The 72,089-nt window shown below is 37.0% G+C and overlaps 3 long non-coding RNA genes across 3 annotated transcripts; 2 read left to right on the forward strand and 1 right to left on the reverse strand.

Annotated features, from left to right (window-relative positions):
* Positions 1 to 14,720: 14,720 nt before the first annotated feature.
* Positions 14,721 to 16,566, reverse strand: LOC139127497 (uncharacterized). The gene is made up of 3 exons (XR_011551025.1): positions 16,255 to 16,566; positions 15,541 to 15,828; positions 14,721 to 15,108 (listed from the first exon to the last, which is right to left on the reverse strand). It is a non-coding gene; the product is annotated as an uncharacterized lncRNA (long non-coding RNA).
* Positions 16,567 to 32,595: 16,029 nt separating this feature from the next.
* LOC139127506 (uncharacterized) lies at positions 32,596 to 33,921 on the forward strand. The gene is made up of 3 exons (XR_011551032.1): positions 32,596 to 32,654; positions 33,258 to 33,466; positions 33,840 to 33,921. It is a non-coding gene; the product is annotated as an uncharacterized lncRNA (long non-coding RNA).
* Positions 33,922 to 50,937: 17,016 nt separating this feature from the next.
* Positions 50,938 to 69,609, forward strand: LOC139127439 (uncharacterized). Its single transcript, XR_011551006.1, has 5 exons — positions 50,938 to 51,042; positions 60,571 to 60,671; positions 60,957 to 61,041; positions 66,078 to 66,348; positions 67,141 to 69,609. It is a non-coding gene; the product is annotated as an uncharacterized lncRNA (long non-coding RNA).
* Positions 69,610 to 72,089: the final 2,480 nt, after the last annotated feature.

Consider the following 72,089-nt stretch of genomic DNA (forward strand, 5'->3'; position numbering starts at 1 on the left):
GTTCATTAAGGGTTCATTTGCATATTTAATGAACTTTGTAATTAGTGATATTACTCCATATTACAGCTTTACATTTGATGAAACTTGCTACATATGTTGTATAGTTTATTATTTGAATGTGTGTGCCATGGTGACGAGGCCCAGCAGTCTCAAAGCGTTGCTAAACAGAGCGCTGAAGGGGAAATTCTCAATGAAGACAGTGGTATAACATTAGGGCAGATATTGGCTGCCGTTTGCAGAAGTATTGGCCAGTATGTTGATGAGAGCAGATTGTATAGAAACTCTGAGGGGGAGGGGTCACTCGGGCGTATGATGTTGTGGAGCACAGATCAATTTGACGGGAATGTTGACTCGGACCGCTCCCTTTTACAGTTTTAGTAGTGGTTTGGCAAGCAGTACCGAGTTGCGGGGACGCGTACGTAGATAGTGTATGGGGTGTCTCTGCTAACGGATGACAAGGGGATACTATTAAGGTAAAGGGCGACGAATTCGGACGCGCACACGCTTTAGAACGTTTCTGCGCAGTTTTAACTCCAGCCTGCCGCAAATGGGTTATTTTGTAGCGCATGTATTTAACATCACCTGTCATTGTTGAAATTGCGCTTTTACCTAATTTTTTGACCCAATGTCTTAGAAATACATGTGACCTGTAACCTTGTCATATTTTGACCCCCTAGGAAGCTGGTTTTTATTCAATATGAGCGAAAAATTAACATTTCTCTCCCATTTATATGGCGCAAATTACCCATTCACCTGGAGATATTGTAAAAAGTAGCGTGGTGACACCCTTTTATTAAAAGCGTAAACTAAATGGTATTATGTCAGGAGTTTATTCGCCAAGTTTGGTCAAAATGACACCATTCAAAGCGAAAGGAAGAAAGTTGGAAAATTATGTAGTGATATAATTTCGATATCGTCATTTTGTAATCGATACTTATGTTAAAATTTCTTTACAAACATCATGAAAACTATACATTCGATAGATATGGATCTTAAATCTTTGTATTTATCAAAATTAACTCATTTGCTAAGCGTTTTATAATTGCTTTCTTTAGTTTAAGTGAATTATATCATTTTTATTTATTTCTAACGACGCCATTTTAACGTCCGTTTCCATGGAAACGAGCGTGGTGACTCCCATTTTTTATTTCATTTTTGAACTTGCACAACTTCCAAGAATATTTGTGTAAAGTTTCAAGAAAATGACACCACAACCTAATTTTGACGTAATTCGTAGTACTTCACCTTAAAAGTGGTCGTTCAGTTGCCTTTGGTGCAATTTGCCCGGATGATGTTGATAGCTTCCTTCATTGTGGAACAATAAATAACAAGAATGATCGTTGAAATTGCAAGTGGTGCTTGCTAGATTAAAGGGGGTTGCACTGAAAGTAGCATTTTCTAGCTTTGCCCCACATAGTGAGTTGACCTTTGATGAACCGTGTTTGGTCATTGTATGAACAGTTTGGTCATATGGACAGAAGGACGCATATCATCTTTCTGTTTGAAATTTCATAGGCAACCAGGTCAGTCACTACAGGATGTAGCACTGCACTGATTGTTAGGGAAACTGTGAGTATGAAAGCCAACCTAGAAGCAAGGGGTGAAATGCGAGAACAGTTATGTATTAAGGCATGCTTTGATGTTGTAGGGGACGAGAACATTAAGAAAAAATCAATGAAACTGGGAGATCCCTGAAGGCCAATATGAAAGATTGTGTTAAAGCAGCCACAGCTGAAGAGAACTACTTGTTGTTGTGTGGGAGAGGTATAATGACAAGTCACCTTTCAGTTGGTGGGAAATAATGCTGAGGCAGATAGTGAGGTCAGTGATCTTCATTCCCTGATTGAACAGTCAGTTGCCGATGTGGCTGACTTGAAAAAGGAGAGAGTGAGAGTTCGTAGTGTGAAAAATAGTTGCTTGCGCTGTGGTCAGAGTTTAATAGCACATTAATAAGAATTGTCCAAATAAAAGAAAGAGAGTTGCTTGCTTCAGAGAAAAAAAAGCAGAGTTTGAACACCACTGTGGGCTGGACGGAAAGGTTGTCGTTCAGGCTTGAAGGAGTCTGTATATAGGTGAGCCTGTTGGGGAGACCTGCAATAGTACTTAACACAAAAATAAATGAAACCAGGGAATGGAGATGACTTGGGAAAGGGGGTCAGCCAAGAAAGTACAGTTTACAGTGGATGCATTTGTGACACTCAGGTCAGAGGTTAATACTTCCCATTTGAGTGCTTAACCCAGGTTCAGATTTTTGTGGACAGTTTGATTTCAAAGTAGGGCATAGAGATGATGAACGATACCAGGATGCTGATGACCTTAGCTTTAATATACTTTTGCGAATATGTAAATACTTAGTGCACACGACAACCAGGCTTTAGGAGGTCTGCCGGCACCAGTGATTGATTGTGTATTGTACGTGGGGTGATTGGCATATACGACATAGTGTCAGAAACCATTTGAGGTCACATTTGGTATATGTATATATGAAAAAGAGAGCTTATATGGTAGGTCAGCGGCATATGTATGTATCCCGGTGGTGTCACTATCAGAGGAAATGGGTATCCCAATATTTTCCTGAAATCACGGGGAAGGGAATGCTTTTTATTTCCCATCACTGGTCTGTGAAATCGAGATAAAGGGGTACTTTTCTGGAAGCCTGGCCTGAGAAAGGTTTGAAATATTCCAGGAAATACATACCCTATCAGACACTCAAACGTCACGAAAGTTCAATTGTGCGTTTCGTATGCTTTGATCTGATTTAAAATTGTGATCCGAAAACTAATGGATTTTATGAGTTTGACACTTCCTTTCCAAAGTTAACAGTTTTCTATTAGACTTATATGTGTTAATATATGAAAAAACAATATCATAATTCAGCATTGACCTGACTCTACTATCACATCTCCCTCCCTGGATTTTGTAAGTAAGGGGGATTTTTTGGTCGTATATTCCCCCATATTTTTTCAAAATAACAGGGTCATCTTTGTTTAAAAATTCCAGATTAAGGGTATTGTGGTTGACGGGACTCCGCTCAGGATCAGATGACTGGTAACCTGGCTACGATCCAACCAAGAGAAATCCCGCTCCCCAACTGTTCTACACACAAGTTGTAAATGTCCTGTTCGGCTACGCCACAGGGTAAAGACCCGGAAAAACGCCCGGGTAGATATAGCCACTACAATCAGCGTCCTAAGCTAAATAACATAAGGATCTGGTGATCGCTGAACTTCGGACTGGCTACCACAGCAAGGAAGGGTTGAAATTAACTAAAACTCGACAGAGCTGAGCAACAACGATGTCGACACGACGCCACGAAAAGCTCTTCTCCCCAAAAGCATGCTAACATTCCACGAATCATGTGACTCCTAATGCACTTGTGATTGGCCACAATCCCCCTGTCAAGCAGGTAAGAAACCCGTCACTCACGGCCGACAAGTGACGAAGTGAAGCCAAAATGAAGCAATATACCGATCACGTATCACATTAGCATTTCCATAACATCTCCCCCGACCTCAGCGTTCGAAGTCCCTTGAGAATAAGGAATAACAAAAATATACCAAAGACTAGAAGAAAAGAGGATAGCCATCCGGAAGTCCTGCAAATCGGGGAAAGACTTGCGATATCTGCAAGGTCCCTATCGTCTGTCAACAACAAAAACCATCGTCGTAGTAACACAACTAAAATCCGCTGTCATGTGCAAAATGGACACTTGTCACCTATCTGCAGTCTGTCCAGGCTTCTAATCAACACTGCTGCCCTGTCATAGGTCCTACACTACCTACAAAAACTTGGAAAACACTGCAACACCAGAAAACAGTCAGCAAAATGACTGTCAAAAAAATCAGTAAATTACATTAAACTTTATCTTAGAGCAACTGTATCAAGTGTAAAAATCTCAGTGAACTATCACACCACAAATGTTTAAACGGTCAGTCAAAATTAGAAAAATTCACAAAATGCTTCTGAAACTCGTCAAGCAGTCGCTAACTACAATGTTTGGTCACACAATCTGTGTCAAAAATCACCAGCAAAACCCTCCCTGAACACGTAATGAAACCTCCCTGATACAAAATCTGTCAAAGCTAAAAACATTAAGACTGGCGTCAAAACTTTAAAAAAATGGGTCCTCATCTTTTTTTTCTTTTTAATTCTAATTCCGTGAATTCACGAATCTTGAAACACAAGGAATTCTTATTAAACTTCTAAATTCTCATCTCAAGACACACGAAACTTTGCACTGTATCCATAGTACTTAGGTGACTTTTTCTGTCGTCTTGGATACCTAGTCTGCTCTGTGGATTTCTTACTCTCAACCACAGGATTAACACGACTATCACGTTCGCTTTCTACTTCAGCTAAATCTGGAGTTTCACTTTCTCCAAACACCTTCACTGACTCTTCTACCACTGGGGCAGGATCAACTATAGGTTTTTACTCAGCTAGATGACCAGTGTCATCTTCAGTTTTGTTCTCACCGTCTCTCTTTACAGTTACAAAACTCTTAGAAATGACTACATCTGATTTACTATCCTAATTTCAACAGTTTGTAATACCCCATTGGATGATTTACCGATCTGCTGTCTTTGATCAACTAGCAACAATTTCACCTGTCTAACCATGAAGTGATATCTTTCCCTTGATAAGCCTTTAATTTCTCATCTGAGGTTTAGCTCGTGGGCTTCTCTGTATGCGGTAAACAACGTCAGTCAATTTACTGATAACCAAGTTTGGACCATCATATGACAACTGAAGCTTTGGTGAATAGCCCTCTCCTCCTTTCATCCTTCAACCACAAAAACTTTCCCACCTCAAACCTGTGCTTTGCAGCAAAACGATCATAATGAATCTTCTGCCTACAAGCTGTATTACTCATGGTACGACTTGTATCACAATGCCCTCCAAATAATGAATCATGGAGAGTCCATAGGACAAGTCCTACAAAAACCCATGGCAACACGCAACACTATGTGTCATCTGACTTTTTTTCCGTCTGGTGATTCCAATAACCTGTATAGGATGCCATCATGTTCCCCTGACCACAGCAGGTCGTGCTTGAACATGGCGTCACTGCACATTTCCTCATCGTCAAGATAATTTAAGTGAGTGGATGACTTGTGCACAAAACCTTTTTGGACGAGGCGTCTCCCGACCTCAAACTCGTCATTAACCTGACTTATCCGAGTTCCCACTCCCTTAGGGACCGGTTCTTTTGCTCTAACAAAAGACCTATAATCACCAGAACATCACCTTCATTACCGGTGACTGACCAATATCCTGGTCCAGCAGTAAGTCAAACTGCTTATTCATAGTAACCTGACCTATGACTTGCATAGAACAATTTCCACAGCGCTTACAGGGACGGAAGAGTACTCCGCTCAACGCATCGGCATTTGCATGCTTAATGACGCTAACAGGTAAAAACCTTTGACTTAGCATCACCAGAGCAGACGCTGTCCCCATTCCTACAAAGAGACTATCGTCTGAGCTCATAGGCTCCACTGTAGCGATTAACTCAAACAAGGGTAGAGTACTTGCTGCAGTTTGCTCACAATAAGATGTTTGTGACTCTTGCCCCTTAAAATTGAACTTCGTGCCTACCTGGGAGTCTATATTTCCAGGCTGACTTACTGGAACTGTAACAGCCCACTTGTGTTTAACTGCTTATTCATAGTCTTTCCTTTTGTTTTAATTAAGGTTGAAAATCTGGACATTCCCTTTTAAAATGATCAGGGCTATTACAAAGCCAGCAGAGCTTTTCTTTTCTGTCAACTTTGCCTCCTTCCTAGATTTACCATTTTCTAACTTGTCTAGTCGTTTCATGACCTTTGAAAACATCTCCTGTACATCATTTTGTTTTTCAGTAGACTGACCTATGTCATCATCAGTTGCCTGTGACACTTTACCCTTTGACCTACTATGCCTCTGTAAAGCCTGAAAATTTTCCTCTAACAAGGCAGCCTTGAGGACACTTTCTAATGTAGCATTGGGCAACCCACCAGCTTCATGAATCTTACTCTGCAAAGACATATCGGGAATTGCTTCGAAAAATGCTTCAATACACAAACTTTCAAAAGATGATTTCACAGACCTATTGTGCCAACTCACGCAAAAGCTGGTTCTTACCACGTACACTGTAACTGAACCAACCTCTGGTTGTTTATTGAGAGCCAACCAACCACTATTCATTTCATCAAGCCCAGCAAGAGGAGGTCCACCGAAATCACTTCCTGTCAGTACTATAGGCGTTGCCCCTGATTGCCGTGTAAGGGCGCTCTCCTCCCGAGCTGGCCTAATAGGTGTACTATGCTGTGACATTGAACCCAACCCAACAAATGTCTGCATCATTTGCTGAAGCTGATCGGCTACCCCTTTGAATTTCTGCACTTCATTTGCAATATCACAAACCGATCTTTCTATGGTATCTAACCGTCAACTCATTTGCGAATCATTCTTACTTTCCCCTACTACTCTTGTCGACACATTCTGACCCGTCCAGTGCCTCGGAAGACACTGTTTCTACACACATACACTGGTGGAGTACTCAAAACCTGATGAGAACTAACAGTAGAATTTATAGCTGTTTGCTTAGACACGTTGTCGATCCACCTGTCGAATTTAGTGTCAAAAACAACCTCCTTATCTCCAGACTGCGATAGCATCTTATCCCTAATAGGTGTAGCCATTGTGTACAAGACTAATGTTTTAATTAAAACACCAACAACGTAAGCTTATGTGTAATTCAATCTATCTTTCGGCGCAAAAAGGTCCAGCCTGACGACCGCACCTTCAAACTATAAAGCGTTCAAACAAACAGAAAATAAAATAAATCAGACAACAAAAGTCAGATGATCGATACTGGTCCGATAAGTCAGACCCGGTGAGGAGTACCGTGCCCAGAGTGTATGATCATCCGACCAACCTGTAAAAATGCGCCCATTCTCGAATGTTCGACGGCAGTTGAAAGTCTCAAGATGTCGTCTCTAGCTGTAGCTGATATAAACGACGACAATCCCACTGCTGCCACCGATGTGGTGGACAGGACTCCGCTCAGGATCAGATGACTGGTAACCTGGCTTCGATCCAACCAAGAGAAATCCCGCTCACCAACTGTTCTACACACACGTTGTAAATGTCCTGTTCGGCTACGCCACCGAGTAAAGACCCGGAAAAATGCCCGGGTAGAAATAGCGACTACAACCAACATCCTAAGCTAAATAACATAAGGATCTTGTGATCGCTGAACTCCGGACTGGCTACCACAGCAAGGAAGGGTTGAAATTAACTAAAACTCGACAGAGCTGAGCGACAACGATGCCAACACAACGCCATGAAAAGCTCTTCTCCCAAAAGCATGCTAACATTCCACGAATCACGTGACTCCTAACGCACTTCTGATTGGCCACAATCCCCCTGTCCAGCAGGTAAGGAAACCCGTCACTCACGGCCGACAAGTGACGAAGTGAAGCCGAAATGAAGCGATATACCGATCACGTTTCACATTAGCATTTCCATAACAGGGGTATCTTGAAATTTTGTGGAACGAGCATGGATGCCCATGCTCTCTGAGAGTTCCACCACTGGGGTATGTATGCATCTATGTATGTATCACGTATGTATGTGCGGATGTTATGTCTGTCCACATTAAAATCTCCCAACCGCAGCACCCTCCATCTTAGTATTTGATGTACACGTGCATCAAGTGATGGAGATGTAATTTTTGCAAATGTGGCAAAAAAGGGAAAATCCTGCAAATTTGTAAACACTGTAACCACTCTAGATTTGATTCAAACTTGGTATGCAGGTTCTTTATGGTGACTTCAGTTAAATTTTTTAGAATTTTGATGGTGGAATTTTTGCGCCAATTTCCCTGTTTTGTGGTCAAAAATCTTCTTCTCTGAAAGTACTTGTCCAAGTGCTTTGAAATTTGGTATGCATGATCCTATAGTTAACCTCTGTTAGATTTGTTCAAATTGTTATGAAATATTCTTATATAGCTCCAATGCAAAGTGTTATGTCAGAAACCGACAGATGTTTGTTCAGCATGACTCTCAAGCATAATTGAGAAATGGAAGTGTAATTCTCCAATAGGAATAGTTCTGTCCATAACATCAGGGAAAGGCTGCATTAACTTGCATGGTACCTAAAATCCGGGTCCTTGCCTGACCAACTCGGGTGACGAACAGAAGACTTTTAATCCCCTAAGGTGTTAATGTTCCATTGATACGTTTATCTTATCCAGCAGGTGCTATGAAGGGAACATCACGTCTGTGAAGACTCACTGAAGATAATATGTTTGCAAATGTTGACAAAGAGATTAATCTTCTGCTAATCAAGTAGGGGAGTGAGGGATTCCTAAGTTAATGGAGCTTTCCTGTAATGGTCACTGTGGGTAGGAAACCAGCCAACTAAACAGTTTTGCAAGATTGTGTATGAAGACATATTTCACGGATATATTCACTATAACCCTATTATCGATTTAAGCGGCATGTCTTGAAACAGAATTAAGAAAAACAGTTAACGCAAAGAATGACACAGAGACAAAGGTTTGGTCAAAATCGAGGAGCGATGGCACAGCCCAGCATCATCACCACCTTATATAGTCACCTGAGGCCACTTGCAGATTTGAATGGCCTTAGGGGAGGGCAGCATGTTACCAAGTGATGCACATACTGCCACAGTGTGGCAAGGGCTCCCTAACATGCATAATCCAACCGAACATCTGACAACATGGTCAGAGCACCTACTTGGGCCAATGACAGTAGGAATTTTATTGAGTTTTTCTAGTTGTCCGAATATGAAAAAAGTTACATTTTTCTTTATTTGTGAGCTGCTACCCTGCAGTAATGTTGCATTTTTGTTTTGTTTTGTTTTTTTGTTTTGTTTTTGTATTTTTAGTCCCCATCTGTGCGTCTGTCCATTCACGCAGATATCTCAGAGATGCCTACAGCGATTTCATTCAAACTTGGTACAGAAATTACTCCTTTTGTCATACATATGTGCGTTGATTTGTTTTATCATCCAATCAAAAATAGCCGCTTGAAGGCCACTTTTATAAAACGCGGGGACTATGTCATTGACAAAGACTGTTTGAAAGAGAGCTCTATTTGTAGAGCAACTGCAATAAATTCCATTCAACTTTGTTAAGATGTTTGTTGCACTGATCTCTGATAGCACACAATGATATATGCCAGTATCGCATCATTTAATTGCTAATTTGCATATTTGATGATTTTTTTTTCTGTAATTAGGCTGACGTGTCCTGGAATACTGCGGCAAGTTTGATGAAACTTGGTACATATCTTTAGCACACTGTTTCATAGTAGTGTACAAAGATAATTAGCAGTGTCATGCAACACAATTGCCAATTTGCATATTTAATGAACTTTCCTACTTAGTGTGCTGTGTCCAGAACCACTCCATCAAATTTGATGAAACATGGTATAAATGTTGATCTCACAGTAGTGTAATACTGTGTGAAGACATTAAGAAGTATCATGTCAATTGATTGCTAATTTGCTTATTTTATGAACTTTAATAATTAGTATGATATGTCTGGAAATACTGTATCAAATTTGATGAAATGTGGCATAGATGTTGATCTTCTGGTGATGTAATAGTGTGTAAAATCATGTAGAAGTATCATGTCAATTAACTACTGATTTACATATTGAATAAATTTCCGTAATTAAGCTGATATGTCAAGAAATGGTTCATCAAATCTCATGAAACTTCGTGCAGATGCTGAGCTCACATTGCTTTTAACATTTGAATGGAGACCTTTATCAGTGTAATTTAAATTAATTGCTAATTTGCATATTTAATAAAATTTCCTAATCAGTTGGCTATGTCCAGACGTACTGCATCAAATTTGGTGAAACTCGGAACAGATTTTGATCTTTCAGTACCGTAATGCTGAGCGAAGACATTAAGCAGTATCGTATAAATTGATTGCTTATTTGTATATTTGATCACCTCTCATAATTATCATGATATGTCTAGAAATGCCGTATCAAAATTGATGAAACTGGTACAGATGTTGATCTCACACTGCTGTAATACATGTCATTGACATTTTGCGGTATTGTGTATGAATTACGGCTAGTTTTCTATTGGGTTCAAACTCACAATATACGGCAACCAGTCGCCTAGCTAAAAGGCAACAGACAGAACTGTTTGGCCAAATCCCAACTTCCAAAAGAGTGGTTCAATAACTGGACTGAGTTGTGTTATTTCTGACTGCGACCGCTCCACGCATTGTAGAGTTCTATAGCACTCACGCTGATACTCTCACTATCACACATTGAACACAAACTTTAATCGAAGCAATGAATTCATCACTTAAATGTAGTGGTACACGTGATTATCTTTCATTGTCATTATAGAATGCAAAAGTGTTTGGCAAAATCCAGTCGATTGATTACAAGTTGACTTATTCAATTTCCTTTTGTAATGAGGGTTGAAGCCCACATTGTTTTAACGTTTTTACAACCATGGAACTCATCATTAATCAAAGACCCAATTAATGAACAGGACTCTATCCTCTCCCTGGAAGGACTTGTAATCAAAGTACCCACTAAACAAGTAGGGACTTTGTCATCAACGATGACTTGTTGATGATTGAGGGTGGGTGGGAGTTGTACGATGTGAACTTGATTGTGGTAGGAGCTAGTATGGCGGAAGCATGGGATTAAGTTGCGGATATATGAATGGATGATGACTAATAAGATTGCAAATTAGATAGCAATGGATGTGGGAGGTAGCGGGCGTGGCGTCTTGGGTAAATATAGAGAGTGATACAGCGAATCAATGAGTTGTTTCCTGCATGGATTTGTTGTCTTGGCTTTGTTTTCCATGCCTCTTTCCTGCATTAACCATGATTATAGCAAAGCTGTATCATCCAATATTATCAAAGCCAGTTTATGTAAAGCTATGAAGAATTCGTAAAAATCGCTAAGCCTGTCAAAAGTAATGCACCCTATTGAGTCTTCACTGGCTTCACATTTTTGCACACAAATGCACTCCCTTCATCATGTTACATTGCAATATGGAATAATGTCAGGGAAATCAAAATATGTCAGTCAGAAATGGGTTTCTTTAGAGTCTGTCATTTAAATACAGACTATCATATGGTTCTGTAATTAGTAGGGATAAAAATGTGACGACTTTCTGTGAATTTTATGTAAATAACTCATCAGTCATGTACTATGAAAAGTAAAATGTTATTTTGCCTCTTTACATAAATTGTTCATTAAGTAAATATCACATCAAAAAGTACAAAAAAAATTAACACGTGGTGTTTAAATTGACAGTTAAGATACAGTCAATTCATTCACATCAATAATGAGATGACAAAAGTCACTGGCAAACGAATATGCTGATCAAATTTTAGCATTTTGAAAATTTAGGGGGAAAAACTACATTTCGTTACAATATCGACCTTTCAGCGAAGCCATAACGAATTCAATTAGTATTGAGTCACTGTGCTGATGTTAAGTTTGAAGGTCAGACATAAAGGCACCTCAACACACATCAATTTAAAACCGCAGAATTTTAGTCACGTAACAACGTCATCGCAACAGTATAATGATTTATTCTACCTAAAGTTTACACTTGATGATTTCATACAGTCGAATAGGAAATAACAGCATAAGTTGCCAAAACTATTGTACAACTATAAATTGAAATCTCCCCAAGAATATATAATCGTGATTGAATTTAGATATTTGAAGTTTTTAGAAGGTCAAACAGGGCTATAAAATCATATAACTCCGATAAAACTGCACCAAATGTCGTGAAATCTGCTGCAGATACTGATCCGACTCATATCTAACTGTGGTGTAAAGTATTTAGTAGTGTGCAGTTAATTAAGTGTTCACTTGCATGTTTAATGAACTTTAAAATTAGGTATATAACTCTGAAATTACGGCACCCAATTCAGTGAAAACTGGTACACATATTGATTCGATAAATAATAATTGCACTGAGAAGCATTTGGCAGTGTCAAGTTAACAAATAGCTCGCTTGCAAATTTTATAAAGCTTTGTAATAGTCATGTAAATCCAAAAAAACTGCACCAAATTTGATGAAATCTGCTGCAGATACTTATCCGACAGATATCTAACTGTGGTGTAAAGCATTTAGTATTGTGAAGTTAATTAAGGGTTCATTTGCATGTTTACTGAACTTTATAATTAGGTATATAACTCTGAAATCACGGCACCCAATTCAGTGAAAACTGGTACAAATTTTGGACTGATAGATATCCTATTGTACTGAGAAGCATTCAGCAATGTCAAGTTAATAACTAGCTCATTTGCATATTTATAAAGTTTTATAATTAGTCATATAATTCCGAAATAACTGCATCAAATGTGATGAAAACTGCTCCATATACTGATCCGAAAGATATCTGATTGTGTTGTAAAGCATTTACTAGTGTGAAGTTAACTAGGGTTCATTTCCATATTTAAAAATCTCTGTAACTAGGTATATAACTCTGAAATTACCTCACCAAATTTGGTGAAACTTGCTTCAGATATTTATCTGATAAATATTTAATTGTGCTATAAAACATTGAACAGTGTCAAGTTAATTAAGGGCTCATTTTGCATAGTTAAGAACCTTTGTTATTATTGATATTACTGCATTAAATTTGATGAAATTTGCTACAGATGTTGATCTGATATCTTATTGTCCCATGAAGCACTGAGCAGTGACACGTTATAAAACAGTTTATTTACATATTAAATATTTTTGTAATACGTGATTGAACTCTAAGAATACCGTGCGAAAGTTGATTAAACCAGCTACATATAGTGATTTAATAGATACCTTATTGTTCTATGAAGCGTACTACTATTAATAAAACTTGTAAAACACGTAAGCAAATTCAGTAAAAAATCTGGTTTGGTAGATTGTCTTTGCGACACTTTGTTATCCAGTTTACATGATACGGTGGTGTCACAGACAAAGGGAAATACAACGTTCTGTTTGTCTGTGGTGGTGTATGGTCCTCCGATCCGTCACCGCATTGTCGAGTCATCATTGCAGTGTGTTGTTCAGTCATTCTTGGCAGAGATTTTAAGTCTTCGAGGCAGTGCGTTGTCTACTCGTCATTGCACGTTGTTGTCTGGCCGTCGAATCAGCAGGTTGTCTTTTCTTTATTGCATTCTGATTTCTATTTTTTAGTGCAGTGTATCGTTTAATCATTGTGGCTGTGCTGTCTTGTCTTCGTGACAGTCTGTTATCGAGTCTTTAATGGATGACGTTTTCCTGGCTTCGTTGCATGTTGTTGTTAAGTCAAGTTATGTAGTTGCATCCTGATTTTGGGTCATGTCAGTGAGTTCGTTGAAATTTTTTTTTGAATACGCTCTAGGTACATATTTCGCTTAACATAACTCTGTAGTCTATTTTTGTCGAACTGAGCTTTTCTTTTCTTCTGATTGCTTTAGGTCCATTAGCTGAAACAGTAATCAAAAACAGTTAATCCAGTGTTATTGCACATAGTTTTTAAAAACAAAATTTCAACCTGAAAAAAATATGATGAAAAATATCTGAAATGTAATGTTTACAGAGCAATCTGTACCTAACCGCACAATCAATTGGTCCTTATTTTTTGGATTTTAAAATTCCACTTTTTCTTTTTCTTTATTAAGGCAGGCACGCCCTGTGCTCGTACATCTCCATTTACACAAAGATATACATAATGAGTGATCTGTAAGAATGCAGAAATTCGCAAAACATTTGCAATATGAGGTATTCATTGTGAAATAGTGCGGACTTCTCGCTATGCAAGCCTTGCCTCGTGGTCAAATAAAGACCTTTTGCAAATGTAAGGTTTTCCAAAGTTTCCCAAAAAGAGCTTGGCACTGTCTTATAAAATGTGTCTTGCAGCAATGCATTGAAGGAGCATTAATGTTTAATTGATGTGTTGATATAGAATGACTACCATACACTATTTTCTATTTCCCGCACAATTAATATATGTGAGAACAAAATCATCGCAGTTGTGAAAGTAGGCTACAAGCCGTACTGGAATCCGATTTTACACAATTTCAGTTGTTTTTGTTTTTGTTTTTGTTGTTTTTGTTGTTGGAGAGTTAGACTCATCGTGCCATGACTGTTCAAATAAACCTTTCAATTTTTATTTAAATTTTTCAACTTCTATAATAATGTAAGGCGTTAAAATGTAGTTATTGTGAGAATACGATATTGCTTCACATGGCAAAAATGGCTTCTATATGTATCGCTGTCACACTGATTTCAAAAAAGTAATATACAAGACGGTACATTCTTACCTCTTTTTCCGGCCGTTGTTTTCCTTTCCCTTTGCGTTTTCGTTTCTTAAAGCGGGTGTACATGCCTGTTTATATGACATAGAAGGTATAGTCGTCAACTTGTGACATATATTGTCAATGCGTACTACCATAGAATTATTTAACAAGTTCAAGGCTAAATATAGGTGCCTGCCCTGTTTTCTATCGCCTTGTGACTTGTGTACAATTCATGTTTAAAACATAACTAATCTAATATGCTCCTTTATTGATCATGTGTTAACGACTCGAAATTTTCATTTATTTTCAAACTTCACAAACTTAATTCACATGTACTTTGAAAAACCACTGTAGCAATTTTGTCGAAAATACACTTCATCGGGGGATAGAAATTACTCTAATTGATGAAACTCTCCTACGAATAAAGCGTGAATGTAAATACTGCATTGTTGTTTTTATGTGCCATTATGAATAGATGTTGCATAAATTATCGTGGAATTTGTAAATTATTTTGATGTCGTCGTTTCATGGCAAAGTCTCAATTTTCAATTCCCTCCGTTGAAATTCGGATTTTTTTTCCGAATCCTCATTTACAAACAACCCAAGTTCTGTAAAACGATTTCAAAACGAGTTCTTATAGAGACTGATCTTACTTAATATAAAAATGTGCTGAGATACATTCAATGATGATGCAAATTATACTTATGGAAAAACTTACCGTTGACCACTGCGCAGACGATGATAGCAATGAAGAAGCCTAAAGCAAAACCACTTCCAAAGCCACAGGAAAACCCGCTAGATTCTGGAATATCGTCGCAATCCTGTGAATGTGAGACTATATTGATCATCTGTTAGGACCGCCTTGAATAATTTGCATCATATTCGATCGACGTGATTATATAATTATTCACTGGCCGCAACAATTATTTCCAGGATTTGAATTATCTTAAGCAAAGATAATATGTTAATTTTTAAGAACTGTTTCATTTTTTGAAGTATAGCCGATTAAAAACGGGCAGTATAACGATATTTTCTTATTGCCTGTTATATAAAAGGAATAAGTTGAATGCAGAGCGCATGTAAGGAGACACATTTTATTATTCTTTGCGATAAGACAGCAGGTAAAACATTGCCCAAGTTCAAGCATTAGGAGATTAAAGCTGGCAGGGTAAGGACTTTTTTGCTGGGTAAGGACTTGTAAAACAGAGGAAAATAAAAAATATATTTTTGGCCAACGCTAATATCTGCGCTTAGAGGGAATACTTACCATTAACATATACCTTTGCGCTGTTCCGGTAAATATCGCCAGGAATTTGAATAGCTTGACAATAAAGAAAAAATGCGTCACCGTGTTCGACCATATTAGTGGAAAATATGCTCAAAATGTCCTTTGTGCTGTCCTCATGGGTAGCAACAATAACTCCCGAGTCGTTGTGTACACGAGTGTCATTTTGAAACCACGTTAACTTTGCAGCCGGTTTTCCTCCCTCTGCTTTACAGATATAGACATTGCTTGCCCCTGTTAATTGCTCTATGGTTACGTTGCTTACCGGCACTGTAAGAGAAAATGGAAATATACGCTTTGTTCGTACTTATCATTTACTGGATTTCTTATCCAAGGTTGTAATGCAACAGCTTCTGAACACAGAGCAAAATGGGCAAGAAACAATCATAGCAAGACCCTTTGTTCTCCTAGTACCACGTCTAATGCTAAACGCCAGAAACGAAGTCTGCATATTGAAATAGGTCAATGCCTTATATGCGTTGAGAGATGTAAAAACAAGCAATATACTCTCAACTTAAGTGAAAAATCGCAAATATTTTGTCAAAAAATGTCAAATATTTTACTGATGAAACAAAATAACTCAGTACTTTCTTTATGACTGTCAACATCAAGATTGCAAGAAGTTTAATGTCCGAATATTATTTTTTTTTTTTGTATTGAGAGAAAAGCTAGGCAGAAATGTATACATGTACTTGCCGATTACGGTGATTGTAGTATTTTGTCTTTGTGGCTCTGCCTCAACGTGTACACACTGCCATTCCCGTTCATGTTCGTGTACAGTCACGTTGTAGATGAGCAGATTATACTCCCCTTCATCAAGATTGCCTTCAATTCTGCAGCAGGGGTCATACACGGTCTTTCCATGTGAAATGTAAAAGGGCTCATGATCATCAGACATTTTTAGCCACGACGGCGATACTGTGCTGCCACGCAAAGACAGTCTGCATTCAAGGAGTACATCGTTTCCCGCGATCACCACCTTGGGAATCGGCCTGACTTCCCAATTTGGTTTCTCTGCAACCAAGTAAATGGACATAACAATTATCGGTTGTATAAAACTAACGAATGTATGAAAGAGAAACAGTTGTACATGATTTTAACTCTTGTCTGTTATATATTTGGTATTATGTAGTGGAATATAATATTAGGTGAATTTACTTTGTTGTCGCTTACTTTACAGAAATGATAAAAAATAAGCATTTCAACAATGTATGTATGTATGTATGTATGTATGTATGTATGTATGTATGTATGTATGTTTTTACTTGTGTATTTATATACTTATTAGTTGATTGACTTGTCCATTTATTTATTTGTCTTGTTTCCATCTCGTCATGTACAAATTTCTGCTCGTGATACTGACTCGTGAAAGCTCTCCTCCAACATAGATCCAGACATGGCTAGATGTGGATGTCAGAGCCGTGATTTGTAACTGGCCACACCTATAAATATTCTCTGTTTTCTTTACCTCTCAGCAGTACGCTGACACTTGTCTGAGCGAATGGTTCAGCACGTTGCTGCCTCAATTGCACTGACAAACATAGCCCAAAACAGGATGCCAGTACATTGTTGTGTAATGTTTGTTAAACTCATGTGTACCTCGTACATCGTAAGCTTTGGTATTGTCCTCGACACTACGCGTCTCGGACAATACCTCTGCTGCACGATGTACTCGGACATAAAATCCCGGTATTATTGTACACCTGCTTCTTTAACCTATAGGGTTTCGTCATACAGAAAGTTTCGGTTTCAGACTACGTGGAGCAATGACTTTGACGAGGAACACAACATTAGGTTGTATTGGACGCTATTTGACCTTCGACCTCATTACACCTTTACGTCAACATAGGTAAACAAAATACGATTTTACAAAAAAAAATATACTTCGAAACGTTAAGTACTTCACGCAGTTAATGATGGCCATTTGAAAACATGTGAATTTCATTCAATTTATGCTGCTGACCTACACATTTTGCCACATGCACCACTGCACTGCTCTCAGCAGGTTATGAGGACCGTGTATGCGCTTTGCCTACGTGCTGAAAGTATCGTGTTGCCCGTCTGCTCGCGTTCGCTTAGTGCAGAGCAGCGCTCAGTGAAATCATATCAAAGGGAATCCATGAACAAATTTGGAAAACTATCGCATAAGTGGTTTCAAATAACATTATCAACTATTGACAAAAATTACCTGCAATTCTTTGAACATCTTTTTCCTAATTTCGATAAATCTTGATGTAAAAAGAGTCATCCTTGATGACACAGTCCTCGCTTGTCCATTTTGTTATAGTCTTTGGTGTCTAGGTAGCTGTGGTCTAGGTAGCTGTGGAATGACATTGATGCAACGGGTGCATCAGGCCTGTGACTTGCATAATAAAGTATGTGGGGAACGTTCAATAAAATTGACCAATGTCTGCCGGTAATGACCATTGAAGGAACTTCTGATTACATCACACATAACGATGCCTCACTGCCTCTAGTGTCATGGTGGCACATAATATACACAAACATGGTTTGGTGGAATTTTAGAAATGGTATGGGATCGGGTATGTTGTTGTAATCAGCCATTTCGGATCATATAGTGAAAAAATTAATATGCACAAGAATGCAGCCATATCACGTTTAAACAAAATCAGTTCATCGAAGGACAGTGACCTATGTTTATCTTTCAAAGAAATAAAAAAGTCACACCAAAATTAAAATCAAATGGCTGTCTATTGACCATATGGATCATAGCACAAAATTAGTAGACATGCATATGTATGCCATTAAGAACTTTATCTTTGTACCAAGTCTCAACAACATTGGATAAGGAATATTTGCATATGATTAAGCCTCAAAGACATGAAGAAATCCAAAAATGACCATCTTGCAGCGATATTGGGGAAAAATGACAATCTGGCAACTATATTGGAACATGTCAGGAAGTACATTGAGAGGTATATGTATGCCATAGTGCACTGTAAAAATAGTGGACGCTAGACGCGTCTTTACGCGTTCAAAATGTACATGTCAGTGTTCAAATTTGAACGCCTAGTGTTCATATTGTTAACACCAGTGTTCATAATATTAACAATGATGTTCTAAACCTGAACACTATCGTTAACAACGATCTTCTTCAAGTGTTCAAAAACTCAGCATCACAGAAATTTTACAATACTGTGAAACAATTAACATTCTTTTGTGTTTTTTACTTTACAATGGCTATATTAAATTCACTATTGCTTCACTGTCAGGTAAACGTACACGGATTTTGGTGTAACGAATTTCACACTAAGTGAAAAATATTTCCGGCATGCAATTGCTGAAAACATGTTTTTTTCTAAAAAAGGAAGTATACAAAATAATTTTACACGTTTATTACGGGTTGAAAGTTTAAAAATTAGAAAAGAAAATCAGAAAACCTCCATATCGTTTTAATTTTAACATCGGCGTGCAAGAGGCGTTCTACTTCTAAACACTCGGTGTTCAAGTTTTGTGTCTTTTCCTATCCCATGATGCATAAAAACGGAAGTTGCGACATTTTTCTTGTAAGCACACCCTGCAGTCGTGATGGTGCAGAAGCAAGACCAGAAAGGGTAAGTTTCCTCTCCAAAATAGTAAAAGGTATTAGATTTTTGAAGCATCTATATTATCGTCCTTTGAGATTAATTGTATTGTACCTTGAAATAGCTTAACTACGTGAAGAAACCTTTTTTTCTTTCGTGGCTGCTATACCAACAACAAGCTGTGACTACGCAGTGGTACTTTTGGCCATAGCCTATCGATCGATCTCACTCGGGTCAAGGGTCATCAAAACACAACTGTAGCGAAACCTTTACCTGAGAGCGATCGATACGCCTTGCATAGTACTGCTGCGTAATAGCAGCTAACACATGTCTTTTAGTAAACACAATCGCATGTAAAACATCGTTAAACATCGTAGAGTATACAATTATTGTTTCAGCATATGAGAGTTTGGCTTTTTTATTTTAATCAGTTGATGACAAGAAGCAGCAAATACTATGTAATAGTATTGAAGAGAGGCACTGTATATGAAAGTCTCCCCTTTTCCTTAACCTAATCAGCCCCTTGTCTTTCATTTAAAGTTTCATCTCGCCATATTACCTATTGTTGCATTTTTTTCAGGATGTAAAAAGTTGGATCAAACTGAAAATCGAAGAATTGTTATAGAAGTGGTGGTACAGATAACGAAGAAGATGAGTGTACAGGTAGCTGTCTGGAAACAAGCTTGAGAACCTCAGTTCATCTCTAATTTAGATTTAAACTTCCAATGGTCAGTAACTGAATTTTGATAAATTTCTGTATTTTTGTTCTGAATTAATCCAAGCTTTGGTAGCATGCTATGATCAACTAAATGTTGTCGGAGAATAAGCTTTCACACACGTGTAGTCTCCCTTATTTAAATTAAAGCTGAAAGCGACAGACCATTCAGAGTAAAAATGTCCACTCTGAATTACTGGTTTTTCTGAAATTTTCACTCTGAATTTTCTGTCACTTTCTGCTTCAATTTTTCATCACGCCCCTCGCATCTGACGAAGGAGACTTCACGTCTCTAAAAGCTTATGCCCTTGTAACTTTTATTTGATCATAGCCTGTTACCAAACAGTAGATTATTTTGTATTGTAGCTCAACACGTCTCTTGTACTTAGCAAGTGGTTTTTAGCTTTGCTGTCAGCTAAATATGTGGATGTGTAGCATTGTCCTCAAATTTGTACATCCAAGGCTTTTCTTTAAACAGCCTGTACGAATCCCTTAATATTTGGATTACAGGTCCTAAGGGATTACCCTTATCAGATATGTTTCAAATTATGATGAAATATGCAAATTTATATTTTTGAGGCTAATTTTGCTATTCTTTGGCAAAAATCTTCTTCTCTTTTACTGCCGTCTTCAATATTCGGTAAACATGTCCCTAAAAATGACCTTAGTCAAATTTGTGCTAGTTGTGATGAAATATTCAAATTAATATATTTCATGGCAATTTTTGTCATTTTTTGGTCAAAAATCTTTAAAAAATATATTTCGGAAAAGCTAATCAAACAGCTTTGATATTTAGGACATAGATCTCTACTGATAATCTTTTTCAGATTGTTCAAATTATGCAGAAATTTGCAACTTTGTATTTTTAGGACATTAAAGACATTTCAGACATTTTTAAGACATTAGGGATTACCAGAATGTGATATATTCAAGTTATGATGAAATGCACATTTTTTTACATTTTAAGAGTGATTGTTACCATTTTTGGTAAAAAAAAAGTATAAAAATTAATAGCGGGGTACACCAGAATTTGAAAGGTCTTTATGAATATGTTTTAAATTTCTGAGAAGTATATTTTTGAAATGTCACCCATTTATTTCAGGGCTTATTTAAAGATATTACAAACAAACAAACCTTTTTGTTTATGAAGGACTTTGTTGGATAAGGAAATAGGTTTTACCCTGCCAAGGACCCACTTTCCCCACTTTCTGCATGTTGTGCCTTACTGTGACACTTTGACAACTTGACATGTTGTGTTTACTTTAGTGTGGACAACTATATACCATGTGCACCAGAGAAGCCTTGACTAACTTTTTTTTTCTTCAAAATTTACAATTGTCTATACAAGAGGAAATGTCTTTAAGAAACCATCTTACAAAAATGGAGTATACATTTCATACATATACGTCTTTTCAACACAATAAGTATGCCAAATTTTGAGCTTTTTCAGATGATTTTTGTACATTTTAAACAAGTATGAACATAAAACGTCATCCACAATATGGTGATTTTTATTGCTTATGTTTTTGATAGGAAGGTGTCAACACTGTTGGTTTTTTCCTGTGACAAACTTTACATACAAAGTTGCAATGTTATTTGCCCATTTTATAGTAAATTATTGTATTTTGCTCTAGAAATTTTTTCGTGTATTTTTAGAATAAAATAATTTTACTGGATATCAATGGTCTGTCATGTTATTTCAAGGCTTGAACACCCCGTGAACGCCCAAAATTAAAGGTGTTCAACAAGCGCGCATCATGTGTTCTAGCCTTTAACACACTTATCGTTGAACGGCGTCCATGCGTTCAAAAAGTGTTACAGCCCTTTGAACGCGTAAAGGCGTTCAATTTTTTGAACACATTTCCTGCAACGTGTGTTCAGATATGGAACACCATGGTGTTCAATATAATGTCTGATGAACACGTAGCGTTCAAAATCTGCACACGTATGTTCAAAAATTGAACGTTGGTTGAACACGTAGTGTTAAATTTCTGAACGTCTGGAGGCGTTCAAAAAGTGTTACAAAAAGGCGTTTAAATCGGTGTTCTATCCTTGAACACTTAACTTTACAGTGTGCATGGTCTTTGTGCCAAGTTTGGACAAAATCGGTGTAATGACCTTTGAATTAAGCTTCAAAGCATGCAAAATTCCAACAAAATGGCAGTTCCGCAGCCATATTGGCTCCTATCGCAAGGTTAATTCATACATGCATATGTATGCCATAGTGCTTTGCCTTTGTGCCATGATTAAACAAAATCGGTTCCAGGATATTTGAGTTATGGTTCAAAGACATGAAAAAATCGCAATAAAATGGCCGCCTCACGTCCATATTGGATCGTATCGCTATATAATACGATAAGCAAATGTAGGCCATAGTGTTATGCCTTTGTGCCAAGTTTGAACATAATCGGTTCAAGGATGTTATAGCTAATGGTTCAAAGACACGAAAATCGCAAACAAAATGGCCGCCTCACGCCCATTTTGAATCGTATCGCAAAATAATTTGACATGCATATGTAGGTCATAGTGCTATGCCTTTGTGTCAAGTTTGAACAGAATCGGTTCAAGGATATTTGAGTTATGGTGCAAAGACATGAAAAATTGCAAAAAAAAATGGCCGCCTCGCGCCCATATTGGATTGTATCACAATATAATTCTACATGCATATTGTAGACCATAGTGTTATGCCTTTGTGCCAAGTTTAAACAGAATCGGTTCAAGGATGTTTGAGTTATGGTTCACAGACATGAAAAATCGCAAAAATATGGCCACCTTGCGGCCATATTGATCGTATCGCAAAATAAATCGATGTTCATATGTATGTCATAGTGCTATGCCTTTGTGCCAAGTTTGAACAAAACTGGTTCAGCAGTGTCTGAGAAACGGCTCCGGACAGACAGACGGACGGGACCCAATCTATATGTCCCCGCGGACGACTGAAAAGAGTCATCTTTGAAATGTTTACTATCAAAAAGAAAGTTTTCGACCAGCAGACTGTGAGCACAAGTATCATAACAAACCATTAACAGATGCCTGCCACACGATGATAGCCAGAATATGATATAAAAGGTTGTGCTTAATTGTCAGTCACCTATCTGGCGGGTATTTGATCTAACATGTTTCAAATGCCTCTCTTTTGTTCATTTTTTTCTCATTGCAGCAGAAGATAAACATAAAGGTCCTCAGCGGCAAATGTAGATTATTTTTCACTAATTTCATTTTTAACCGTAGTTTCTTGTTATATTCCATGGGACCTATTAGGAGACACACTATTCAGCTTGCCAACTAATCCTAAATATGCATTTATAACTGTGCAGGTATGCGTGGAAACTGCATTGTCATCGTTGACGAGTGAATTTTGGTATAGATCGGATTTCAATTAGTAAACCCTAACAGTGCATTGTACATGCTACATGTATAGTTGGTTTAAAATACGTTAGTTCTTTCTGTAGTCGATTATTGTTGCACTGTCTGGGGTAGCACTTCCAAACCAAATATCCAGAAATTGTATAAACTCCAGAAAAGAGCTGGCAGGGTTATTTTAGGTCTCGATACATTTGTTTCCTCTCGATTGTTTTCACTTGTCTCCATTGGTTGCCCATAGACTATCGTATTACTTAGTTTACTGCTGTAATGACCTTTAAAGCTCTACACGATCTCGCACCTTCCTATTTATGTAATTTATTCAATCCTCTCACAGAAATGCACCATTTAAATACGCGCAACACTAGCCATGGTAATTTATACACGCTGTCATTAAGAACTGCTATGGGTCAAAGATCATTCGCTTGTCGAGGAGTTAAAATTTGGAACGCTATTCCTCGTTCGTTCGTAGCTGTGAAACTATGTTATCCTTTAAATCTACATTACATAATCATCTGTATGCTAAGTTCATGCACGAGGGCGATGATTTGGATTTATTGTGTCCTGTGAGACCTTTGATGACATTTTAGTTTCGCATATTTTATAATCTGTATATTAATCCCAATGTTCCAAATTCAATAATTTTTCCATGTATTCTTTCCCTTTGAATGACCATGTACTTATTTTAGAGGGCTGTGATGGAAATTTCAATTCATTTTGTAAATCAGACTACCCTAATTCATAAAGTATAATAACAATAACAATAGCAATAATAATAATAATAATAGTAATAATAATAATTAATATAAGTATTATATAGAAATAATAACGCGAATAATAATAGGTTCAATTTCCCTGCAAATTTCATCATAGGGGTATTTCGGGTCGAAAAGATCCAATATGATATCGATTTCACTGCCCCATGTTTCCATGGTAACCATTTTAGGGGTTGAAAATTTCAGTTTTTCTAATATCTCATGAAAAATTACTTTGATTGATATGAAAATTATTTACTTTGGGAGTTCGGGTAAGACAACACAAAAACCAGACTAATTTTAATGTTTCAAGTTGCCATGGTAACAATTTGGGATTGAAAATGTGACTTTTTTCCCTAATTTCTATTAAAGAACTATTGATTGATGTAAAAAAATTGATCATAAGGGTTTTTCTGATTAGCACACCAAAAAAATAACACGATTAAAAGGTGAGATGTTTCCATGGCAACCATTCAGGATTAAAAATTACAAATTTTTCAAAGATTCCACCTAAAATCCAGTAATCAACAGAAAGTGTTATATTAAAGGGATAATTGGGTTAGAAAGACTAAATATCCAGTGTAAAAATCCAGTAATCAAGAGAAATATTATAACAAACGGTTAGTTTGGGTTAGAAAGATATAATATGATATCCAATTTTACTGCCCTATGTTTCAATAGTAACCTATTTATGTTTTAAAATTTCAATTTTTTTCCAAATTCCATTAAATGTTATCCCAGTTACATGCAAATGCTCTCCTTAGTGTATTTATAAAAGCATGAACTCCATGTTCATTTTGTTTAATGTTGCCATGATAAGATTTTTATTTAAACCATAATTCACTGTTTTTTATTCATTTTCATTGGTTTCTAAGTAACAACTTTTAACACTTGTTTATTTATTTCATTGATTTCTAAGTAACAACTTTTAACGTTTGTTCTATAATAATAATAATAATTATAATTTCTTTGCCTTCAGCTAGGAAGAATAATAAAGATAATGTATACAGGGGCCATTCTGGTCAAAATTATGCTTTTCGTTAATTTTTGTGTGTGAGAATTAATTTTCTATAGACCAGAAATAATTTTTCAAGCATTTTTAATTTTGTTTCACGCAGTAAACCCAAATAAGTGTTATATAGTATAGTACTAACTAATTATGCATTCATTGAATTAAGTTTATGCCTTCAAATTAATTTTACGTGCTAAAATTAATTCTACTAGTATCTCAAATTAATTTTATGAACCCAATTCCCCTTAGCACCCAATGTACCATTATTTATCACAAGCAGTAACAGTAGCGCCCATTTTTTTAAATTTAAAACATGATTCACTGGTACATATTTATTTTATGGATTCATAATTAACGACGTATTAATATTCATTTTAAAATATTTACTATGATTTCTTTGCCTCATTCCAGGAAGAGTAATGAAGACAAATTATTTCTGATTGTCTAACTAAAGTAAAATTATAGGGGCATTATTTTTTGTGTGACCTGGCGTGACCCCATATACTCTATGATTAGCTAGATCTCCCCTTTCCACGGTAGCAACGGCTAAATTTGAACATAGTGCCTGTATACCTTTAAACACTTTTTAAAAACCAAGCAGGCCAAGACAAGGGGGAAATATTACAAGTTAAATGTTTCGTGTTTAATATGCCCTGGTTGTAAAGAAAATTAAACAAACACAAACTCTCAATGAATTTTGCCCTATTTCTCACTTGTGCGAACGTCGTAGGAAACACTTATTGCAACAATTACCTAAGATAAAGAATCGGCTGTTAATTAAACTGCAGTTGCTAACCAACGGAGGTAAACAGTGAGACTAAACGTGCCCAGAAATACTAGCAATAGACTAATCGTTTTGGCTTGTGCCAACACACTTATAGAAAACCGCAAAGACTAGTCGTTTTGGCGTGTGCCGGCTAATCGGCTAACAAAAAACAGGAAACTGCAAAACCGCAAAGAGCGATAAAGAAATAGCTATTGAATAGTTTCTATAAAAATCTCTACACATGTGTGTGAACCATTTCATTGTGCTATAGGCCCCAGGTTACCTGGGGCCTATATCACAATGGAATAGCCAGTATTATTGTAAAAGGCGATAGTCATATCAAACTATTGACATGCGGCAAAAATAATTAATCTTTCCACCTTTCAGCTTGGTGAAAAACGCATTTATTGATTCGCCAAAGGCCTGTGGATTCGCTTATTTTTGCACAACTGCTACATGGACATAGGAAAAAGTTCGACTCACCCTAGCCACTCGATTGATGAATATAACCACGGTCCATGATGAGAGTTCTCGAATCAAAAACTGTAGCCGTGCTCGAATACAAATGTCTACTCATTAAATTACGTCATTGTTATACAGAGTTAGCATTTAAAAGTCTATCACCCTGGGTTTTTTTTAAAGTTTGGAGAAGGGCGGCGTTTCCATCTGAATGATTGAACGACGTGAAACGCAAAATTCCATCGCATATTATCCGGCAATATGTACAGTAGAAATACTGTAAACGCTCAAGGTATGGTATAAGCTTATACTCCACAAAATGGCTACAGGCGGCATGACCTTTCCTAAAGCATTTCTTAAACGTCCTACTTGTTACCTTAGAGACTCACATGTGTTGTCCTGAAAAGTATTTTCTGCAGTAATTCCAGTTTCTGTCAACTTGCACAACATTTTAAAGCTCAACGACTCGCACGAGACGAAGAAGTTCCAGACTGCACGTTCACGCGCATATACGTACACTCAATTGCGCATGCTCATATTTTCAGCTGCACTGGCATAGACTCTGTCCCCCACGCAACGATGGGCTGCCATGCTACGCTGTGCATGTGGGCTGCCAGACACAGCGACCTTCGGTTTTTGCAAGTATATGAATATTCATAAGGGTAGTGACGTCAAAAGAAACATCTATCTAACTGGGCGGAGAGAATATATACTAGGCTGGTAGACCTATTAATACACGGTATGTTTTTATTTTTCATTTTTAATTTTATTTGGCTATGGTACTTGTAATTTTTTTTTGATTAACGGATGTGTGGAGTTCCATAAAGTATCCGGATCAGGCTGAAATCCAACCGGTCGCTTGCAAGAACGTCCAGAACCTGGGATCGCGTCGCGATTCGCGTCACGTCAATACCTGCTGGTATCGCTTAAACTGCTTAGTGTTGACGTTTCCGACAAGCATTACCCTTTGGCTTAATGATATCCCCCTCTCTCTCCGTACAGTATGATGCATAATTCTTCGCTGCACGTACGACAATTAGAAGTCACCCTATTGACAAAATTAAAATAAACAACACCTCTTTTTTTGATTTTCCACAGCTTCAATGAACTGTTATTAGATTTCTATATAATACTTATAGCCCCTAAACTTGTAATAATAACTAATATAAGTATTATATAGAAATAATAATGCGAATAATAATAGGTTCAATTTCCGTGAAAATTTCACCGTAAGGGTATTTTGGGTCGAAAAGACCAAATATGATATCAGTTTCACTGCCCCATGTTTCCATGGTAACCATTTTAGGGGTTGAAAATTTCAGTTTTGCTAATATCCCATGAAAAGTTACTTTGATTGATATATGAAAATTACCTAGTGGGGGAGTTCGGGTCAGAGAACACAAAAACCAGACTTATCTTAATGTTTCGAGTTGCCATGGTAACTAATCTGGGATTGAAAATGTTACTCTTTCACTAATTCCTATTAAAGAACTATTGATTGATGTAAAAAAATCATAATAAGGGTTTTTCTTGTTAGCACACCAACAATCACTCATTTTAATGTGAGATGTTTCCATGGTAACCATTCAGGAATAAAAATTACCAGTTTTTCAAAGATTCCACCTAAAATCCAGTAACCGACAGAATATGTTATAGCAAAGGGATATTTTGGGTTAGAAAGACCAAATATCCAGTGTAAAAATCCAGTAATCAACAGAAATACTATATCAAAGGGTTATTTTGGGTTAGAAAGACAAAACATGATATCAATTTTTACTGCCCTGTGTTTCCATAGTAACATATTTGCGTTTTAATATTTCAAAGTTTTCCAAATTCCATTAAAAGTAATCCCAGTTACTATGCAAATGCTCTCCTAAGTGTATTTATCACAGCATGAACGCCATGTTCATTTTTGTTTCATGTTGCCATGGTAACCATTTAGGTTTTTTTATTTAAAACCATGCATATTTTAGATCAAGGGTATCTTTTTCGTTAACCAGACAAGAAAAGGCTATTTTACAAGATTCTGCCCATGAAGTGAATTTTCTAGTCTTTTGATGTGTATACTTGCACACCTTTAATACCCAAGGAAACAGGTATAATGGACGACAGTGGGACTCAAAAGTTTTGTGACCTATTAACAACCCGTTTCACTCTCAGAGTTGTATGCAAATTTTAAAAGTCGCCATGACAACCTGGCAACAACATGGCCTTTTCAGCACTGAGATATACTGTAGCAGGGCTAAAAATTGGCCACAGCCCTTCTGCCGGAGGAGGCATAATTTCTGTGTCATTGTGATTGATACATTATTATCAAAATGCAACGAGAATGCGTTTTTATTGGCCATCGTTTCCTGTGCCTGTCATTCAAGTAGTCAGTTCAGATATTGAAACTTTGTTGCAAAGTTCCACCGCACGGCCGGTCGTCTTCGTAATTTCCAGAACAAAGTCACATTATGTGCCCAGCTGGGTTTGACTGCATTTATCTACCTCGTCTCAAAGTGACGGACGGATCTTTCAACCTTTCAGCTTGGTGAAAAACGCATTTATTGATTCGCCAAAGGCCTGTGGATTCGGTTATTTTTGCACAAGTGCTACATGGACATAGGAAAAAGTTCGACTCACCTAACCCTCTCGATTGTTGAATACAACCACGGTCCATGATGAGAGTTTTCGAATCAAAAACTGTAGCCGTGCTCGAATACAAATGTCTTCTCATTAAATTACGTCATTCTTGATATACAAGAGTTAGCATTCCAAACCTGTCACCTTTTTTTTTCAAAGTTTGAGAAGGGCGGTATTCCATCTGAATGATTGAACGACGTGAAACGCAAAATTCCATCGCATATTATCCGGCAATATGTGCACTGTACAGTAGTCAGTGCAGGTACGTATATATTCCACAAAATGGCCACAGACGGCGTGAACTTTCTGAAAGGATTTCCTAAACGTCCTCCTTGGTACCTTAGAGACTTACATGTGATGTCCTGGAAAGTATTCTCTGCAGTTATTCCAGTTTCTGTTAACATGCACACATTTTATAGCTCAACGACATGATAGCGCGAGACAGTTCTACGGTACTATACACATTCTCGCGCTCCAGGCTCAATTGCGCATGCTCATACAGGCAGACTACGTCACCTGTGTTTTGCTTCCGGCGCGACCGACTTGGCAACTTAGGTTGAGCAAACAAATAACGAACAGCCGAACGCACTCTCAGCGATGGCGGCCATCGTATTGTGTGCATACCGAGACGATCGCTCGCCTTGCGCGTGTTGTTCCTCGAATTCTGACCCATAATCATTTAAAAAATGCATTCAAATGTGATAGTGAAAGCTGTTCTCAATTAATAAGGTGTCATACTCAGCATAGCTGGATGTTTATCGCTAGTTTACCTTTGACCTCGCGACATTTGCAGGAGAAGTTTCTTAGCACGGACAACTTGATAACATAAAGCATGGCGGTCTGTAAGTATTTTCATTAATGTGTTGTGTAATTTACGAGGTTCAGATTTTAAGTAAATCAATTTTAACAAGATTGAAACCGATTTAACCGTGTCCGCAGTGATTTAATCTGTACATTTCATGGCGTGATTTGTCGGGTTATTTTTTATGCGTGTGGGTTTTTTATTTACGTCCATATGTGCGTTGCAGTTGAGCATAGTTTTTCGGACCATCACGCATGTCTCCCTGGTAACGGGTTTGTTTACACACTTGCATATTTTCTGGCGCCTTTTTCAATCGTCTGTTGGCCTAGACTGTGAAAATGTCATTCGAATTTCATGCTCGTGTGCTAAAAAACCGGTGTCGTATTTGTGCACGGAAAATAAATGGCACAAGCTATCCATGCTCCAATTTTATCGTGGAGTTAAAGAATTGTTTCAGAGTACAGTTTTAGTGAAGACATTCTGATGTTCACCCGTCCAATTTTTGTTGTCTCTGTAAGAGAGTCATTGCTTCATGGCAGCAGGCAGAAAGCAATAACAAAACCTATCGGCCAGGGACACACGTAGTGAAATGGTCCAGACACTGTAGAGTATGGAGATGTGCGGTGTGTGATGCATTGTGTAAGGCAGGAAAGAAAAAGAAAGACAGTAAAAACAGGGGCAGACCAAGTCAATACCAAGGCAGTGACATTTCTGGTATCACTGGCAAGGAGACAGGAAAGACGGGGAAACTACAGAGTGAAACTCATGGCAGTACAAATCTAACAGCAGCTGTAAAACAGAGGCAAGAAAAACGATGAGAAGATTCATTCCCTTGTAGAGACAGAGGTTCAATGATCTCTTGAAGAAATGGAGTGTCCCATTTGCAAAGACATAATAGATGGACCAATACAACTTTTGTGTGATGGACCACATGTGTTTTGTGCGGAATGTTTGTGTCAGTGGTTGCAAGTTTCTTCATCCTGTCCTGTGTGCCGTCTCTCTATTATGTGTGAATCTCTTGTAAGTCCCCCCATTGCCTTTGCAAACATGCTATCAAATGCCACAGTCACATGTGATTATGGGAATGTCGGTTGTAAGTCAGTTGTGCCACTGCAAGATCTGCAACACAACACGAAACGGTGTGTTTACCAGTCCATTGCTAGAGACCACTGCTTCTCGTCAGTGAGCCCATTTCCCATCAGAAGCCACCATGCTCCAGTCCCCATTCCTTACACAATCAATACCGAGACATCAAATGATGAAACATCAAGGGATAGGCAGAACAATATATGTGCAGTGAAGGCCGCAGAAATTGTGTTGCAGAATGTATCAGCGGTGCATATGCTGCTACAGTATGAAGAAATGGCAACAACACTTGTCAAGAAAAAAATAGAAGCAAACAGAAGTGATGATAGTTTGATAAAGGTTAAAACCAAGGGCCAGGTGAGTTTTTTACCAGCATTACTCTTGCTGATCTATACCCACATATCAATATACAGTTAGATTTTGGAGTAAATTCTTCTGATAAAGCTATCATGGAATATGATAATTTGTAAATTTGTATTTGTAATAACGTTTATTTGGTTTTGTAGTACATGTGTGACCTGGTAGTGGTTCAACAAATTAATTTCATCAAGTAATGAGCTAGTCCAATTTCATGAATTTATCACCCACATATACTTTTGAAAGATAAATTTGGTTTTTCAATTTTTTGTGTGATTTTTTTCAGCCATTGTGTTTAACATATACACCAAAGCCATGAAAAACAACCTCAGAAGCTAGCACTAGGACAAGACGTCAGAGGGTGTTGCAGTTAAGTCAGAGGAGAGACATTGTCAGTGGTGGTGATGCGATGCTGCAGCTGAGTGAGAGGAAGTGAGACACCAACAAAAGGACAAGAAGGAAAATCCTCCAGATCTTGGGACTCACTCCTGACATACCTCCAGGTGCTGGCCTTCATTTGGAAGTTGCTATGGGAACAACATGGGCTGCCAAGAGGAAATTACGGCGTTACTTCAAGGCATGGCATGTGAATATTGGAAATGAGGTATGTTATGCAGGTCATTTTCCCCACACTCATCAAGGTCACTGTCCTTCTTGACCTCACAACCATGAATTTATTAAGTCATGTTGGAATTTTCTGGAAATTTAATTAGTTGTGTAAGAGAGAGAATTTTAGAACAGTAATTAGCATGTCAATAAAAGTTCTAGATTGTTCTTATATGCTCTTATATAAGCTCATGAGTATTAATATTGGGACAGCAGGCTTGCAGTCAGACTTTTGGGATTGTGTGCAAACTCTATTATGATCATGTAGAGAAAGAATGTGGATAAGTAATCTTGTTATCACATATTACTGAATATATGTGTTACTGTTGTTTTTGCATCTTGTTCATATTTGTCTTCAGGTCTAGCAAACTTACCCGGCATGGTACAATACCTACCAGTGAAATTTGGATAAAGTTAGGTGGGGACAAGGGTCAGGGAACCCTGAGAATGGTTTACCAAGTTGCTAACACCAGTAATCCAAATGTAGCAGATAATACAGTGATTTGGAGTACATTTGCAGCACCTGATTCCTATTACAATTTAGAAATAGCTTTAGCTGTTAACAGAGGTCAGGTAGACAAACTGGATGGCACAAAGTGGAAGTAAGTCTAAACATGCATACTGTGTTTTACTAAACAATGAACAGATTGTACCATATATCTATTTTGGTACAATATTTGGAACTTAAGATACATACATATTGGTTATCCAAGTTTAATACATGCATTATACTGCTGATCCAAAAATCTGAAAAACAATGTGCAAATCTGACCAAACTTATGGAGCATAAATATGATACCTACATTAAATAGTACAAAAGGCAAAGTTGTTTTCTTGCATGTACAAAATGCATTGATGTGTAGAAACATGGGCATTCATTTAGAATGGTGTGGACAATTGTCTTACATTCCACTTTGATTTATTTCGGGGACAAGAGACTATTAGCACGGATGATGGGAGATTATGAGTATCTGGCCAAGAGTTATGGATTGTCTGGACCAAATGGTATGAAATGTATACTTGCATGCTATGATTTATACGTAAGAAAAGTTGAGGCACTGACAGGACAGGCAGTTTATTGTGTACACTTCAGTTTTACCTATGATTTATATGTGTACGTCCTTGACCTATCAGTTTGCAATATGTGCGACTGTTAATAATCAGCATGCATTGTGTATGATATGCTGTAGAACACAATTATGATAATTTGTTGTAGTTTTTCGTTGACTTAAGACATTCACAGCTAACATTGATTAGTCAGATAAATTTAAAGGAAGGGGTACACAGTGGGTCAGATCTTGATAAATATTTGCAAGCTATTGACAAATGATTGTTTTCCTCTGTAGAAATTCTTGTGTTTATTTCTCAATTTAATTCTTACACATAGTATTAATATGTATACTGGCAATGCAAAATGTAGTAACCATGAATTTCTTTGAAATAAATATTTAAATTGATAAGTTTGCATATTACAGGTATCCTCTCCAAGAGTTCACACATGCACATCAAATTGACTTCATGAACACCAGTCATGTCTATACCTACTAAGGTTTTTAAGTAATTATGTCAGTTTTTGTTCCTTGTCTTCCTCACATTGAAATATTTTAGGGAAATATTTTTGCGTATGCTGATTGATCAGCAAGGAACAAGCACAGTTGCCGAAGGAGGAACAACCATTGTCATCAATGAAGAAGAGAACCCTTGATGATATCAGAAAATGTCACAGTGAATTTCTTTCAACAGGTGGAAACCTAAGGCATGCCATGCAGCACTACAATAGTGTCAGAAAGCCACTTTTCAATGTACCACTGCACAGAGTATGTACTAATCAATTCAATCCACTATGTTGTTTGCTTCCATTGACCAACTAAACATATAGCTCTGTTCTGTTTCAATCAGTTCACTTTACCTTTCTCTGAACAGTTCAACAGACCACACTGTGACCTATCTACATGTATGCATGCCACTATGTCCATAATGGTGTGCACAAATAGAAGTTTATTAGTGAAGCTATATGCGAAAACAAGTTGACAATGAAGCCAGCACATATGTCAGCATTTGTGATCAATCTAGTTGTTGTATATTTGTATGTAGTGTTTTCTTCATAAATAGGTAGGTATGAAAGTTACAAGATATTGTCATACATTAAAAGTAAAAGATACATGTGCTAACCCTTATATTTTATCACAGGTTGCAGTCCCAGGGTTGCACATCAGTCCTGGCTTGTTTTAAAAGTTTTTCACCATGATGGAAGCTAGCTGTGCAGTACTGGATATCAGATCATCACGACTCTGGAGAGAGATGATGACATTGATGAACCCGTGCTGAAGCCTGCTGGATTTGACACATATGTAGCCATGTTGAAACAAGTCGAGACATTACAGTGTGAAGCGAAAGAACTCCAAGAAGAAGCTAAGACCTTGGCTGATAGTGTTGAAAAGGCTCTCCTTTCTGATGATGACTGTGACAATGATGATGATGATGACGACAAAAGTGAAGATGATGGCAGACCGCCACTAATGACCTTGGGCAAAGTTAAAAAGCCCAGGAGAAAGTGCAGGAACTCAGTGAAGAAGCTGACAGGAATGTTAGTATTTATGAATAGAAGACCATACTACATTAACAAAATAAAAATACATGATTTTGTGATAATATTGAAATCTTGTGAGACACAATTAATTTCAGTGGCAGTGAGTTGCTAGCCAAGTCAAACTTTTTATCAAACTGGAATAGTTGCCATGTTAAATAAACATGTAATGTTTGTTTAGCATGGTGTTAAATTTCCTGTATCATGTGAGAACACCCACAGATAACCTGTCTAGCAACCTGAGATCTCAGAGGGTCTCCTTTATCTTTGAAAATGGCATATGATACCAGAAGTAAGATCATTTTTGTGATGATAAGCAATAACATTGTCAATCTCAAGTGCACAGTCATGTCTATGCTGCATTTTCAGAATTTTGGCTTGTGCACATTTGTAGTGCAGTCATTTCCAGACAACACAGTGTTTATCTTTGTTTTCTTAGATATCTGAAGCTACAGACGTAAAAGCGAAACTGCCAAAACAATGTGGTTTTGTAGTCTGCGGTATTGACCAAGCTCTGCAGTCATTTAGTGTTGGACGTCATTCTTACCACGGGCAGGCATTCATCGGAAATCATGTGAACAAGTGCTGTAAAGTATGTGTTTTACAACTGTACACTGTTTTGTTGCTAAAGTCATTAAAAGGTTCAGTATTCTGCTTGTCATCAAGCTTTCAGTGTCAGATTTATTGTGTGTTATATATATACTACAGAAGATGTATTTCGTCTACATTATTTTGACCTACTTTCAGTGAAACAACTCTGTTTGCTTTTTTGAAAGAAAGTTATCATATCCTTTTTTTATTTTTTGTGTTTCAGGAAGAAAACATTCACACGTTGTGCAAGAGCATCATCAGGACCACAGCAAGAATATGCCCATAGCTGAATGAACAGGCTGCACACACATTTGTGGTCTGTATAAGCCAATATTTTCAAAATTTGCAGCCTGCCATAATCTTTAGAGTACAAGCAATAGAATGTCAGATGAATATATTAGCATTCTCAGTTCAAACATATCACATTTAATGGCATATTACAGAGAACACTTTCCTAATGAAAGTGTACCCCCCCCCCCCCCCAAAATGCATATGTTAGAAGATCATGTCATCCCTCAGATTGAAAACACAGGGGTTGGCTTTGGTTTCCTCACAGAACTGTGTAGAGAGTATCCATCATGAGATTAGGAAGGGAATGGACCGGTATAGTAAAGTACCTGGCTATAATGGTTTAAAGAAATTAGAACTTATGGTAAGGGAGCATCATGTGATGACCAATTCAAGTCATGTGAAAGTGCAAAAACACAAAGGGGTTCATACAGAACCAAATAAGCAACGTGAAATAATGATGGCCATAGTGATAAAAGTAAAGATAAATCATGATAAAATAAACATGTAAAGAACAAATTAATTAAGTCAATAACAAACCAATATGTAAATAAAAACATTGAAATCTGGTTCTTTCTATGAATCATATTTTTACTAAATTGATGCTTGTATTTTTAGTCCCCAAGATACCGTCCAGGGGTACTTATAGGTTTGGTCATGTCCGAGCGTGTGTCAGTGTGTGCGTTTGTCCGTCCATGCATCCGTCTGTTCACGCAGATATCTCAGAGATACATGGAGCGGTTTCATTCAAACTTGGTACAAGGATTACTTGATATGTCATACATATGCATGTCCAATATATATACATATGCATGATCCAATGTGGCCGCCATGCGGCCATTTTATTACAATTTTTTTATGTACAGAGCCATAACTCCGACATGTTTCAACCGATTTTATTGAAAGTTAGTACAAGGACATTGACCTTCATCATACATATGCACATCAATTTGTTTCACAACATTATCCAATATGGCTGCCATGCGGCAATCTTATTACAATTTTGTCATGTACGGAGCCATAACTCAGGCATATCTCAACTGATTTTATTCAAAGTTGGTACAAGGACATTGACCTATGTCATACATATGCATGTCAATTTGTTTCTTGATATGATCCAATATGGCCGCATGGCAGCCATTTTGTTACAATTTTTTTTTATGTCCTTAGCCATAACTCAGGCCCGTCTAAATGGCTTTTATTCAAACTTTGTACAAGGACTTTGACCTATGTCATACATATGAACTCGATATGGCTACCATGCCATCATGTTGTTACAATTTTTTCATGTACGGAGCAATTACTCAATCATATCTCAACCGATGTTATTCAAAGTTGTTACAAGGACATTGACTCATGTTATACATATGTATGTCGATTTGTTTTACGATATGATCCAATATGACCACATGGCGGCCATTTGTTATGGTTTTTTTTTCATGTCGAAAGCCATAACTCTGGCAAGTCTCAACCGATTTTATTCAAAGTTGGAACATGGACATTGACTTATGTCATACATATGCATATAGATTTTTTAGACAGTAAGATTAAATATGGCTGCATGGCTGCCATTTTGTTACGATCTTTTCATGTACAGAGCCATAACTCAGACATCTTTCCACCAGTATCATTCAAAGTTGGTATAAGGACATTGACCTATGTCATACATATGCACATTGATTTGTCGAACGGCATGTAGCAGTATCATGTCAATTACCTAAGTTTCATAATTAGACTGATATGTCGAGAAATACTGCATCAGATTTCATGAAACTTGGTACACATGTTAAGCTTACATTGCTTTAACAAAAAAGGCATTTATCAGTGTCATTTTAATTAATTGTAATTGCTTATTAATGAACTTTCCTAATTAGAGTTTATATCCACAAATACTGCGTCAAAATTTGATGAAACTCGGTACAGATGTTGATCTCATAGTTTGTAAATGCTGCATCAAACTTTATGAAATATGGTACCGGTGATAATCTATTAGTGTTAGGATAGTATGCAAAAATGTTCGGCAACATCCTGTTGATTCATTACTAATTGACTCATTTAATGACATTTTGTAATTAGGATGGCGGCCTACATTGGTTTTATGTTTTCACCACCGTGGAACTCATTTTTGGCCATTTAGCGCCATCTGTATCACAGTATTTTTATCATAGACCTAATTAATGAAGAGGACTCTATCCTCTCTGAGGACTTTTAATTAAAGTACCAATGAACAAGTGGGACTGTGCCATCAACGACTTGTTCAATTTAAAATTGATGTTTGAAAAGTCATCTTTATGGTAAGTCCTGTATATGTAATGATGAATTAAATGTAAACTTACCATTTTAGGATGTTTTCACATGTTCAAATGAAACTTCCTTCAGTTTTATCTTACATGAAATATCATTGGAAAAGTTAAATTTTTAGCATGAAAATAAGAATGAAATACTTCTAAATGCTTTCATTATGATTTAGTATATATACTAACAAGTACAGATGTAAATAACCTTGTTTTGCTTATCTATTTACAGAATACAACGACCCTGGAAGTTGCAGGTGTCCATTTGATTTCAAGTATTTCTCATTTTTTAATTTTGTCTGTATTTTTCAGATTGTATTTAAAATAAAGGTATTTGATCATTTCAATTTGTATTTTTTCAGTTTCTGTGTACCTTTCCTTTTCGTTCCTATATTTTTTGTTTAGCTCTTTATTTGTCCCTTTTTTAAAATGCAACTTTGTGGGATAAGTTACTTTTGATATTCAGAGAGTTTGTAAAAGATGTTTGCCCGAAACTTTGTTATCGGTACATGTAATTTATTTGAGTCTTGTCACTTCAAGAAATAAAAGAAAAATGTTTTATTCTATATGCACGTGCCTGTTTTGATCATTTATGTTATGGTTTGAAGTAATTTTTAATAACATTACAGTTAATTTGCCATTGTGCTGTTAAAACAATCACCGTACAATACACATAAGGCAATAATACATTGATTTCTGCCTATATGATGAAAAAGGTGCCTCTCTAATTTTTGCCGTTTGTGGTGCTGTTCTGTGGCTTCCGATTGAATGTGTATCCATAAAGTTCGCACACAAGTTAAAAGTCTGGGCCTGCTGGGTATCGCTTTAAACTGCTTAGTGTCACTTTTCCGAAAAGCATTTAATTACTCCTTGGCCTAATGATGTCCCTCTCTCCGTACAGTATTATGTATAATTCTGCGCTGCACGTACAACAATTAGAAGTCACCCCTTTTGACAAAATTAAAATAAACAACACCTCTTTTTCAGAATTCCCAGAGCTTGAATGAACTAGTGTTATTACATTTCTATATAATACTTATAGCCCCTAAACTTGTAATAATAATAATAATAATAATAATAATAATAATAATAATAATAATAATAATAATAATAATAATAATAATAATAATAATAATAATAATAATAATAATAATAATAATAATTTCTGTGTAAACAAGCTAAAACTGAGTGTATTTTCGGGTTTACAACAATTACAAATATTATTGAAATAAAACCCTTATAAGTTAAAACTATTTCGATGTTTCAAAAAAAAAATAATGTTTAAATACGTCAAATTCGAACCTGTTTATCATGATTAAATTGTGACATGTGTTGAGGGTAAAAGCACTGTTATAATGCAAACTTTACAATTGTATTGTAATGGTAACACTTACCTACACTCATCTTGCTAGATTAAGATTCCAAAGCTCTTTTAATATAAGTATTGAAAACAAAGTATACTGCCATGAAGCAAGAGTTTATTAATCTCGACTATAACTGTGAAGGTGCTTGATGTCTGTTGGTGTCATTACTTTCGGCAAACTGAGTCTGAACCGAGTCGAATTGCATTTAACGCTGGTTAAGACACGTACTTCACTTCTGCATTAATTGTTCAAAAGCTTACACCATGTACTTTTATTGCAACCCTTTACTGTTGCGAGAGCAACATGTCCCATGTTTTACATGCGCAATCGTGCTTTTAGTCTGTAAGTTGACATTTTCGCAAGTCATTGTTTAATCTGTAAATAACCATGTCATGGCGTAACGATTCAGAAGTGCGAAACATAAATAAAGTTGGGGCTTTGTTCCTTATGCCACTAAAATATCTTAATACAATGAGTTTACATTCGGGATGCTAAAGCTAAACCCATACCACAGGAACATAAAATCTTGATGCTTTGAAATCGAAGGACAGTAGAATAACTTTTATGGTAAGAAATAGCACAGCCGATGTTACATGCAGATCAAAGTCACTGCATAAAAACCCTATAATACTTACTGTATTAACATGGATCATTGCCTGTATTTTAGCTGAAGAGTGCATATACAGATGAATACAGTCAAGAATCCATTTTTTTTTGTATTCAGCAAGCCTGTATTCATGTGGATTCATGTGAATTCACGTGTATTATACTATAATACAGGCAACTCATTAATGTGAATTTATCTGAATTATTGGGTTTTCATGCAGTAAGTCTGTTCCAAACACCTTATGGTTTACAATGAAACTGCCCAATGATTGACCCTCACAAAGGTGATCATAATCTGGAAGATGCGACACCGAATGAAGTGAACGTCTGTCAAATTTTAACTTAACACCAACAGACTTATTTTATGGATTATTGAACAAGTCTTCCAGCCAAGCAATCCAGTAAAGTATCGTAGAGCAATAATGCAGTGGAATATTTCGCCCAGACATACTTACAACTCGTAGAGTACATTTACTTGACCAGCCAGGTCATAGATATTGAGGTACATGTAATTGCAGAGAACAGCCATTTACAATGATGTCAAGCTCAAGAATGAACACTTTTACCGTCGTGTGTACGACAAGCACACTGTTTATCCTTAGAATTTAAACCCCTCTGTTCTCTGCCGTGGCTAGGGACATACATTATTGTGGATCATGAAGTAGAGGAACTACACAGATTACTTCCATTGCTGGATAAAGGTATTCAACTTCAAACCTTTTTAAAGCAAAAATGAGCATTTTCTTGAACACATCGCCTTTGCTTCTACAGGCATATTTGCTCCGCAGTCTCATTACTACCATTGCCAATCATATACTTGAATAACAAATATATTATTACGATATCAATGAAATTTCGAAGCACCAAAATCATTCAATATGGCACCAGTGTTTTAAGCATTCAAGATTCTGTCTATCTCCTATAGTCTGTGAAAAGTCCATTTTTATCCATGAGGGTCAGATTGAATGAAATTTGTATCTTTAAGTGTTGCCGAATCAAAGTACTAGCTCTAGGCAATCATAAAAATACAAGGGGGATATACAGTACATTGTATTTATGGAGATGATACTACAGGTTGATACACCTGTGACTGCACATTACTGTTGATTAAGCCCACTTGATGTAGACAGAAATTCTGTTTGTACAAAGGCAAAAGCCAGCTTTATCTAGGGTTGTAAATGAGAGTTTAAGATTGGCATAAGGTGTTGAAGATGGAGATACGATATAAGATTACCATGCCCAGGTTAATATACAAGTCTTGTTCAGACAACTAATAATTATTTGTCCTATCTATACCACAATCAATGCAGAAAAACTGGTGTCATTGTAACCATGACAGGTTTTCCCCATACACATTTCTGCAAGAGCTTTTCCTAGCTTAATGAGTTAGTGGGTGTGTGTGTCAATATGTACGCACTGATAACAATAAGTTTTAAATTTGACGCCTAAACCAAGAATGGCCAGTGAATGGTCAGAATCGCTATTCCACTTAATCCGAAACACCCAAAAAGTAAAACAGTTTGTAATCGGTCCTAAACGCTTTTTTTAGTACAACTTAAGATGTGAGCTGAGCACAATCACCAAAGTTTTCCAGACAAAGCATAAAGAAAATTTTCACTGCCGCTTTACACAGTGTCGCATGACAATGCTTTTTCAAAGAAGCAGGTCTTTAGTCAAGATTTTAAAACTTCAGTACTTGATGCTTAACGATTATGACTAGAAAGTCTTTTCCACAAGGAAGACTTCATCTGTGCAGTCGTAGCTCTTGTTTTTCGCGGACGAATATGGATTGCAATCTTGCAACGGAAAAGGATATTTTTCCGTCGCAACGTACGAGAGCTATAACTGCTGCTACAGCGACATATGAGAAAGAACGATCATCATAATTTGAGCCTTGTCAAGTTGTTGGTTGAGCTTTAAGAGAAACTACGTCACTTGAACGGAAAGATCTGAATTTTGTTTATGAAATCGAAAACTTAAGTGTATACACAGTCCATCAAAAAGACTGGTTTGTAATAGTATAATACTGTCAGTTAAATTGTCTCGGGTTTCTTAGAGGAGAATGGAGAAAAATGAGACATGATTCTTGAAGTTGGCCGGCAATGAGTTGTATACAACCTCCGTGTGTTCCCGGCGTTACATGGGATAGCCGGCATGTGAGCATTTTTTCTGTTTGTCTCTGATTTAATATAGTATAAATGGTCAGCAGTTCAAGATTAGACTACAATATATCAAAATTGGACCACATGTACATTTCACATGGATGTCCTAGGCTTACATTAGATAAATTATATAAACAGATAACCGCCGGCTAAGTACAAAGCTTGGGTCGATTGACAGGATAGGGTACGGGCTGAGCGGATCCTTGTCCCGGGAACGCTAGCGCTTACAAACAGGTGAAGTTGGTCATTTTTGTTTTAGTGTTATGCCCCATTGACCGAAATGTTTTGCACCTGTGTATGCCGGACCCTTGTTCATAACAACATAGAAAACATCAGCTTTGTAGTCATTTAAGTCACTTGAACTTGACCATGGATACATGTCATATCATCGTACCGATCGCAACGGTCGCAAGCATAGCACTCATCGCTGACGTGTAATGCATACAATACAATCTCAGCTTAGAGCGTAGGGACATATACGCGATAGCGTTCATGTATGGCCGTTGTTTGAGGGACAGTGGGGCTAATAGATACTCTAAATTATCGTGTTGTCTCAACGCATTTCTTTTCATTTTCGACCAAAAATGGTGATTTTGCTATTTTACATATAAAACATAACATACACTTTTAATAGTGTGCTAGTATCTGTTTCAAATCAATGGACAATTGACGCATCGTTTGGTGTCGCCGTTCTCAACTACCCAAAAATCCGGTCCTTGTGGACTGAACACTGAGGTGGGAGCGCAGGAAAATACTTAGAAGAGCCAAGTGTAGAATTTGGGATAAAGTTGAGATAATTTGTTTGCGTTCCTGGCATTTTGTCTCCATTACACCATAGACAAAATCTCGTTGATATGAACACCTAAGTTTCAACAATGGTTGATGGGGATATGCAGCAGAATATGTCTTTTCACAACACCACATGTTAGTCCGACAGGGTTAATCGTTTGAAGTTTAACTGTTTTAGCGCTGTAATTTTCTCCCTTAAAAATGTTATTGCAAACTTTTGCCAATATTATGAATTTTTCTGTATTTTTTTTTTATAATTTTGGCCAAAATAGACGTGACATATCATGAACTAAAGGTTTTCTTCACAATTTTGGCAACAGTATGAGAAAAGTTGACAGGGGTTTATTTTATCTAGGGGACAAAAATAGACTTTGGTGCTCAATGATTAAATTGATAACTCCGAGTGTCTGATGTGACAAAGAGTATTCACCTTGCTCTGAAGCAGTGAACGTAACGTTTTTTTTTTTTTTCTTTTCAAAGACCAGTGCCAACATGAGAGATTACAGTTGCAAAGAATACCATTCTATGATCATAACGATTCCCTCAATTCATTCAGTTATCGAGCTGCAATGGTTTCGGCTTTTTCTAGTTATGCTTTTTGCAGTGCATTATTAATTTCGTCATTTCAAAACGTTTTGTAACAAACATTACAGTCAATATTTACTAATGTTCTCACTATTGCATTTTACAATTGCTTTACTCGCCTCCCTAGGAAACCAAAGACCAGTCTAATAAAATGCCGGAGACAGAGAATGAAAATAAGCAATCGCCAGAGGTACAGATGTTGTCAGTGAGTGTTTGCGATAACCTACCCATCGATAACATGTTATTCAGAAGGCGAAAATAACCTACTATGAGTTGTTAAGTTTCCTCTACGAAGAAAGTGTAGATTTCAAGATTCTAGCAATATTGTCGCCTTGAGGCAATAGACCTGTGTTAGTAGCTGGTGGTATTATCAGTATTAGTATCGGGGAATGGCCTTCACAAAAGGAAACTAAGTAACGAGAAATGGCAAATTTACATATGTGTGCTGGAGTGTATATTTCTGCGCAATGATTGACCCTCACAAATGTGATCATAATCTGGACGATGCGACATCGAATGAAGTGAACGTCTGTCAAATTTTAACTTAATACCAACACGACTTATTTGTATCGAGTATTGGACAAGTCTTCCAGTCAAGCAATTCATTTAAGTATGTGGAGCAATAATGCCATGGAATATCTTCACCTAGACATACTTACAACTCGCAGAATACATTTACTTGACCATACAGGTCATGGATATTGAGGTACATATAATTGCAGAGAACAGCCATTTATAATGATGTCAAGCTCCAGAATGAACACTTTTACCGTCGTGTGTACGACAAGTACACTGGTTTATCCTTAGAATTTAAACCCCTCTGTTCTCTGCCGTGGCTAGGGACATACATTATTGTGGATCATGAAGTAGAGGAACTACACAGATTACCTCCATTGCTGGATATAGGTATTCAACTTTAACCTTTTTATAGCAAAAATGAGCATTTTCTTGAACATATCGCCTTTGCTTCTACAGGCATATTTTCTCCGCAGTGTCACTGCTACCACTGCCAATCATATACTTGAATAACAATATATTATTACGATATCAATGAAATTTTGAAGCACCAAAATCATTCAATATGGCACCAGTGTTTTAAGCATTCAAGATTCTGTCTATCTCCTATAGTCTGTGAAAAGTCCATTTTTATCCATTGGGGTCAGACTGAATGAAATTTGTATCTTTAAGTGTTGCCGAATCAAAGGACTAGCTATAGGCAATCATAAAAATACAAAGGGGGATATACAGTACATTGTATCTATGGAGATGATACTACAGGTTGATAAACCTGTGACTGCACATTACTGTTGATTAAGCCCACTTGATGTAGACAGAAATTCTGTTTGTACAAAGGCAAAAGCCAGCTTTATCTAGGGTTGTAAATGAGAGTTTAAGATTGGCATAAGGTGTTGAAGATGGAGATACGATATAAGATTACCATGCCCAGGTCAATATACAAGTCTTCTTCAGACAACTAAAAATTATTTGTCCTATCTATACCACAATCAAGGCAGAAAAACTGGTGTCATTGTTACCATGACAGGTTTTCCCCATACACATTTCTGCTAGAACTTTTCCTAGCTTAATGAGTTAGTGGGTATGTGTGTCAATATGTACGCACTGGTAACAATAAGTTTTAAATTTGACGCCTAAACCAAGAATGGCCAGTGAATGGTCAGAAACGCTATTCCACTTATTCCGAACACCCGAAAAAGTAAAACAGTTTGTTTATTGGTCCTTAACGCTATTTTTAGTACAACTTTAGATGTGAGCTGAGCATAATCACCAAAGTTTTCCAGACAAAGCATAAAGAAAATTTTCACTGCCGCTTTACACAGTGTCGCATGACTATGCTTTTTTAAAGAAGCAGGTCTTTAGTCAAGATTTTAAAACTTCAGTACTTGATGCTTAACGATTATGACTAGAAAGTCTTTTCCTCAAGGAAGACTTCATCTGTGCAGTCGTAGCTCTTGTTTTTCGCGGACGAATTTGGATTGCAATCTTGCAACGGAAAAGGAGATTTTTCCGTCGCAACGTACGAGAGCTATAACTGCTGCTACAGCGACATATGAGAAAGAACGATCATCATAATTTGAGTCTTGTCAAGTTGTTGGTTGAGCTTTAAGAGAAACTACGTCACTTGAACGGAGAGATCTGAATTTTGGTTTATGAAATCGAAATCTTAAGTGTATACACAGTCCATCAAAACAGACTGGTTTGTAATAGTATAATACTGTCAGTTAAATTGTCTCGGGTTTCTTAGAGGAGAATGGAGAAAAATGAGACATGATTCTTGAAGTTGGCCGGCAATGTTAGCCTTGAGTTGTGTACAACCTCCGTGTGTTCCCGGCGTTACATGGGATAGCCGGCATGTGAGCATTTTTTTGTGTTTGTCTCTGATTTAATATAGTATAAATGGTCAGCAGTTCAAGATTAGACTACAATATATCAAAATTGGACCACATATACATTTCACATGGATATCCTAGGCTAACATTAAATAAATTATATAAACAGATAACCGCCGGCTAAGTACAAAGCTTGGATCGATTGACAGGATGGGGGTACGGGCTGAGCGAATCCTTTCCCGGGAACGCTAGCGCTTACAAACAGGTGAAGTTGGTCAATTTTTGTTTTAGTGTTATGCCCCATTGACCGAAATGTTCTGCACCTGTGTATGCCGGACCCTTGTTCATAACAACAGAGAAAACATCAGCTTTGTAGTCATTCAATTTACTTGAACTTGACCATGGATACATGTCATATCATCGTACCGATCGCAACGGTCGCAAGCGTAGCACTCATCGCTGACGTGTAATGCATACAATTATACAATCTCAGCTTAGAGCGTAGGGACATATACGCGATAGCGTTCATGTATGGCCGTTGTTTGAGGGACAGTGGGGCTTTTAGATATTGAAAATTATCGTGTGTCTCAACGCATTTCTTTTCATGTTTGACCAAAAATGGTGACTTTGCTATTTTACGTATAAACATAATATGCACTTTTCATAGTGTGCTAGTATCTGTTTCAAATCAATGGACAATTGACGCATCGTTTGGTGTCGCCGTTCTCAACTACCCAAAAATCCAGTCCTTGTTGACTGAACACTGAGGTTGGAGCGCAGGAAAATACTTAGAAGAGCCAAGTGTTGAATTTGGGATAAAGTTGAGATAATTTGTTTGCGTTCCTGGCATTTTGTCTCCATTACACCATAGACAAAATCTCGTTGATATGAACACCTCAGTTTCAACAATGGTTGATGGGGATATGCAGCAGAATATGTCTTTTCACAACACCACACGTTAGTTCGACAGGGTTAATCGTTGAAGTTTAACGGTTTTAGCGCTGTAATTTCTCCCTTAATATTGTTAGTCCAAACTTTTGCCAATTTTATGAATTTTTCTGTAATTTTTTGATTATTTTGGCCAAAAATAGACATGACATATCATTAACTAAAGGTTTTCTTCACAATTTTGGCAACAGTATGAGAAAAGTTGACAGGGGTTTATTTTACGTAGGGGACAAAAATAGACTTTGGCGCTAAAAGGGTTAAAGTGATAACTCTGAGTGTCTGATGTGACCAAAGAGTATTCACCTTGCTCTGAAGCAGTGAACGTAACGTTTTTTTTCTTTTCAAAGACCCGTGCCAACATTAGAGATTACAGTTGCACAGAATACCATTCCATGATTATAACGATTCCCTAACATCCTTCAGTTATCTAGCCGCAATGGTTTCAGTTCTTTCTAACTTCATGATTTTTTGCAGTGCACTATTTATTTCGTCATAGCAAAATGTATTAATTGTCACAAACATAGTCAAAATTTACTGTTGTGCTCACTATTGCATTTTACAATTGCTTTACTCGCCTTTCTAGGAAAGCAAAAGACCAGTCTAATAAAATACTGGAGACAGAGAATGAAAATTAGCAATCGCCAGAGGTACAGATGATGTCAGTGAGTGTTTGCGATACCCTACCCATCGTTATCATGTTATTCAAAAGGAGAAAAAAACCTACTATGAGTTGTTAAGTTTCCTCTACGAAGAAAGTGTAGATTTCAAGATTCTAGCAATATTGTCGCCTTGAGGCAATAGACCTGTGTTAGTAGCTGGTGGTATTATCAGTATTAGTATCGGGGAATGGCCTTCACAAAAGGAAACTAAGTAACGAGAAACGGCAAATTTACTTCTGCGTGCTGGTATATATCTTTCTGCCTGTACGCGTCTGCAAGAGAAACCTACAAATTTGAATAGCGTTAAATAGTTATTGCAAACCGTGTTATTCCATTTTACCAGACATTTACTCCGACGAGAACAGCACCAAATGTACGAAAGGCCCACAGCAAAAATGAGAACATGTCAGCATTCAATTTTATTCCAGTCCGTTGAGTGTGATGCATACTATGCATCAGCGAACATTTGCACTAGAGTTTATGGGGGGAAACCAAATCAGGATACGAGTATGACGCAAGCGTTCAATTTTGACAAGTTACCTGTCAAAACTAACTAATTGTTAACTATATTTTGTAAAAACTACATTTATTCGACAAAATCATTAGCTACCTAGTGAAAGGAATGTGGCTAAATGCGACTTATTTATAGTAAATGCTGCGTAAGTCTACTTCAAACTGTCTTAATCTACAATGGCGATGTGCTTTTAAAGAGATCGCACTCAAAGGAAAACTCTCCGTCCTCTTCTTGCTCATTTGGATGGAACAGATTTTAGCCCTTTCACCATCATGGTTTGGTCCAAACCCATTAGGGGTGAAAAGGTTAACCTGTAGTATCGTTTTTAGAGAATTAATAATTTAATATTTCTTTTGATGCAAGGCAAGAGTGAAAAATAAACATTTGTAAATGAAAAAATGGCGGCAATTAATTAAGCATCCACTGTTGCTGCCATTTATCTTTTTAGTAATAGATAATCAACTGAATTTAAAAAGTGTATTATTTTGTATGTGTGTTTGTTTGTTTGTTTGCTTGTTTTTTGTTTCTGTTGTTGATGTTGATTTAGGTATTGCCTTTCAAACTCACGATGAGTGTTTTTACAGTCAGATTGATGTGCTCTCGAAATCTTTAAATCATCCTTTAATAATGGAATTACAGTAATGCCATTTTAAAAACGACAAAGTGGAGGAAATTTGAAAAGGTTGAGAGCGTATTACGGGAAGTGTCGAATGGTATTAATTATTCTTACGTTAACTAGATAATTCACATTACATACAGAAACAATTTTTCCTACCTGAAGTTCCAGTATTTTCCGGAATCATGACAATTACACAGATAATCATACGGAATCTGAGCGCCATCTTTTATTCCACTTTTTTCCGATAGAGACAGTTTGCAAGACAAGAAGACGGACCGCGAGTTTTGCTGACCACGACTGGGGCTCGGGCCATGAGTGTTGCCCCGCGCATGAGCAGATTATCAACATGCTACCTTCGCGCTTCGATTCTTAGGAATCCCATTGTATCAAAAAGCCAAAAAAAAAATTGTCTGTAACAACAAATCTATATAGAACTACTGGTTTTTACATGGCGTGATGATGGCTTTTGAGGTCACATGCCTGGCTCTAATACATGAAATTCTAAATACTGGTTTTTACATGGCGTGATGATGGCTTTTCAGGTCGCTTGCCTGGCTGTAATACTTGAAATGTTAAATACTGGTTTTTACATGGCGTGATGACGGCTTTTGAGGTCACATGCCTGGCTCTAATACATGAAATTGTAAATACTGGTGTTTACATGGCGTGATGACGGCTTTTTAGGTCACATGCCTCACTCTAATACATGAAATTGTAAATACTGGTTTTTACATGGCGTGATGATGGCTTTTGAGGTCACATGCCTGGCTCTAATACATGAAATTCTAAATACTGGTTTTTACATGGCGTGATGATGGCTTTTCAGGTCACATGCCTGGCTGTAATACATGAAATTGTAAATACTTGTTTTTACATGGCAAGATGATGGCTTTTCAGGTCACATGCCTGGCTGTGACTAGGTACAGTCACCCAGTTGTATCTGCATGACAAGCCTATGTCAAACTTTGCGGAGATTGCACCCAGAACGTAAATGTTTGGACGATGAACAGCCAGTATCAAATAATTCTCTGATAAACAGGTCAAACAAACTCTCAGTGAAAAATCTGCCGATGAACCTGCCAGCACTTTAGCAGTGTGTCAGTGCAAGTCCTACTCCGGAAATCGCAACCAAAACAATAAAATCAATTTTGAAATTTACTCAAAACTTTTGAGACTGAATTTGTAACTTTACTAAGAATTTTCAGAAGCTAGAGGGGACAGACATACCAGTGTGATGGGCGGACCAGAAAGTCCATGGAAATCAAGCAGGTTGTTCTTACATGAACATTGCTGTTTGGTGTGTTGATTTATAACACACTATGCTAACATGTTTCAACACCCAAGGAAACTTGCAACTTTAAGTCAATGCGACATATTAATAAAATTATTTTAATTTTGTATCGGAATATCACAAAACAATGTTGTGATCATCACAGTCCAGCTAGCTGTTATGAGTAAGCATGTGTACTTGGCTGGACTGATCAAGTTTCTGCAAAAAATCATTTCACCATCAATGACAAGCTAAAGTGACGTCTTTAATAAATGTGTCCATTCAATATCCAAAGAAAATCAAGGCTATCAATGACACGAAGAAAGTTTGTTTAGAATTATATTTTTGTTTTAAACCTACAGTTCTCTGATGCAGTGTGGTCGTCTGGCAATCCATCATCACGGCAAATGTAGTGCATGCAATACACAGTCCACACTGTCCAATCATGCGTGCTTGTTTTCCTGTTATAATTCAATTGGGTCAGAATTTTGTAGCAAGGAACATACAAAATCTTGCAGATAAATCAATTTGGATGATCTATGTTGATCTATGCAAATTCCAAGTTTGGTGGACATGTGAAAATTATGTTTTTGCCTTCATGTACAAGATGGCATGTTTACCAAGCTGGACGCTCACTGCTAAAAAACAATAGGTTTTATTACAGTTTCACATTTCAACCCTTTCTTTGCATCTTTCTCAGCAACATTCCCCAAACCTCTCTCCTTGCATCCCTACCACTAAATGCACTGAGGAGCACAGTGTCATATCATTGATGCTATTTTTAGCTGATGTCACTGTGGCATTCGTGGCTTGTCAATGTGCAACTACATGTACATTTGCAAGGCAGATGTAGGCACACATGGAAAGCAAATGACACTATTTGGAAAATTCAAGTGGTTACTGTTCAACACATCTATTACACAATCAACAAAGTCATGGTTTTAGTCAGCATGAATATAATTCATCAAAGTCGGCAAGCTTTACAGGTTTGTCTGGTATACACAATCACCCATGGCTTATCCATGAGTGATTGTGTATACCAGACTGCTGAACAACTTAAGCAGTCACACTCATAAAAAACATAAACATGTTCATTTCCCATGATATCTTAAATTGCGAGAAATACTGCATAATTAAGCCCACTGTCAAGGGTAAGTCAACATGCCTCAACTAGTTTCAAATTAAACATGGCACAATGATGTTCTCATTGTCTGGTAAACTGACTTTGCTGCACTGTCATTCACATAAATTTGTTCTGCAGTAGGATCCAAAAGGTCAATATGACAGCTTAGCAGTGTTTTTTTTTTTCATGTTGAGAGCCATTACTTTGGCAAAAAGAAAAATAAAGCAATAATTTGTCAGTATTTGTAAAATGCCTGATGAAATCAATAATATAGCAGCACATTATTGCTAATATCAAATAGCACTGCACTACCACTCATTTGTTTCACACTTTCTCTGATCTCCATGTATTTCAAAACACACATTAACAAGTGGCGACTGCGTCATCTTTGGTGACTTGTCCTTGCTTAATTTGAGATTTTGATGAAATACAGTCACATATTGAGTGAAAACATATAATGCGCAAAAATAGTATTACATGATATCATTATTGTTTTATCACTATTCCAGACAATGTCAGCTTACAGATCCAACCTGAGAGGTCAAGCAGGCAATAAAAAGAGACTGCTGAACAAGTTGCAAGATCTTTTATTAGGAAAAAATCGATCGATCTGGATGGTTTTGTGTGAAGCAAACAGAAACTAAAGGTTTGTACTGGTGTATTAAGTCCCCTAAATACAGGTTATCCACAGGGTCCGTGGTGTACGTGTTTCTTTCATTGTATCTTGTAATTCACATGGTGAAATCAACCGTGAAAAAGGTAATGTAATAATTTCACAGTATAACTGACAAGGCAGTACATTATTGTACATCATTCATTGATGAAGGTGATTCTATTGTAGTACGTAAAAATGATAGGGGGGGGGGGGGCTTATAAACAGATATACCCCAAAATAGAAACATTTACACTCACTTAAAGCAAATTATGTAATTATTCAAGCAAGAATTGTTCCATTTCAAACAACACCTACACAATTTTGACTGCCCTGTTAGATAGAATAGTTCAGTCACAAAAATAGAGGTGGATAACATCACTAAACTTGTCTTTAGGTTGTATTTAAAATTTTAACAAAGGTGATAAGGAAAAGGGTCAAACAGTAAATTTTGTTTCAAATGTAATATTCCATTCCTACAGTACACTTGCCCGGATATAATTTATACAACAATAAATTAAATCATTCCAGAAATCAATCAAATAATTCAGGGGAGGGAGAGGGGGTTGAACTTATACATAAGGAGGGTCTTATTGGATGAGTGAGATTCAGGTGCCGCCAACTAAGCTGTTCGTGCAAAAAGGTGTTTGTGGGAAGTTTTTCAGCGGGCGGGCAAATTTCAAAACTAATCAGCGGGCGGGGAGAAAATATCGATATTTACTGTGGGCGGGGAAGAAATTTCAATACTTTCAGCGGGCGGGGAGTAAAATTTCGACAGTGGGCACCGGAAAATACGTAGAGGTAGGGGAAAGCGGCGTGGTTGATAGAACTTGAGGAGAAATTAAGCGCCTAACTTAGAGGGGAGCAATGTTCCAAGTATACTGCTAACTGCTCGCACGGTTTTGGTTGTTCTGGGTGCCTAGTGGGCATCTAGTTGGCAATGGGAAATTTCAGTAGTGGGGAGAGGGCAGTGGGGAGCCTTAATTGTTGTGGGGAGTGGGGAGCGGGCAGACTGTAGATACCGGAGGGCAGTGGGCATCAAAATTCAGTGGGAGGGCATATTTCAGCGTATGCCAGTGGGAGGGCAGCTACGAACAGCTCGCACTTTCCCCTTCAAATTTTAGGTCAGGGTCAAAAACAAGATAAATCGGTATATCAGCCTTCAAAACATGTTTTGTGATGATTTTGCGAAATTGATGAAATTCACCGGTCGGCGGCACCTGATTCACTTGTACGTGTGGTATTCGAATATGTAAATCATGATATATCACTCTGCTGATAAGTATGACATCATGATCTACAAATCAAATACATCATTACAGATTTATGAATAGACAAAGTAACATAGGGTGTACAGAATGGAACTCTACCTGCAAGCACCCCCATGCAGGAAGAGGATATTTTGTGATGGCAGATGTAAACAGTGGGAAGGGTCAGTCCTTTGGGATGATGAGGTTCTTTATGCATCTGTTTATTTTCTTCTATTTTATTCGTTAATTGTTTTATCTATTTCAACTGACAGTGGTGTTGACTTGATCAATATTAACCCTGTGAGTGCTGTATTTTTTCCACCAAAATTTTAGTGCAACATTTTTGATTAACTTTTCTGTAATTTTCATGATAATTTCGGAGCAAATGAACTCAACATTACATTGGCAACAATTTTATTATCAAAATTTTTGCAAAAATGTAACAAAATTGACTTGGTAGGTATATTTTATAAGGGTGATAAAAATTGACTTTGGCACTCAAAAGGTAAAGGCCAGTGAGTAGCCAGTTTGTAGAGCAATTGAAAGAAATGGGGACCGGTAGATAATAAAGAAAGCAGTCAGTTTTGAGTCAAAATCTGTATTTGAAATATCACTTATAAAATAAATAAAAAAATATGAAATAAAATAGAATAAAATAAATAGTTTCGTGAAGAACCCAACCCCATCCCACTCCGCCCTAGGAACTGACCTGTCTCCTGTGATGTGTCATGTGAACTGGTTTATGCTACAAAGTGAAGGCACTAAACATGCGCTCAGTTTGTTGTAAGTAAACTGGTTTTTATAGCAAAGTGAAGGTTTCAATGATAACACAGCTGGTGTTCTTTAGAAAACTGGTTTACATAGCAAAGTGAAGACATTAACTGGTTGACATTGTGTTAGTGTCTTTGTGTAAACTGGTTTATGCTAACAAAGTGAAGGCACTCAGTTTGTTGTAAGTAAACTGGTTTTCATAGCAAAGTGAATGTTTTCAATGATACCACAGCTGGTGTTCTTTAGAAAACTGGTTTACATAGCAAAGTGAAGACATTAACTGGTTGACATTGTGTTAGTGTCTTTGTGTAAACTGGTTTATGCTACAAAGTGAAGGCATAGAATTTGTATGTTTGTGTGCTCAGTTTTGCAAATGGTGTGATGTACAAAGAAGGTTTAAGGCAGCAAGGCATATTAGTTTGACTGTAGCATACCACTATTTTGTACCTCTGCCAGATGATAGGTTAATAAGATCGACCGAAATTCAACCCATGTGTATTCATTGAATCTTAAAGGATTTTTCAAGAATATTATCACTAGGTATATTCCCTCTTATTTCATTAAATGATTTTAGTTGAAAATGAAAATTATAGTGTGATTCTGCAGGTATTTTACAATGCTTAGTGCAGTAGACAGAAATGGCGGTTGGCGGGTCCCTTGAAACTGACCAGGGGAATGTGCAGAGGCTATACAGAAACATGCTAGTTGGGATACCTCGAACCTGCCGGAAAAGTGTTAGCAACGATGCTGGCCCTAACATGTGTTCAGTGACAGCAAATTTCTGTTTTTCTCACTGGCAGATGTATAAGAAGTACCAATATTCATTTTAAAAATGTTAAATTCCTATAAAATTTCTTAAGTTAGCAGTCTTTATGAGAAATCCAATTATAAGAAAAACAAAAATCTGACAGAAAATCACTGTCCAAGATTCCTTTCTACATTTAGCCAATCATTTCAGTGTTCAAATCCCTATGGAATGATGAAGTGTCAAGTATTCTACTTGTCAACACAGCCTATGGATGTGTAATGATCGATCATTGCTATTGTTTACAAATAACTTCTTGTCAAGCCTTGAATTCAATTTTCAACAACAACAATGCTGACTATGTAAGCTGTGTTGATAAGCTGAACATTGAGCATTTCACCATGCTTCATGGATTTGAAATTGAAACTGTACTTTGATACAAAGAAAAATAATACTGAAAAAAGTCTCATTTACCTACCATAACTTCTGAGATTAATTCTTAGATTCATAATTTATGAATTGATTAGACATCAGGCATATTTTTGATCTGCAAAGATTTCAATAGTTATGCAGACCAGTATGAACTATATATTGCGCAATACTTCTTAATGTAAACTAGGTCATATGTAGTACAAAGCAACACCATGATAGTAACTTTGTTACAGTAGAGCACTCGAGAAATACTGTTTGCTATTTTCATTTCATTGTAGGAAGAGGTGTCTTTGCTATCATATCGATTAAAGCTGGTTGGGAGAAGTTTGGAAATTGCTCTTTTTTTGGCACTTAGGTTGCATACAGTGATCCAAGAATGGAAGCCTTTTCCTGCCAGACAGTATCACTTCCGCATCAGCCAAGTCAGTAAAAAGCAGTATTGAGCCAAAACATGACATATTTTCACCCACTTGGCTTGGTCTGTTATAGCATTTTCAGTCTACAAAAATCAAGTTTACAGTATTTATGTTTTCAACAGCCTTCAAATGTTCAGTATTATTTTAAAATACACTGTATGGAATATGTTGTGTTTCATTAATTTTAACCATCTTGAACTGATGGTGAAATATGGACTTGGCAGGAAAAGGGTTATCTCTGTATGGGTATAATTAAGTTTCAGAGGTCAAAGATGAGCCTTACAAACAGTTTCACCACATGAAACAGAGAACCTGCAGAACATACGTGATGACAACATATCTCTCAAGATATGATAATTTTCTTGTATTGACTGCCTCCCTACACTTATTATATACACTGACTGAGACAATATTGGTCCCATCATAAGAGTGGCATAATTTTTGAATTTTTTAGTTATAATTGACTTCTGGAATAGGTAAGCGTCCATCTGTACCGGTATGTGTGTATGTACATGTATGTATGTGTATGTACGTACGTACGTACGTACGTACGTATGTATGTATGTATGTATGTGTGTGTGTATTTATGTATTATGTATGTATGTCAGTGTGTGAGGATGTCTGCTCAATTTAATATTTTGAGGACCAAATACCTATGGACTTGATATTTTTAAGTGTAGATGCATGATGCGTAAATGGCTGGATTTTTTTCTTTTATGTATATGTATTCCTGAAAAATATTTAAATTAGATCAAGAAGGGAAATTCCATAATTGGTAAAAAATCTTCATACCTGCCAGTCAGATAGCTTGGTATACTCAGATTTGTTCAGACTGTGATACAATAGATGAAACTGTATTTCTTAGACAATTTTTTTCATTTTTTGTTACAAAAATCTTATTAAAAAGTCTTCAAAACGTTTCTTCAAATAGCTGTGATATTTGACATTTGCACAGGGAGGACCTCAGCGGGAATGCTGAAATTGTGCTGAAATAGGCAAATTTGTATTTCTTGAGGTAATTTTGGGGCAAAATGTTTTGTTTTGTGAAAGTTGTAGCCAGACAGCTTTTATATTTTGGTGTATAGGTTACTAGGGATGACAGAATAACACATAGCTTGTGAGCATAAAAATCTCATTTCAGATGACAGAAATGAGATTTTTATGCAACCAAGCTATGTGTTTATGGCCGGAAGGATATTCGTATTGATGGAAAAGGTCTGCGTGTAGTCAATCTGGTCCCACTTTTTCTGTCTGTCTATCTGTCTGTCAGTAGTAAAGGCCTGAAAACTTGAGCAGTTACCTCAGTGATGTGTAGATGGGATGTGCACTATAGCTGTGAGATGTTCAAATGAAGTTTTCAGTCATTGTGATTATCTCTACAACAATGTAAACTTTTAAGTGAAACGTTTACATAACTATATATTCTATTCAAAGCCTTCCCATATGACACTAAGATCTCGGGTAGAATAAACATTATTGTGAAAAAAATTATGGTGAGAGGAACCCTGGTTGTTCTGTCTAGGAGTATCCATTTTGTTGCCATACTGATAGATGGATGGCAAGTGTGTCGTCACGTTTATTAATTTAACACCATCTAAAATTTAAAACCAACTAAATTTAACACCAATTAACTAATATCTTATCTAAAACAAATACATCAAATGCTTTTAAATTTTTATCAGAAACAAAAAGTGCTTACTGTGAACATGGCATATACTTCCACTTAGGTTTGTTGCAATGAGGAACCAATTAGACATTGGTATTTCACAATGATATGTTCAACATATAAAAGCAGTGTGGGTGTTGTTTAATAGTTTCATCCTCATCAATTAATTTAGTGTATGTGTTGCATGTGTCTTTCTGTTTTTAGCTCATAGTTGGTATGTATATAAATACCAAAAAGAGCTTATATGGTGAGTCGGTTGCGTGTGTATATGTCTGTCTGTACCGGTATGTAAGTGAGTATGTATGTGCAGATGTATGCACACGCAAAGGCTCCCGTATGACCTAAGCTACCATCTCAGTACAGGTGCACAGGTCGATACAGGGGTTGAGATGTGATGTTGTTCAAATGAACACGTCAGTGTCAAAATGTGCAAATGAGGTAAGAAAAATGGGAAATCTGTAAATATGCAGGAGTAGTGGCAGACCAGTGACTGAAACAGGCTACTCCACTGACCTTGAGTCATTTCCTGTTATTGTTTATGAACTGTTACATATTAACAGACCTGCTCAAGCTAAGGGATGGACCATTAGATCTTGGGAGGGGATGGTCACAATTGTAAATTTCTAAAAAAAAATTTTCCAAATGACAAAAGCTGTGCTAATTATTTTTCAGATTTATAATTTTTTTTTGTTTAACGCTGTCTGAGGATACAATGTACATCCATATCACTAGCGCAAATAAGATTGCATGGTCTAGTGATTAATATTGCTGATAGATTTCTCGAAATGTTGCAGATCATCTTTTGACAAGCTTAGAAGCTGTTTACAAAAATGTTTTGAAATTTTAATATTCATGTTTTTAGGACAATTTTTGCCTTATTTTGATCAAAACATCTATTCTCTGAAGCAGCATGTCCAACTTTTGTCATTCTTGTTTTTCTGGTTTAAATACTTCTTGTTGTTTGTCTGGTTGTACTATGCAGAAATCATTGTCATAACATCAACGTAGCATTTTCCTGCACTAAACAGATAGAAACAATATTTATTGGTGAGCCATTAACCCAGACATGTCTCAACTGATTTCTTTCAAATTGGTCCAAGGACATAGACATATGCCATACATATGCACATGGATTTATTTTATAATACAATCCAGTCACACTTATTAATTGATGCCTTGACATGAAAACAATCACAGGATTCGCAGTACACTGCTACCACTTATGCACTGCAGATCTTATTTCCCTGCCCTATTAAGGCAGATATCCCAATAATGAGTGGACACTATGAAATGTCTCTGTTCAGTACTTTTACTTGCCAGTCTGGATGATGAATGTAATATTTACATTTATCATTCTCCATCTTGTACCCATTGTTCTCTCTTGTTTCATGTGACCTCATCTTTCTTTGATTACAAACTGTCCAATTAACAAGTATTATTGTTTAAAACTGTCTGATTGAGTAGTAAAATATACACTTTTTTGTGGTTGGACATTGACCTTGCTCCTGGATCTGTTCTATTCAACTGTTCTCCCATTCAAACTGGAAAGAAAAAGTGTATGTAACTTTCACTGGAGTACAAACCGGGTACCTGAGATTAAGAAAGCTTCTCTCTGATTGTTAGACCACAAGGGTATTTCTGCCAAACTCTCATCAGAGATTAATTTAGAATATGACAAGCTACAAAATGCAGAAGTGATGTCATATGCAGAGCAGTGATTTTTAGTCATCCGGGAGGACTTATAGATTAGGTCATGTCTGTCCGTCTGTCTGTGCGTCCGTGCGTGCATCCGTTCACGCAGATAATGCCCTGGTCAATTTCTTTCAAACTTTGCACAAGGATAGTACCCTACCCCATACAGATGCACGTTGTTTTGTTTCACAATGCGATCAAATTGTGCCGTCTTAGAGGACTTTTTAGTTAACACCTCTATAGACTCCCATATATAAGGCAGTTCTCTATAGACTTCCATGTATAAGGCAGTTCTCCATAGACTCTCATGTATAAGTCAGTTCTCCATAGACTCCCATGTATGAGGCCAAGAAAAATAAAAATTTAGTTTCTCATCGTATTCATATTGCAAAAGGATGCAGTGACACAGTTTTTAGTCCCCAAGGATGAAGTCCAGGGGCTTATAGATTGGGTCATGTCTGTCCGTTTGTCCATCCGTTCATGCGGACATTTTAGACATTTTGACAATATGTCACAGACCTCTATGACCTTTGACCTCAAATATACATATCTGTCCATAACTCAGTAACCACAAGTGCTACACCCTTCATATATGGTATGATGGGACACCTTATGACGCCACATATTGTACCTCATTAATTATGCACATATCTAATTTTGAGCAAGCCCATAGAGCTAGAGGTCTGGTTTTTGGTATATAGGGGTAACTTAGCAGTACAATTTTTCGACAAGATATCACATGATCTCGATGACCTTTGACCTCAAATATACATATTTGCCCATAACTCAGTAACCACAAGTGCTACACCCTTCATATTCGGTATGATGGGAGAACCTATGACGCCACATACTGTACCTGATTTATTATGTTCATACCTAATTTTGAGCAAGCCAATAGAACTGTATGTCTGAGTTTCAGTATATAGGGATAACTATAGTATAGAATTTTTTTTACAAAATGTCGTGTGACCTCCATGACCTTTTACCTAAAATATACGTTTATGTCAAGAAATAAGTGACTACAAGTGCTATGTCCTCTATATTTAGTAGGATGGCAGACCTTATGACAACACACCCTTTACCTCATTCATTATGCACATATCTAATTCTGGGCAAGGGAATCGAGCTAGAGGTTTGGTTTTTGGCATATAGGGATTAATTCACAATACAATTTTTTTTTCAAAATGTCGTGTGACCTCAATGACCTTTGACCTTGATTATAAATATATATGCCTAACTCAGTAACCACAAGTTCTATACCCTTCAAGTTTGATAGGATATTAGACCTTAAGATGTCACATCTTGTACCTCATTTATTATGCACATAAATTATGTATTTCTTGGCTGGCCAATACAGCTATAGGTCTGATCTTTTTTAGCTCATATTTGGTTTTATATATAAATACCAAAAGAGCTTATATGATGAGTCTAAGTGGCGTCTGTGTCTGTATATTTGTGGGTATGTGCGGATGTATGTCCGTCACACACAAAGGCTCCCATACCGCCAAAGCTACTGTCTCAGTATTTGGTGTACAGGTAGATGTGGGGTTGAGATGTGAATTTGTTCAAATGAACACATCAGTGTCAAAAATGTGCAAATGAGGTAAGAAAAAGCGAAATTCTGAAACAGGCTTGAAACAGGCTTACTCCCCTGACTTGAGTCACTTCCTGTCATTGTTTATGAACTGTTACATATTAACAGACCTGCTCAAACCATAGACATTAGAGGGAGGAAGACCGTCAGTAGAGGGGAGGAAGACCGTCTATGGTCAAACTAAGGGGGGCTAGCTGCCTTTCTGCTATGCACGTTGCTAAAGTTCTCCAGTACCTAAAGTTTCAGACCTTAATTACTTTTGCCATTCTTGTTTTTCTGGTTTAAATATTTCTTGTTGTTTTTTCTGGTTGAACTGTGCAGAAATCATTGTCATAACATCAACGTAGAATTTTCCTGCACTGAACAGATAGAAACAACATTTATTGTTGATCTTTGGTACCCATACTGGTATGTACCAATTCTGATCAAATTTGAGGGACACCGTATAATTGCAGTATTTTTCCTGATTTAGAACCATAACTTAGACATGCCTCAAAATTGTTTCAAATTGGGAACAACGACATAGACCTATGTGCCCATAGATCTCAACATATACACTCCAGTGATACTTCTTAATGACCACATTTCCCTCCCCCATCAAGACTAATACTCCTATTTCAAGTGGGGACTATGTCATTGTCAATGACTTGTTCAATGAACAGTTTTCAGTAAAACTCCTCAGCCCTGCAGACCTCAGAGTTTTGCCACAAACTGTGCAATTAAATTCTGCAAACTTCTGCTATGAATTTGCTTACGATATATTATAATGAATTAAGCAAAATGTTTTGCTCACAAAAATTGAAATTAAGGTCACTGCTATGTGTATTACGTCACTTCCCGATTGAGCAGCTTGTAATGTTTATCTTTAGTAAAACTTTACCTGCATAAAGTTTATAACTAAGTAATGGTTGACATACGATATAATGTATTAACTTTTGTTCCATTTGAATCTACAGATCATACAAATGTTTCTTCAAAGAAAGAAAGAGTATCGGCCTCAGAGGGAACATGTGGGTTTGACATTGAAGATAATGAACCTGAAGAAAAATGTGAAAATGTAAGTTTGCTTTTGTAACAAATCACTTACATCTCTACAGGCTAAAGTATATCAAATTAGCAATATTTGGCCATTACCCTGGATGTGAAATAATAAAAATATGTGATGTATAATTGTGAGTTTTACCATGCTTCACAATTTTTATTGTGGTACTGTCATTAATCAGAGCTATATGTAAACAAAATGATAAGTATTGCCGAATTGATGTGTCTTGCAAGTGCAATCCATTTCATGGTCAATACTCTTATTTATTTCTGAATAAATTACTTTCCATTGTGTGTTTAGACCACAGAAGACAAGGCAGCAGAACAGAAAGATGCTATTTCCTTATTCCGTGGTCTATTGGAAGGTATATGCAGTGTGTTGCATGGTAAGTACAGATAATGCAGTTGCTCCTTAGGCTGGATGCCATATTCGGCAATTAATGCATAATTTTGTACAATTTTTATGAGTTTTCTTCCACTTTCAATAAATGGCTGATAACTCTAGAAAATATGCCACCAAATTCAAAAGTTAAGGGAAACTTACCTGGAAGTTGAAGTTTTACTAGAATTCTGCTAAGCTGCTGTCGTACCTGAGGTGTCACTCGAGATTGCAAGATATTACCCAGCATTGAGTTCTCATCGGCTGTTTAATACATTGTGTATCAAATTTATGGGTGGGTGATCATGAGATATCAAATATTACCTACAATGCAGCAATGCAGGGGAGCATAGAATTGGGTTGATATATGAGTGACACCATAGCTACGACAGCAGCTTAGCAGAATTCTAGTCAAACTTCAACTTCCAGGTAAGTTTCAAATTCTGATTCACTGCTATCTCAGCAAGTGTCACTCGAAATGTTTAGAGTGTATCCATGAACTAATGATTGGAAAAATTCACCCACTTTTGTGTATATATATAAAAGAACACAGAACATTAATCTCTCAAGGTTTAGTATGAGTTATGTACTGGTACAGTTAATAAACAAAGTCTCCTGTCTGGAGGGTAAGCAGATAGTCTTGATGGTTTGATTTGTCTATAAGGAGTGACTGTTTCACCAGGTCTCCTATTTTTATGACATTCCCCTCCTTTGTTTTGACAGTGTTCCTGATATCTATCAAGTATGTAGTCTGAGCTTGTTGAGCTGACAGTAGTGCAATAAGAGTTACTAGTTTTAATGTCATTTTTTTAAAGGGAGAGTTTCTTAACAGACACCAATATTGTAGCAGTCTTAAGTGCAATGGAGACATCCCACATACTGTAATTTTATTTATGTGTTGTTTTGTTGAACATTCCTTTCATAAATTGAGTAACTAAAGGGTGACTTCCAAATGTTAGGCTACTATCTGACAATGTAATGAATGATGACAGTGCTGACCATCACTATTGATTTCACTGAACCAAGCCAGCTGACTTACATGTATATAGTATTGCCAAAGCTGTTGCTACAGGTTTTGTATGGATATTAATTTCCCTCTCACTGCTTAAGTTTCTCCATCATTCCAGGTTCGAGTTATATCACCCTTTAGTCCCTGGTCTACAAGACTGGAGGATGACCTCTGTAACTGGTTCTCATAGCCCTTTGCTTCTAAGGGATATTGCCTGATAAGAGGCATGCTAGCAGTTTTAGTTTCTTTGACAGTTGGTGTGTTTCACTGATATGTTCAGGGGTAGTGTCAGTAGTGAGTTTCCTTTTGGCAAGAGGACTGGGTATGCATGCAATCAGGCATTTTGTCAAGGTGGCAAACCATGGTTGGGTTGCCCAGAATGGCACTATCAGGATTCTACTCACTCTGAACTGTCCTTAATGGAGCACACTGAAAGGAGGAAATGCATAAAAGTACCACTTAGACCAATTAATCAAGACTAAATGCATCTACAGCAATGGCATACAGGTCAGGGTGCCATGATACATGTTTGTCATGCTGACGTAATGGTTGAGCCTTGAGGCAAAGAGGTCAATTTCTATAGTGTACCAAATTAACAAGCAATGTCCTTTACAACTTGTTTGTTAGCATATCTGCCCAGTGTCGCTGTTGTGTTGTCTGAAGTGGTAGTCTGCCTCTGTGTTCTGAACACTGGGTACTGGTATGTGTGCTGCACTAAGTCAAATATTATGTGTTATTGCCCAATTTCAAATTTCTCTGATAATTATTTTGCAGCAGGATTTCCTGTCTCCCATGTTATTATAGAAATAACGGGCGATGCGCTGACCATTAACGTTTATTTGTGGGCAAGGGCGAGAGGAAAGCCAAAAATTAACGGGCCAGGCTTGCCAAGCCTGTTAATTTGGCTTTCCTCCAGCCCGCGCCCACAAAGAAACGTTAATGGTCAGAGCTGAGTCTGTTATTTCCATTATATTATCAGCGAACCCAAGAAAACCGTCAAAATTTCTGAAAATTTCAGGAGCTAACGACAACTGGGCCCCAGAAACTGAGCAATACGCAACGCACTGTCACACGCGCTGTAAAAAATTGGCAAATCCGGAGATGTTTTCAGGAAAAAGTATCTCAACTAGACCTACAAGTGCTCCATTTTATTTTGTGATTGATTATGATTTACGTTTGAGCTGTAAGGTTACAATACTTTGAGTTGTTAATCTTATTATTCATATTTACGGGCATGTAAACAAACCATTACTGTGTATTTGTGGTCAGTCACATGGTTCAACTCGACCAATCAAAATGCGACGGGCAGGGCATGGTAATATAATGTAGAAATAATGGACGACTCGCTGACCATTAACGTTTATTTATGGGCAAGGGCGAGAGGAAAGCCAAAAATTAACGGGCGAGGCTTGCCAAGCCCGTTAATTTGGCTTTCCTCGAGCCCACACCCATAAATAAACGTTAATGGTCAGAGCGGAGTCTGTTATTTCCATTATATTATCAACGAACCGAGGAAAACCGCCAAAACTTGCGAAATTTCCGGAGCGAATGACAACTGGGCCCCAGAAACTTAGCAATACGCTACAAAACGTCATGCGCAATGTAAAAAATTGGCAAATCAGAAAAAAAGTATCACGACTTGGCCAACAAGTCCTTCATTTTATTTTGTGATTGATTATGATTTACGTTTGAGCTGTAAAGTTACGTTACTTTGAGTTCTTCCTATTATTCATATTCACTGACGTGTAAACAGACCATTACTGTGTATTTGTCCTCAGTCACGTGGTTCAGCTCGACCAATCAAAATGCGACAGCCAGGGCATGGTAATATAATTATATATCACACTGCTGTGGTGTTGTAATGAGCAGTCAGATGTGTACATTTTTCATGTTAGTACAGAAAGCTTTCAATGTAAAAAGAGCAGCTTTCATTTCAAAGTAATTTATGTGTTCTGATGTTTCAAATCAGACCATGCACCACTTGTCTGGTCTTGCATCACCCCTTCTCATCCTATTTTGCTCTGATATTTCAAGGTGAGGTCCGGGTTACCATGGGATACCATATCCCAAACATCGGACTATGTGCCTGAGGGTATGTGACCATTTGCCCGACGTAAGGAGGGCAAAAGGACCTGCCCCGAGGGTACATAGTCCCTTGTTTTGGCTACAATATTTTTATTACATGCCTCTCTTACACAGTTTTCACTCAAAATATTAACGTTCATTGGCAAATGATCATCAAAATGCTTTATTTCCATCCGTTACAAATGGAACAACTTTCATCATCGAATGGCGCATTGATATATTGAAACTACTGTTATACGGTTTATCAATTTTTTTGCGCTAAATTTCACAAAAGCCAGATTTACCATGCAAAACATGTAATTTCCACATTTTTACATGCAAAAGGTGTCAAGTTGAAAAAAGTTCCGGGTCACTTTCAGTCTAATTGTTGTGTGGACATGGTTTAGGAACTAGAACAGAAATCAGATTGATGCACAAATTTGTCAAATTAGGTTACATACAGCTGCTGTTCCGTAGAAGTCAGTGTTGTTTTGTTTTGTTTTGTTATCTTCAACATGTTATACTGAATTCCCTATTTAAAAGCATGTTGATACTCCTAGTATTTAATTAGAGTCAGCACAGCCTGCACATTTAAGGACAGCATGACAACAATCTCATTAAAATTTGATATAGAGATCTGCAAGTTGATCTTTACCTTTGCTTATTGCCGCTACATCTGAACCCTGCCACCAGACACACACTAGTGTAGATTTCCCATAATTTATTATGATTTGTATCCTCGGAGATTCCCCAGAGAAGTCTATCATGTGTCTCCCATGTGTAGACAAATTCATAGACTTAGTTGTAAAAATTCTGAAAACATACTTTTAAGGACACCATTCTTCTCAATTCTCATTTCAAATTATTTGGAAAATTATGCAAGATTGAGAGAGGAGATAGCATTTTTGTACAATTTTCCACTGATTGTGTCTTCAGCCATACAGAATAATGTGATTGAAAGAAGGGAGACTAGTACTTGCACCTGTTTTTTGAAACAAAAGGATATTGATTTTTTTTCCATGGAAATGACAAATGAATGACCCCTTCAGTTCATCATAGCTTACTGCCTAAAAGTATGGCATTTGTAGTACCTACAGAACGTGACTTCAATGGTTGTTTAATGGTTATTTGGAAACTTTCACTGAAATTTCTAAATGATCTTTTACTTGATATTATTTATCAATTATTCTGATGTTTGCACATTATTGCTTGCATACAGAACAAAAAAAGTTATTTAAAAAGTAACCTACAAGGATACAAATCAAAGAGAATTGTGGGTATTTTATTGTACTGCGAGCACAACCCACTTGGAGCACCCAGGAGCACAGTGGTTGGTAAACCAATCAGCAGAACACTGCTTACTTAGCACAGTGGATTGATAAACCAATCGGAATGCTGCATATTTAGCAACATAGCTCTGATGGGCTCTTCGTCGCACAAGATTTATACGTGATCACCTATGGCACAATGGTAAAGAGGTTGCTGAAGACAAAACAAAAATAGACAATGACCGAGGAAGTGAACAGCCCAACCACTCTATCAGATTTAATCAGTTTGATGTTGACAATATACAGTCAGTGAATGCAAGCTAAATGCATGGGCTTTGTATAAAGTGTTATATAAAGTGTTATTATAGAACCAAAAACAAAGACAATCATGATTACCTTTTCACTTTATAGTTCATGATATTCTAATTTGACCAAAAAGCGTCAAATTTGTAACAAAAGTTTTATGGTTGGAAAAAGTTAGACAGGGTTGGACATTTCTAATACACTTTGTATTTCATTAAATCTGAAAATACTTCTGCACTTGTGGGTGTGAAACGAAAACATTATTTACTCTTGCCTAATCCTTTTAGCTAATAATCCTGATTTTATTGTGCTTGATATTGTGATCTTTGTATTTCCCTACCTACCATTGTACATCAGTGACTTGAACGGGTGGGGAATTATTCATTTTATCTGTAATAGAGTTGATTGATGATGGTGATGCCAAAGATGATGAAGATGGTGATGTTGGTGGTGGTAACGAGGAGAAAAAAGAAGATGGTCATGATAATGAGTATGGTTCTATTGACACAGTCACTGGTCTCTGCTGTACCCATGCAACCTCATTTGGCATCAACATCAGCATCTGCAGTGACAGAAAATGCCACATCTAGCATCATGTCCACCAGTATAACTAGTTCTGTAGTGACAGACAATGATGAATATGATGACAATTAAACAGAGCAACCACAGAGTGAGTATGAAATCACATACTGTAGACTGTCGCAAACATCACACTGTGTTTGGTGTTAAATGACCTAGTGATGAATTGAAATGAAGCATTTCACTAAGAAGTTTATCTGTGTATGTAGATGAAGTTTATTATGGCTCTTGTAAGATGTACACAAGTCTAATCTATAACGTGAAGTACAGGCATTGCATTATGTTCTATTTGACAGTAAACCAAATTCATCATTTCAATGCAAATGCAAACATAATCACTATTTAATTTAAATCATGTAAACCATATAGACATTTTTGTACACTGCATGCATTCTTAGGCCTTTTTATGCACCAGGCTTTGTTTCTATGGCTGCCTTGCATTTGACTCATTCACGTTTTCCCATCATTCTAACTGTATAGTACTAATCTGACAAACCTCCAGAGTCTAAAATACATTCTTTTATCACATTAACTTAAATTCACTAGCTTCACACCAGTGTTGGATTTTGTAGATGTCAAATGACGCCATGTACTTAAATGTGCTGGTGTCAGAACTTCATCAGTATCCTACTGCTGTGGAAACTGAAAAATAAAATGTAACTAAGACTTTGCTATAATTGTAAATTTTGACATATATATGTACATGAAGATCACTGAACACAAAATGTTGCATGCAACTCTGATTTTGGCATGCCTATTTGAAGGCAAATTGAACTGCAAGACTCTTTCAATAATGCATGCTCATGACTTTTTGACACAAGTGGGTTGAGATTGTATACAGAATTTTTTCACCTAAAATTTATGAAATGTTTCTTTTCTACAGAACTAAATCAAAGACAATCGCCTGGAAGAAAGTTGAGAGATTGGTCGTCAGCAGAGAATAAAGCCATGACCATTTTGATGTGAATTTAAAAGCACTGAAATGTCCTGGCAGAGATGAAATTCTTTGCTGTATAAAGAAGTATCCAATTTTCCGGAGAAGGCAATGGAGACAAATTAAAAGTCAAGTGTGGAATAAAATCAAACAATTGAAAAAAACGAAATTGACATAGTATGTATGAGATCAAAGTAAAGGCCACAGTAGCTGTAACTTTTGACCATATTTTTCTCCCAGCGTCATGAAGGAAACCAAGCCAGGTCCATCCATCTGTACTAGTGCCTGTTTTACGTGCTCATGCTGTTCGTACAGATTGAAGTGGGAAAAAAGCCCTCGATCACTTCCAGTCAAAATAATAGTGCCCCTGGTGGCGAAAGCTTAATTCCTTGTGTTTTGGCATGGGCCCACGGCAACTTAAAAATGGCGTGTTTTTTTTTTTAAATTGATTGCGTAATGTAAATAACAATTTGTACATGCAGGTGTACAGTAATTTCATGATCTGAATCAAGTTGCTGTGTTGCATCTGTTGATGATAATACTTTACCAAAAACAATACAGAATATGAGCAGTATTTGTAGCCTATGATGTTACCTTCTTTATATTTTTTATGCATCTCTAACTTTCTAATTTTTAGTCCCCACGGACACCATCCGGGTGGACTTATAGGGTTGGTCATGTCAGTCTGTCCGTCCATGCGTGCGTGCGTCTGTTCGTCTGTGCGTCCGTCCGTTAACGCAGATATCTCAGAGATGCCTGGATTGATTTCATTCAAACTTGGTACAAGGATTATTTCATATGTCGTACATATGCACATCGATTTGTTTTGTGATATGATCCAATATGGGAGCCATTTTGTTACGATTGTTTCATGTACGGAGCCATAACTCAGGCACATCTCAACCGATTTTATTTAAAGTTGGTAAAGGACATTGACCTATATAATACATATGCAATATGTCAATTTATTTCATGAATATGATCCAATATGGCAGCATGGCGGCTATTTTTTTACAATTTTTTCATGTATTGAGCCATAAATCCGGCATGTTTCAACTCATTTTATTCAATGTTGGTTCAAGGACATTGACCTATGTCATGCATATCCACATTGATTTATTTTGTGATACAATCCAATATGGCTGCATGGCAGCCATTTTGTTATGATTTTTTTTTCATGTAGGGCGCCATAACTCTGGTATATCTCAACTGATTTTATTCACAGTTGGTACGGCGACATTAACCTGTATCATGCATATGCACGTCAATTTGTTCATGATATGATCAAATATGGCGGCCGTGCAGCCATGTTGTTACAATTTTTTCATGTACAGAGCCACAACCCAGGCAAATCTCAACCGATTCTATTCAAAGTTGATAATAGGACATTGACCTATGCCATGCATATCCACATTGATTTGTTTTGTGATAAGATCCAATATGGCCGCCGTGCGGTCATTTTATTACGATTTTTTCATGTACGGAGCCATATCTCAACCGATTTTATTCAAAATAGGTGCGGGGACATTGACCTATATCATACATATGCATGTCAATATGTTTCACGATATGATCCAATATGGCACGCCATGCGGCCATTTTGTTACCAATTTTTCATGTATGGAGCCATAACTCTGGCACATCTCAACCAACTTTATTCATCATAACTCAGACATTTATCATTGGATTTTATTCAAAGTTGGTACAAGAACAGTGACCCTTGTCATAAATATGCGTGTCAATTTGTTTCATACTCCTATGCAATATGGCTGTCTTGTGGCTATTTCGTTATGATTTTGTCATGTATGGAGCTATAACTCAGACATATTTCCACCAGTATCATTCACATGTGGGGCAGGATGCGCTTACTATTTTCGAACACCTGACATCACTTCTTGGTCCTTTGGCCAGAGGTCGATCCATATATCTTTCTTTCATGAATTTGACTTTGTTTGTGTACCGTCTATTTACTATCTGTTCTGTGCTGTTTTGTATCTATGTTTACAACTCTTGTCTTACAAATTCTGACCTAGTGTTATTGGATTATGGATTGGTATGATTGCGATTATTCAACGTTGGCACAAGGACATTGACCTACCGTATGTCATACATATGCACATCGCTTTGTTTAACGGCATGTAGCAGTATCATGTCAATTATTGAATTTTCGTACTTAGTCTGATATGTCAAGAAATACTGCATTAAATTTCATGAAACTTGGTACAGATGTTAAGCTCACATTACTTTAAGTAAAAAAGACATTTATCAGTGTCAAGTTAGTTAATTTGTAATTGCATATGTAATGAACTTTCCTAATTAGAGTGATACCGGTATATCAACAGATACTGCGTTAAATTTGATGACACTTGGTAGAGATTTTGATCTCATAGTGTTGTAAATACAAATCAATGACACTTAGTAGTATCATTTATTATATAGATTAATTGCTAGTTTGCATTTACATAATGGGTTTTTAGTCCTTCGGACGAGGTCCGGCGGGGACTTGTAGATTGGGTCCCGTCCGCCCGTCCATCCGTCCGTCCTTTCTCAGACACTGCGGAACCAATTTTGTTTAAACCTGGCACAAAGGCATAGCACTATGACCTACAGATGCACATTGATTTAATTTGCGATATGATTCAATATGGACGCAAGGTGGCCATATTTTTGCGTTTTTTTCATGTCTTTGAACCATAACTCAAAAACATCCTTGAACCGATTCTGTTCAAACTTGGCACAAAGGCATAACACTATGGCCTACATATGCATGTCAAATTAATTTGCAATATGATCCAATATGGGCGTGAGACGGCCATTTTGTTTGCGGTTTTTAGCTCACATTTTGTTTTACCAATGTGAGTTTATCGTATAGGCTGAAGTCGATGGCGTCTGTATGTATGTGTGTATGTATGTATGTATGTATGTATGTATGTATGTATGTATGTATGTATGTATGTATGTATGTATGTATGTACATACAGTATGTCCGTCAACATCAAAAACACGCAAACCGCTGCACGTTTCAGCTTGGTATTTGGTGTGTGGATGCATCCTGGGCTATAGATGGGATTTTGTTCAAATGAAGTCTGCATTGCCAAAATTATACAAATGAGCTTACAAAATGTGAAAATGGTTAAGAATCAATAACTTAAGAACCACTGTTTTGATTGCTTTGAAAATTTGTGTGCAAGTACCTTAGGTGGACCTTCTACAGTTTTATGAATATTGTGAAGATATCCTGAATTTTGTATTTTTGCAGAATTTTTTTGTGCTTTTTCTCATTTTCAGTAAAAATTCTTCTTCTCTGAAACTGCAAGCCCAATCGCTCTCAAATTTCGGTTGTCTCTTTGCAAGGGTGTTACTTTTCTAATTTGTTGAAATTATGACAAAATTGGGAAAATTACTATTTTTAAGCAATTTTGTCATTTTTGGTCAAAAAAATCTTAGACAGTATTTCCTTTTTAAAACCCCTGGACAGACAGCTTTCATATCTGGTACACAGACGTACAGAGATGACAATAGTTAGATATGTGGAAATTGTCCTGAAATATAAAAAATTGTATTTTTAAGACAATATTGTCATTTTTGGTCAAGAAAACTTTATCTCAAAATTACTTGTTTGATAGCTTTGTAATTTGGTATAAAATCCCAAATGGACGAATGGACGAATTCAACCGAATGTGAGCACATAGTGTCCTTGACGGTATTTTTTGTGTCTTTGAACCATTAACTCAAACATCCTTCAACCAATTCTGTTCAAACTTGGCACAAAGACAGAACACCAAGGCCAACATATGCATGTTGAATTATATTGTGATACGATCCAATATGGGCATGAGGCAGCCATTTTGATGCGATTTTTTCATGTCTTTGAACCATAACTCAAACATCCTTGAACCCATTTTGTTCAAACATGGCACAAAGGCAAAGCACTATGGCATACATATGCATGTATCAATTAACCTTGCAATAGGAGCCAATATGGCTGCAGAACTGCCATTTTGTTGGAATTTTGCATGTCTTTGAAGCTTAATTCAAAGGTCATTACACTGATTTTGTCCAAACTTGGCACAAAGATCATGCACTATGGCATACATATACATGTCAATTTACTTCGTGACATGTTCCAATATGGCGGCCAGATTGTCATTTTTACTCCCATGTATGCATATGTATATATGCAAAGGGAGGTATTCTTATAAGGTGGAAAAATGTCGTCTGTATGTATGTATGTATGTATGTATGTCCGTCCACATCAAAAACTCCTAAACTGTAGCACCTACTGTCTTAGTATTTGGTGTACAGGTGCACCTAGGGGTGGAGATGTGAATTTGTTCAAATGAACATGTCAGTGCCAAAAATATGCAAATGAGGGGAAAAAAAGGAAAAATCCTGCAAATGGCTAAAACTCAGTAAGCATTGGTCAGATTTGGTTGAAACTTGGTATGTAGATTTTTTTAGGTATTCTGAATTATGTGTGCAAAAATTGGGATGAAATTTGCATGTTTGTATTTTTAGGGTATTTTTTCCGTTTTTAGTCAAAAAATCTTGTTCTCTGAAATCGCTCGTCTGATTGCTATGAAACTTAATATTCATGTTCCTCAGGATGACTTCAGTCATGCTTGTACAAATTGTACTCAGTGATATTGTCATATTTGTAATTTTGGGGCAATTTTCCCAATTTTTGATAATTTTTTTTTTATCCAAAAACTACTGAATCAGTTTGATAGCTTTGATATTTGGTATACAGGTATCTAAGATTAATCTCAATATAATGTGTTGAAGGTATGTTGAAACTGGCAATTTTTGTTTTATTTTTGGGGCAATTTTTGCCTTTTTTGGTCAAAATTTTTTTCTCCTAAAGCTTCTGATCTGGTAGCTTTGATATCTAGTGTACA

The sequence above is a fragment of the Ptychodera flava genome, unplaced genomic scaffold (genome assembly GCF_041260155.1).
Source record: "Ptychodera flava strain L36383 unplaced genomic scaffold, AS_Pfla_20210202 Scaffold_32__1_contigs__length_2955704_pilon, whole genome shotgun sequence".
NCBI classification, from domain to species: domain Eukaryota; kingdom Metazoa; phylum Hemichordata; class Enteropneusta; family Ptychoderidae; genus Ptychodera; species Ptychodera flava.